Source organism: Miscanthus floridulus, chromosome 8 (assembly GCF_019320115.1).
Source record: "Miscanthus floridulus cultivar M001 chromosome 8, ASM1932011v1, whole genome shotgun sequence".
Classification (NCBI taxonomy): domain Eukaryota; kingdom Viridiplantae; phylum Streptophyta; class Magnoliopsida; order Poales; family Poaceae; genus Miscanthus; species Miscanthus floridulus.
In genome coordinates this window covers 180697693-180769244 of record NC_089587.1, presented here as the reverse complement: position 1 = coordinate 180769244, position 71552 = coordinate 180697693, and the positions used below count along the sequence as shown (strand labels likewise).

Genomic DNA, 71552 nt, shown 5'->3' with positions numbered 1-71552 from the left:
GATTTAACTGCACCAAAGTAGTACCAGGCAACAGCTTAAAATAATTGATACGTAAAAAAAAAGAGAAATAATTGATAATTGTCAGGTCAAGGTCTCTGCATCAAATATATAACTGTTTACAACTAAAGAAAGGGGTAAACGAGTGGCATTTCGAATGCCAAGTCATGCTATGCCATTCATACAACCCCACCCACCCACCCCTTCCCACTCTACGATTACTTCAAACTCTTTCATTTCGAATGCATCAGTGGTTGAGTTAATTTTTATTTTGAAAGGGGTGTGAAAAAATTACCTAGGTTCTAAAGGAAAGACATCTAAGAGAATCAAAAGAACTGGACTTCGATTTTCTAGGACCAGCTTATGTCTGCTCTTAAGTTCTTACTCCGTTATCCCATGCATCATGAATGTCAAGCCACAACTTAAAAGCAGTATCATGACATGTCTTTGGAAATTAGTATGGCCTATAATAAAAACATTTCTATGAACATGCTTGCCTACTTATCCATACATACAACAGTGCATTGCCAAAACAAGATTAGGGCGTACCCAGTGCAGAGAGCTCCCGCTCTATGCGGGGTCTGGGGAAGGGTGTTAGTGGCAAGCCTTACCCTCGCCTGTGCAATGCGATGAGACCGCAACTCAAACCTCAAGATTCTAGCACCAAAAAAAACCTTGTGGCACTGTGCAGAAACTACTGGCTACATGGAACCTTTGCTGGATACTATTTTGCCTAGCTCAGCAAGAAAATAGATAAGACAAGCTGTTTGGATCCTATGCTTTAACTGCCTCAATTTCCGCGCCAGCCAGATTTCCCTTGCTACCCTGAGAGAGCCAAATTGGCTCTCCTGGGCTGGCAAGCATCTCGGGGTCTGCGCCATCTGAGCTAGGCAAGGCGAGGGAATCTGGCCAAAGTTCCAAGCACACCTTACATCAATAAGAACAACAATTACTCTAAAAATTCTGATTTTGTTGTAAACAAATACAAAATACAAAATTATATATAATCTTTTAGAAAAAAAAAACACCAAAAACTACAAAATATATGATGCCAGATCAAACAAAAAGGAATGAATTGGCAACACAATGCAATGTCCACCACTTGTTTGAATAAAGTCTGCGTCTAGCTGGCTGCAATAGGCTCTTGAATATTGTTGAATCGAAAGACTGTCAACCCAATTTTTAGCATATATAACAGAAAAAGATATAGGTGTTCAGTATGCTGGTATACTTCTGAACACAAATAGAACAATTAAGACACGTCCTGAATGTGATTCACCCCCACAACAAACTGGAATCTATTCAAAGGCATGACGGAAGCAAGCAAGATCCACTAGGCGTCCACCTTCCCTAAATAGTCCCTAATTCCAATCAAGACCATAATTTCTAGAGCAAGGAACTTATCCCCACTACCCAAGATACCTCTAGCTAGACCCAAAATACGCAAAGCATCATCTAATCAGAACCACAAATTATTAAGATGTTATTAACATAAGGAAACATAAAGTGGCCCAAAATACGCAAGCATCATCTAATCAGGAAACATAACTATACTTGCTTTCCTTTTCCTTTTTACGAAAAGAAAGGTAAGTATGGTATCTTGTCTAAGCATCAACTGTGTATGTGTAATAACCAATGAAAAAAATATGTGGATCAAGCAAATAAACGTCATCAGGATACATGAAGACTTTTCGAAGGTATTTCGATCTCTCGAAGCACACATGGAATCTCGATCTGTCTATATGTGAAATCATGCGAGAGCTATACTACCTTACCACCAGAGTAATATCAAGCATAACTGGGAGACATTAGACATAACAGACCCAGGAACAGGAACTCCAAGAACTCAAGATGGCAGCAGTCAGTCAGTCACTGCTGCCTCATGCCCTTAATAACCGAAGTGAGAGCTGGATGCAGAGGTTTATCGACCGATTCCCGCGTTGTTTGCAAGCTGCTGCAACAATAAACGCTTGAACCACCACTACTCCCGGACCAGCACAAGGCAAGGAAGGGATCGATAAACCACTGCGCCCAGACACCTCCCGTAGATATAGAGATATATAGCCTGACAGAAATAACCTTGCATCAATGCAAAAAAAAAATAACAGGGACGACAACACAAGAAACACCTGCGAGAGATCACATGTATGTTACCCCATATGGCCGGCCATATGTGTAGATGCTGCTGGTCAGGCTGGGTGGCTGGCTTATACAAACAAGAGGGAAGTTGGAGGTGGGAGATCTGGATCTGGGATTTATATGCCACACTGGGTGGAGGATGTGACGGGAGAGGGGAGAAGAGAAAAGGGGGTGGTGGCGCCGCGCGGCCCCGGCCCAACAGTGGGCTCCGCGGCGGGTGGGGCACCGAAGTGGGGGAGGACGAGGAATCTTTCTGGTGCTGTGGCGGGTGCGGCAGCAGACGTAGGGAAGAACACAGGGGGTGGCACTTCGCTTCCTGGCTTCGTTGGTTTTCCATTGATTTTTTTTTCTTGAGATCGTGGGAGGAGTGGATGAAGAGAGAGGGAAGATCCGCTCCATTGGGTGCAGGGCCTGTAGCTGCAGGGGTCCGGTCCCTCCCTCCATTTTTTTTTTCGAAAACCTGTCCCTCCCTCCATTGCTTTGGGTCTTTGGCAATCGGCACTGGCGATGATTGTTGGTTTTGACGCGTTGCGGCAGGCGGAGGAGTGGGGGCAACCAAGCAATTGCAGAGCTGGTTCAGTGAGCGCAGCTGGATAAGGACAGGTGTTGCTGGTGGCGAACCCAGGATTTGGCCAATCTTAGCGGCCAATAACTCAAAGCTACAGCATAGTCTATAAGAATATATATATATATATATATATATATATATATATATATATATAATAGAAAATAATTATTCTTGAGCAAAGTTTGTAAGAAAAGTTCTTTAACTATACAATTAATAGCTAAGAAATATCATGGAATATTGAAAAATAAATATCTAGTGTCTAGTGATGCCCCTAATTTAGCGTCCACTTCCTTGTCCTCAATAACAACTCCTAATAAGAAAAGGAGCAACCAAAAAGGTTAATAAGAAAATAAGCAAGTAACGGTTAATAAGAAAAGGAGCAACTTATGTAACATACTAGGTAACTTCTTCTCCTCCTCCACAAAATCAATATTTTCATTTCTAGTTTGTTCTAACTAGTTGTAGTTGTTCTTACTTCCACAGGTTGGTTCTGTGCTTGTGCAGCACTAGCTCTATTCCTAATTGTCTCATGTTATGTGCCTTCAGATTGCGGTGGAGGAGCTTGAGATTGCGGTTGTTGTTCGGCACCCTGTTGCTCAGGAACTCGAGAGAAATATCAAACTAAAGTCTTGGTCCTCTTCTCTTGTATACTATAATGAGAAATTAGAATCAAATGGTTGAAATTGGGACCTTGGAAATTAGAAATTTGGAATTAAATCAGTTTCAGATCCAAACGACCAAACCTATTGCAACTTGCAAGGAAGGAGGGTAGCAGGCTCATCGGTCAGGATCAGTCGGTCAGCCGACAGCAGGCGGGCGCCCAGCACCCGGCTGACTGGCTGAGGAACAGAGGAAGGAGCCATCGGCCGCGCCTCCGCGGAGCGCACAGCGGAGGGGGCGAGGCTGCGCCGCCGGCCACCGTGGAGCACCGGAGCCAGAGCATGGAGGACGGAGGGTGGAGGAGGAGCGGAGGGCCGGTGGGCGTAGGCTGCCGGCTGGCCGGCTGGGCACAGGGCGCGCCGGTGCGGACTAGCAGAGCCGCCGGCCGTGGAGCGACTGTCGCGACTCCCCTGCGCCTACGCGACTCGCAAGGCCGAGCGGCTCTCTGTGACTGTCTCCGTTGCTCATCTGGGCTACCTATGTTGTTGGATTGCTTGATGGAATGATGGGCCAAAAAAACTGAAGACTTCCTCTCTTGTTACATGGGCCGTGACTAGGGCCATGGCCCGAGCTGCTCTAGTGCTGGGTCCGCCTCTGGGTGTTGCTACTGCCCACTCGCCACCTGGCTCTCTTCTTTGGCATGGTCCCTCAGTCCCAACAGACAATTAATTGAACATCTAAGCTAAGGCATGCGTCGATGTGTCCTACCTTGAACTGCTGCCAGGAAAAAGTTGCCCGAAGTCGCTTAGGCCCCTTTGGAACGTAGGAATTTTGTAGGTAAAACATGGGTTTTTTATTCCTATAGGAATTGGCACAGTAGTGCCCTTTGGTTGGCAGGATTGTGCTATAGGAATTTTGGAGGAAAAATTCTTTTGGAAGACATTTCACAAGTGAAACATGGGAAACAAAACATCCACTCTGATCTTATTTTTTCATCGCACCGCGCGTAGGATCTAGGTAGAGAGATGATTTGACTGAAGGAACACATTAACTGATACTGATTGGATACAATAGTGTAGTACTAGCGTCGGGTTCATAAACCCGGGGTCCCTCGGGGACCGGCTTCCGCGCCAAGGCTCGACCCAAGAGTCTAAATACAACAGGCCGACCTAAAGGTCTGGACCGAAAGGAGCAGCGCCCGCTCGTCGACCCCTTGGGCCCACCACTCCGATCGGAGCACTCGCTTCAGCCTCCAGCCGCCTCCGGACGCCCTCTCCGATCGGAAGGCCTGGCCCAAAGCGCTACTTTCGACTCCGACCCCGCGTCCCTCCGACCGGGGCTCGTAGGAACCTTGCTCACCGCTCTTCTCCGACCGGCGCACTCAGAGCCGACTGGAGCTGTCGGGTTCATAAACCCGAGGTCCCTCGAGGACCGGCTTCCGCGCCAAGGCTCGGCCAAGTCTAAATACAATAGGCTAGAAGGACGGCCCAGTCGCCAACCTAAAGGTCTGGACCGAAAGGAGCGGCGCCCGCTCGTCGACCCCTTGGGCCCACCACTCTGATCGGATCACTCACTTCAGCCTCCAGCCACCTCCGAATGCCCTCTCGGATCGAAAGGCCTGGCCCAAAGTGCTGCTTCCGACTCTGACCCTGCGTCCCTCCGACCGGGGCTCATAGGAACCTTGCTCATCGCTCTTCTCCGACTGGCACACTCAGAGCCGACTGGAGACATCCGACTGAGGATGCCCGTTCGGTAGGAACCAAAAGACGTGCGGAGAAAGGCAAGGCAAGGCTCACAAGTCAAAACCACTATACCAGGGACCATACCCTATACAGAACAGTACTCTGCAGCCATCCTGACACAAACAGTATTGTAGGCGTCGACATCTCCCTCTATAGTATTGTAGGGGCTGCTAAAACTCCCACGCGGTAAGGCCCCCCGCGTGTCTCTGGACATCGATAGCGGTATGGGCACCCAGATTTACCGTACCAGGTGAACATAGGAGACTCCTCACATGACTCTAGGCATCAAACAGTATTTGCAGGTACCGATGTTCGTCATCCCTGAAAAAGGCAGCACGACCTCCCGTGTGCATCTGACATTCTACAGTGACAGCAACAGTGTTATAGGCGCCTACCACTATCTTGTACCCACCGGTGTGGGCAACAAGGCTCAGTAGGCGTGTGCATCAAGGCTCAGTAGCATACGTATCCTCACCCTCTCACTTGTAAAGTTGTCTCCTTCATCTATAAAAGGGGGTGCGCTTCCTCCAACAAAGGGAGACCGATTACAATAGGCTAGAGTTCCTTAGATCGATAGCTCACAACCACAAAACCACCAGGTTCAGACCTCAAGCATCCGCTTGAACACTTAGCTCATAGCGAAGTTCCTGTCACTCTCGGCCCTTCTGACCGGAGCTGACCGGACCTCTTGTACACCCCATCTTTCTCCTTCTCGTTTATAACCCCACTGCAAACTTCGAGCACCTAGGCTCAGGAATAAAGTCACCGACCGACTCCGACTAGACGTAGGGCACGTTGCCCGAACCAGTATAAATCATGTGTCATTGAGTGCTAGGCCACATCCGATCATAACGTACAGCAAAACTATAAATATTCATTAGTTGGTCACTTTCTACACCGACAGTTGGCGCCGTCCGTGGGGAGGATGCTGTACGTTCAACACTTTTTTATCATCGGATGGCCCACTTTTCTGCCGCCTCGCCATGGTGGGCTCGGGCGATACGATTCGCTTCGGCTCGCTGGAGTTTCCCGCACTCTCACCTGCTGGGATGTGGGTTCCACCCGTCTTCGAGCCATCCTAGGCCTTCCTCTTCGGAAGCCTAAACTTCGTCACCGACCGGCTCGGCGTGCTACATCTCCGCGAGGAGGCTCACGTCCTGGCTCCCGTCAGAGGAGCGCCCTCCATCAACTCCGGGACGCGTGGCTTCGACAACGCGACATCTGCGCTTCTTTCCGATCAAACTCTCTGCTCAAACCCCACTGTGAGTAATATACACACTATTATTTACTTACTATTCTTTATCTTCCGCCGATTACCCGGCGGAACCCCGTTGTCCCCAACGCAACTGCCATATGACCGGTTCCCCTATGGCCTCGTGTCTTCCACGGACACATACGCCCAGGGGCTCCGAAGGATGCCTGTGTCGCCCCCTCTCGCATTCGAATTCGTGGGAATGGCGAGCTATGCTCCCACCTGTTTCCTCGACCTCATGGATGACGATGGCGAGAGTGACGGCTCTAGCATCGACAACATGGCACCTAGCCACCGTCCGTCCTAGGAGTGCACCATAGTGGATCCTCCAGGACACCCACCGGTGGAAATGGAGTCCTCACGGACTCACACCTCTCTGGACCCTCATGTAGAGACCCCCAAGCTCACACGTGAGCACGGGGAGGATCTACGATGATAGTGGCCGCATCAGCCACTGACTGCACCAGCGCGCTCGATGCACCACACTGTGCTCCGTGCACATAGACCGGCGAATGGTGCTCGGGGTCATGCCCGCCAGGTCTAGCGCAACACCTCAGTTAGGCGGACCGATCCCCTGCAGTTCGCTCAGGCCAGTCAGAACATTGTCACGGCGGCAATGCTTCTGCGCGGCCTGTCCGGGCCGAACGACCCTTGTGAACGGGCGATCCACCGGAACCTCTGAGCACTGCTGGAGACCGCCGCCGTTCAACAAGCGGAGTGCTCCATATCACGACACCGACTCATGACCTCGCTCCTCGTCCGGGGAACAGGGACGTAGCAGATGGGGCACTACACCCTATCATCGTAACAACCACAGAGTGCGGCACAGGAAGCCGCAATGGCACGTCACCTCGACTTGATGACTGCTCCGTGCCGACCGCCTGTCTATGCGTGGCTCGGGCCGAACTGAGACACGTGCAACGTCGACCGGAGTCCTAGCCCTAATAGCTTGGGACCATGAACCTTTGTCCAACACCTCCAGCAAGCGCCGTTCCCACCGTGCTTCAACGGAGGCCACGGCAAAGGTAAGGCTTAGCGCCAGAATCAAGACACAGGCCCCTCCATGCAGAGGGGAAAAAAGAACAGAAAGGATCGCCGTCGACTGGCCAACTCTGCGTTGGTCGCCGTGGCGGATCACGTGGGCACTCAACCCCAGCAAGACCCTTCGGACCACTTTCACATGCTCATGGAGAGCCCGTGCACCAACCACAACTATCACGTCAATCATCTCTACAAGGACTGCCAGCTCCTCAAGTGCCTGCTGAGGTAGACTGGCATGCCAAGGAAAGAAAAGGGCGAAGAGGCAGCAACCGAAGAAGGGGGCGCAGCGGGCAAGGATCCAGATGACTGAAGGATGAAGTGATCTGACTGGACACCTACCAACTGAAGGACAACAACGATGACGCTCTCTCTGAGCACCTTGGAACAGCTATGTTGTTTTTTTCTTTTCCTAAGTTTTAGTCTTACCTTTGTTTACTTAGCGAACGCTCCTATAAAAGCACCCCGACCCGAACACTTTTTAGCTCGGGGCGCTCGGGGGCTCCACTAGGGGGCTCTACTACCCCTCTGTTTTGTTTTTACTTTGAGTACTCTTTTACTTTCATATGGAGAAACTCCTCCATACCTGAACAAAAGGGCAGTTCGTTCCTTTGATTTACCTTACGTAGCTTTGCTTTAAAACATTCTGACTGATCGCACCCCGCCTTTTCCTATGGTTGTGAGCAGCTGAGCCTCACGGGCCATGCCCCGGGCTCACAAGGTTGCAGCCTACGAGACAAATGGGCAGGTACGAGAAAGAAAGAAATAAAAAACAAAATTATGCTAAGGGAAAACTAAGGAACGAAAGGGAACAAGCTCCCCCGAATGGAGCAACTCCATCACAAAAACAAAAACCGATTGCAGTCATTAAAACACACACAAACATTTTACACAGGGGCTCCCCCACAAACTTAAACTTTTTACGTTTACTAACTACTTATATTCTGCAAGCTATTAAACCAGCCCGGTGGCTTCTGCTGACGTCCTCACGGTGGACGACCTCCAGTCCGACATTACCGCGACGGCAGATGAAGAATAGGCAAAAGAACGGAACAAAAACCCTCTCCCTTCTCCTACTTAAGAAAAAGGGAACAGCGGTTAGGGAAGGACGCGCCGATCGGGGAAGCCGAAACGACAGAACGAGAACCTCTCTCTTTTCCATTTAATGCAGATAAGACGTGCTCTGACCGATGAGACGTGCTCTGATCGATGGAACAGCTCCTAATCAGAAGGGACTTGGCCTAGCCATGGCCCACCACTACCACATGACGGGCACAGGAACCGAAGTGCCACTGCACTCGGGTGGCTCCCCACTTCCCCAGGACAGACCTGGGGAGACCAAAAATGAAATCTCCATCGAGAAACCATCTGACCCCCTAAGTCGATCGAATCACTCAGGATAGACACCAAGAGACAGGCGAGGAAGCAGCGACCAAAGAAGGGGGCGCAGCGGACGAGGATCTAGACGACTGAAGGTTGAAGTGATCCGACCGGACGCCTACCGATCGAAGGACGACAACGATGCCCATCTCTCCGAACTACTGGAACAGCTATGTCGTTTTTCCTAAGCTTCAATCTTACCATTGTTTACTTAGTATATGCTCCTACAAAAGCGCCTCGACCCAAACACTTTTTTGTTCGGGGTGCTCGGGGGCTCCACTAGGGTACACTACTATCATTATGCTTAATGACTACCTCCCTATTTTGTTTACCTATGGTGGAATTCCTTCTTACCCAACCAACGGGATAGTTTGTTCCTTAGTTTTGCTTTACATAGCTTTGCTTTAAAAACATTCCAACTGATCGCACCCTGCCTTTCCCTATGGTTATGAGCAACCGAGCCTCGCGGGCCATGCCCTGGGCTCCCAAGGTCGTGGCCTACGGGACAAACGGGCAAGTACAAGAAAGAAAGAATAAAAAACAAAATTCTGCTAAGAGAAAACTAAGGAACGAAAGAGAACAGGCTCCCCCGAACGGAGCAATTCCATCACAGAAAACAAAACCGACGGTAGTCATTAAACACACAGTAATATTTACATGGGGCTCCCCCACAAACTTAACTTTTACATTTTCTACTCCTGCAAATACTACTACGACCGCAAGGGATCCGCTCGGTTCTGCTCCCTCAACTTCGTCAAGCGCAACGGGTAGGAAGCGAAGGGACGCCCCATGTAGGCCATGCCGACTCTATCACGAATGATGAGCGTGGGTCCCAATCAGACATTTCTGACTGAAGCTCTCCAAACCCTGTCACTCATGTCATCAAGGTCCCAGTCGAACATTTCCAACTAAAGCTCTCCGAACCCCATCACTCAGGTCATCAAGGTGAGCATGCGTACATTAATACAAAAACTGTTCACATAAGGGCTCACCCACGATTGACGAGCACAGGTCCCAGTCAGACATTTCCGACTGAAGCTCTCTGAACCCCATCACTTAAGCCATCAAAGTGAGCACTACCAACCCCCTCTATTTCCTTACGATCATTTCATGCATCCATAAGTGCATTCATTCCATAGCCCGCGCCTCCCGGATGATTCAGGCCCTGAACCACCTAGGGGCTCGGGAACTAAGCATCGCACGTGCAGCAAAATGCATTAGAACGCTCTGTGTTGCATCACGAAGCGGCAGTTACCTCATTCGACATGAGTAACCAACAGAGCTAGGGGAGAAAATCATAGATGAGCACCGTGCGGCCCTCGCCTAGTCCGGTAGACTAGGTCATCTCAACATTCTCGTTCGATCCTAAACCTCTCATCAGGCCCACGGAATCTCCATCGAGGGGAGGCCGTTAGGCCACCTGGGTCGGTCTCCGGAACGACCTAGGCATCTGCCGGGTTGTAGGTAAAGGAGTAGTGGAATGTCACAAGAGGGCTATGTCGACCCCATCATGAACAACAGACCCAAATTCTGCTCGATCACACCCGTTAGCAAACTCACTAAGCTAGTCTTCGAGCCCAAGCGATCGGGACAAGCGACGAAACTCAGCCCCTCCAGTTGTGAGGAACCGGATGGGGTAACGCACACAACTCACATCGACCCCCACGAAGGCTCGATAGGGCTCGGGGGCTCAAGACAAACGCCAAGGAAGCGACCTCGAACTCGCCAGATCCACAACTCTGACTCGCCCAGTCCCACAGTGCTCACCGACGCCAGGATCCACGAGCACCGCCTCGTCCGATCTTTAACTAACTAACTATGCTTCGTCTACGCTCCAAAAAACCCTAGGACCGTGATCCCGAACTCGCGTCGATAGGATCTATGACATCCGGCTACGCTTGGGACCGTGACTCTAAACTCGCATAACGGCTTCACTTTCGACTGTGCTCCAAAAAATCTAGGGACCACGACTCCGAACTCATGTAACGGCTTCACTTCCGACTGCACTCCAAAAATCCAGGGACCGCGACTTCGAACTCGCATGAAAACTAACTAAACTAACTACCTCGACCACCTAGGCTGTGCTGAGGCCGGGATCCATGACTCCGACCCGCTCGGCCCCACGGCGCGCACCGACGCCAGGACCCACGGTCTCGGTCTCGTCCGATCCCTAAACTAACTATTTAGAAACCACGACACTCACCGATGCCAGGGTTTGTCCAAACTAACTCCCTCACCCGATCCCACAGCGCGCATCGACGCCAGGACCAGTGAGCTCTGTCTCATTCAAAACTAACTGCCTCACCTGATCCCATGGTGCGCATCGATGTCAGGATTAGTGAGCTCTGTCTCGTCCGAAACTAACTACCTCACCCGATCCCACGGCGTGCATCAACGCCAGGACCAGTGAGCTCTGTCTCGTCCGAAACTAACTGCCTCACCCGATCCCATGGCGTGCATCGACGTCAGGATCAGTGAGCTCTGTCTCGTCCGAAACTAACTGCCTCACCCGATCCCACGGCGTGCATCGACGCCAGGACTAGTGAGCTCTATCTCGTCCGAAACTAACTGCCTCACCCGATCCCACGGCGCGCATCGATGCCAGGATCAGTGAGCTTTGTCTTGTCCAAAACCCTTGACTGACTCCCTCGCTCGATCCCACGGCACGCACCGACGCCGGGATCCACAAGCTCCCTCTCACCCAATCTCTCAAAACAAACTAAAAAACCACCTCGGCTGCACAACGATGCCTCGGGCGACAAAATTCTGTCTCAGACTAAAAACACGCACACACGCCCATCAGAACAACACCCCTAGATGGTTCTGCCCGAACCGCCCGGGGGCTCAGGGGCTACACCCGTAGGTGCGCTCGCGCGCACCCGTCGGCAGGACAAAAATCCCCCGAACGATTCGACCCGAATCGCCCGGGGGCTCGGGGGCTTCTGTCGGGTTCATAAACCCGGGGTCCCTCAGGGATCGACTTCCGCGCCAAGGTTCGGCCCAAGAGTCTAAATACAACAGGCCGGAAGGACGACCCAGTCGCTGACCTAAAGGTCTAGACCGAAAGGAGCGGCGCCCGCTCATCGACACCTTGGGCCCACCACTCTGATCAGAGCACTACCTTCGGCCTCCAGCCGCCTCAGGACGTCCTCTCCGATCGGAAGGCCTGGCCCAAAGCGCTACTTCCGACTCTGACCCCACGTCCCTCTGACTGGGGCTCGTAGGAACCCTGCTCACCACTCTTCTTCGATCGGCGCACTCAAAGCCGATTGGAGCTATCGGGTTCATAAACCCATGGTCCCTCGGGGACCGGCTTCCGCGCCAAGGCTTGGCCCAAGAGTCTAAATACAACAGGCTGGAAGGACAGCCCACTTGCCGACCTGAAGGTCTGGACCGAAAGGAGCGACGCCCGCTCGTCAATCCCTTGGGCCCACCACTTCGATCAGAGCACTCGCTTTGGCCTCTAGCCGCCTCCGGACGCCCTCTCCGATCGGAAAGCCTGGCCCAAAGCGCTACTTTCGACTCTGACCCCATGTCCCTCCGACCGAGGCTCGTAGAAACTCTGCTCATCGCTCTTCTCCGACCGGCACACTCAGAGCCGACTGGAGCCATCCGACCGAGGACGCCCATTCGGTAGGAACCAGAAGACGTGCGAAGAAAGACAAGGCAAGGCTCACAAGTCAAAACCACTGTACCAGGGACCATACCCTGCACGGAACAGTACTCTACAGCCACCCTGACACAAATAGTATTATAGGCGCCGACATCTCCCTCTACAGTATTGTAGGGGCCGCTAAAACTCCCATACGGTAAGGCCCCCCGCGTGTCTCTGGACATCGATAGCAGTATAGACACCCGGATTTACCGTACCGGGTGAACATAGCGAGACTCCTCACATGACTCTAGGCATCAAATAGTATTTGCAGGTACCGACGTTCGCCATCCCTGAAAAAGGCAGCACGACCTCCCGTGCGCATCTGACATTCTACAGTGACAGCAACAGTGTTGTAGACGCCTACCACCATCTTGTACCCGCCGGTGTGGGCAACAAGGCTCGGTAGGCGTGGGCAACATGGCTCGACAGCATACGTACCCTCACCCTCTCACTTGTAAAGCCGTCCCCTTCATCTATAAAAGGGGTTGCGCTTCCTCCAACAAAGGGAGACCGATTCCAGTAGGCCAGAGTTCCTTAGATCGATAGCTCACAACCACAGAACCACCAGATTCAGACCTCAAGCATTCGCTTGAACACTTAGCTCATAGCGAAGTTCCTGTCACTCTCGGCCCTTCCGACCGGAGCCGACCGGACCTCTTGTACACCCCATATTTCTCCTTCTCGTTTGTAACCCCACTGCAAACTTCGAGCACCTGGGCTCAGGAATAAAGTCATCGACCGACCCTGACTGGACGTAGGGCACGTTGCCCGAACCAGTATAAATCATGTGTCATTGAGTGCTAGGCCACCTCCGATCACAACATATAACAAAACTATAAATATTCACTAGTTGATCACTTTCTGCACCGATAACTAGCTCACATGTAATTACTTCGCTTACCTCAAGAAGACAGTACATGCATTGTTGTTTCCTGCATTTTTTCTACACTCATCCAAACACCTATTCCATTAAAATTCCACATTTTCCATTCCTCTGTTTTCCATATGCATTCCTATCCGGTTCCTATGTTTTTCCTATTCCTGTATTTTTCGATCCTACCTTCGAAAGGAGGCCTTAATTTTGGTGGGTGTGAATTTGATTTCTATAAAATTGTGTACAATAAGCTAGGAGTAGTTGAACGCGCGAGCCAAATGGAGTTTGGAGCCAGCCAAAGGACACGTATTTGCTACAATTTTTATTTTAACGAAAAATAATAAAATATTTTTTAAAATAAAAGAACGTCCCAAGGTCATCTTTTAGGCCTCTTTGGATGCATGAATTTTATAGGAATATCATAGGAATAAGTTTATCTTCATAGGAAAAACGCAGGAAACATAAAAAATTCCTCTAATCCAAAGGGGGCCTTAGAAACCGGCCCTTTGAATTGCACCCGAATTTTGGAGGTCTTTAAGTTCTTTGTTTTTCATCGATTAGAAAAAAATAGTTTAATTAAAAACTCAAATATAACATTTAGGGAAGAACTTCCAGTTTCAGAACTATAAAATCTATGACGCCAGACCAAACAATATAAATCATCCTACCTACATAAAAAACTACTCTTGTGCCTTTCTATGATAGGCGACGTGTCGTGAGACGACAAGTTGCCTTTAGTGATTTCATCAATCTCGAGATTTGTCGGCTCAGTCTAATTTTTTTTTAAGTTGTTCATAGAGATATGATGTGTGCAATTACATAGATGTGAGTGTATACATATGTTTGAAAAACGTGTCCATTTAGTCACGTAAATGGAGGCGCCGTGACCATAATAGCAAGTCTTTTTGACGCGACTCACAGAACTAGTTTCTAGAAATTTGTCGTTCAGGACAAGTTGTTATTAAAATGTTACTAGTTTTTATAGGTTTATTTTAATAGAAAGTTTAAATAGAAAGAATTCTAGTTGGCACTTGGCAGTGATTTTCATTAGGTGTGAATGTGTGATGTGTGCCCCAGGGTTGAATAAGCCTGCACTTTTGCAACTTGGTGAATGATGACAGGCACCTGAAATATCCCTAACAAAAAGAGACGTCAGAAGATTCGCTGGCTCTGATGTTCAACCAAAGAATCATGAGAAACAGAAATTTTGAAATTTCTCCTTGTCTTCAGCTGGCCAGCCAGCAACAAATCACTGTCAGGTTAGTAAAATGCGATGGGGACATGCCAAACCTGTAGTGCGTCATCACCGTGGATAAGGATAAGGACCGTCAAATCAAAGCCACCGTTTCTAAACGGTAATGGCCCGGCATGTCATGCCCAGGAAACTACAGTAACCGCTCTGTTCGCTTGGCTTATGAACCGTATTTTTTTTAGCTAATGAACACTATTTTTTTCTTACAACAAATCAGCCAACAATACTTTCAGTCATAACTTATCAGCCAAACGAACAGGACAAATAGGTTCTATGGCAGAAATGATTGCCACGGCTTATCATTATCCTAATCTGAACGAGACACAGGGAACACAGAAGTTCAAGTAAATCACAGGTTGGGCACTTTTCTAGTCATCAACGTCATCACATTTCCAATCATGTCACCATCTACAACGAAATTCAATTACCAAGGGCATCTTACCATATGAAGAACATTTCATCTGACAAAAAAATTGAATCAGATCGCACACGTTAGTCATCAGGTGAGCTATTAAGCTCCCTGTAAGGTTTTGTTTTATATATTTTCTCCACCGATTTCTTGCAACTTGCAAAATATTATGGCAAATTGCCTCCAGAATCCAGAATCAGAAATAAACCAGGTGCGATCATCTGGCCCCCGAGGCCCTGTTTCAACAGAGCATCCAGCAACTTCTGAAATCTGAAGCTCTAATTGTCTAAATATGAACAATAAACCGCCTGCTGGCAAAAAGGGAGTGAATATGCACAAGAGAGTTGAACGATCATTTCCACGCAAGGTGAAGGGTACAGGAGTCTTGTATTAGCATCGCAACAGCATGCTATTTTTCCCATGAAGAGTCGGAGTATCTTGGCAGTTGCAGAACTTTTCACGTACGCTTACGCCTCAACTGACCAAACAGCTGCACAGATCAGATTTCTAATGCATCAGTTATTATAATCTAGAATTCTAGAATGAGTACTGTAGAATTTGAGGCTTATATATATGCAGGGATCCTCTGTTTCCATTCAAAGGAAATTAAGGCTCATAGAAATTGATTGTTGAGGTATAAGCAACTCTATCAGAAAAAGCAGTTAAAACTTAAAAAATACTGCTAAAAACTTTCACTTTAAGAAGTTCCTCAGTGAAATATAAACTTACCTGGAATGGGTACTGCAGAATCCAACCAATGATTGGTATTTGATACAGGAAGGCCTGGATAGGAGGCCCATAACCACTATAAAAAAAAGGAATGGAAGAAAAAGTCAGTAACAATTAAACTAAGAAACCATTCTTCTAGCAAACTAGGTATGATCTGATAGACTGATAGAGAAGGACCTGAAGAGCACAAAAGATCCATATAGTTCCATGATCATACCAGCAACAGGCCAACGGACAAACAGAAGAAACAAACCAAAGAAGAAAGGTACTGATCCCTGTGGAACAAGAATAACATTATCTCTTTCAAATACGAGACAAATAAATGAGGTCAGCGTTCGAAGGAGAAGCTATATATTAGTTAAGATCAATCAAGAGACATTCTAATGCTAATGCACTTGGATTTGCTAGATGGAAATTGCTGCCACAGAGTATGCATTCTGCAATACTGTATCATGTATGTCCTTGTCTCCTGGACTTGTGCATGGCTCAACTTTAGCCACGTACAACAACAACAACAAAGCCGCCTAGTCCCAAGCAAGTTGGTGTAGGCTTAAGACCGACTTAACACACATGTCCACTAAAAAACATAACCACAAGCAACTTTGAATAACACAAGGCTACTAATTGCCATGGAGGGAACATAACCACATCTCAGCATTTTTTTTTGTCGTTAAATAAATACATCCTCATAAGGAATTATTTGTTTGCTTATAAAATTATGCTAAGAGAAGTTGTGGCATCAATACATATATTCAGAAGGCTAACTTAAAATGAAAAACTGACAAATCAAGAAGTTACTAATTTGGTGAAGGAATAAACAAAACTAATTATCACATAAAACCATATTTCATACAAATACAATTTTCCAAAGTGAAAGACAAAAGGCTAAGGAAGAACAAAACTATAATAATCCTATCAATTTCCTTTCAACTTATTTTTCTGCTTCCACATTTTTATGATATGGTGAAGCAGTCACTATCACAAAGCAGCCCGAACACTAGGAACTTTATCAGTTCAAGTATTATAGAACACAAGTTCATGTTTAGAACAGGAATAAAAAAATACGAGAAACGATAATGGAAAAGCAAACTGCAGAAAAGTGGATCCTGTATCTATGCAACTTTAGAATACCTTAAGGTTTGCCTTCTTTGTGAAAAGCTGCCACATAGATTGCCAGCCGAGTAACAGACCCACTCCAGTCAAAAAGAAAATCTAGTAGAATATAAAAACAGTGAGACCAGAAGGAGTCAGAGTATTCATTAGATATGTAGTAATACAAGACAAGGATTGAGAATTGTAGTATCATACATTACCCAGAGCCAACAAGCCCCTATCGAAGAAAAGGATAACGCCAAGGAATGAGAATAGGATGCCAAACCCCACGAGACCTATGCCAATCTCTTCACATTGAAACATGGGGAATAAAATAGAAACTATTAGTACTTCAACTTAAAGAGGCAAATAGATGAGATCAACAAATATGAACAAGTGACAACTTTCTGTAACTGGAATGCAAATGCCATGGCATGGCAAATATGATATACTGGGCTACTGGCTCTATTTTACAGAGCACGTACATGCTCAGAGTTTTCAACTTAGCAGGCCCTTCTTTCTGCTACCATGTTGTTTTGAATTAAATTCGGTTTAGTTTGTGATTTTCAACAAATTCAATGTGAACAAAGAATATGTGAACCAAAGGTTCTGACAGGAAAAAAACGACAGTATGCAATACAAACTATAAGATAGCAACAGTCTTTTCAGAAATCAATGTAGAATGAGAGTTCTGGTAATTTATTTTTAAATTGTAAACAGGTAAGGCTAATACCTGCATGTTTGAGAAATAAAGGAAAGGCTAATGAAACCACATCGATTACTTGTACTAAGTAACAATCTTAATTGAAAATAAAACATTACTTTTGATTTCACTAATCTCGTAGGCCATGGCCCCAGCAGTTGAAGATAGCAATACAGTTTCACTTCAATGGACCACTAACTGAACCTGCAAAAGATACCAAATATTAGTTTCTTAGAAAGCAACTTCAGTCAACAACTGAAGAAAGGAAAATCAAGCTCATAAGACTCCAATATTGAACAGAGTCAGGGACCTATTGAATGTCCTCTCTTAGTAAATAGCACTATACACCCCTGTTTTCTTACTTTGTTTCGTGCTCAGTGTTCCTAGACCCTAGTGATGTACTGTCATAGTCAGAGTCGAGATAATCACCACTGCAGGGTGTCCTGGGTGGAATCAGTTATTAAGGATGAGAAACTGGATCATCATGAAATAGAAGTACAGATGTAGATGAGAAATTAGATGGATTGATTCTTGCTTTGATCAAATGAGGAGACTGCCACAGCCCACAGCCTTATATAAGCCAATAAATCCAATACTGATGCTAAAAGCCTGGAGCTAACAACCTTATCTTGTATCTAGCTAACAATCCCATTTTTAATCTTATCTCTCTAACCAAACTAATCCAGTCTCCTTCTGTACATGAGGGGTGGTTCATGGACATGCTGGCTCATACCCCCCTTCATCCACACCCATGACATGTACCAAGGATTACAATCGGGGTATTGTTTAGTTGGCCAACAGTGCATCTGAATTACCAAGATACGCAACATAGCAGATGTTTAGCTAGAAAGAAATTGAGCACAGCCAGGACTGAAGCAAAATGACAGTTTCCTTTGGTGTTTTACAAACATAGAAAAATTGATGAGTGATTTGCTTAAGTGGTACTTCTGCAATGCTATGATGCTATTTTTCTCTGACACAAGCAATACAAAAATATGTTGCAAAGGTGACCACTGACCACCTAGCTCAACTAGGCACTAGACAACACCATCCTGCCTAGCCCCACCTTGGCTAGCGTAATCACCAATAGGTTCAAGGCAAAACTGTCACCGACCACCCCAAAGGAGAACACTGATATAAAAAGGCACCATCATTTACAACCTAGAAGGCTACAATTTATGATGGAGGTGACAGAAGATTCATTGAAGAAAGTGGAGCTATACAAACAATGACATCACCCTAGCAAAATGCATCACTAGCTGCACCCTTCATCTTCATATTTGCAGATATAAAGGAGAAGCATTTGCAAATTTGAAACTGAAATAGCTACAATTATCAGAGCTAACATGTACACTAAAATCTGGTATGTTCAAAAAGGAAAAATCTGCAAATAACAGTAAGCTTTATATCTTCCCACAGGATAAACATCATAAATGAATAGCTTGAGGATGGCGCAGTACTATATAGTGCATGATTTTTACTGCAAGATTCACATAATCGATCGTGACCAGATAAAACCGAAACAGTGATTTTGATGAAATATAATTGAGATAGAACTGTGCTTTAAAAAGAATACTCAAAAGGCAAATTTGTTGGCACATCATGCTTGACTGCTTGCTATCACTGCCATATGCTACATGAAATTTATAATAAGCTCCTGACATGATCTTCATTGAAAGCCCAGTCTGAGTGTTCTCTAAATGTGATGCTAGCTTTCTAGACTGTTCAGGGCAAAATTTCTCTAGAAAGCCAAAAGCTATCAGAAAATCAGGATACACCAAAGCACAAGTTGTTTTGGAATACCACATGAACAACATAATAACTCAGATAAATTGCAATAACAAATTCTAATCACCTCCCTCTTACAAATGAAAGATGCACTATATAATTTGAATATTGAAGAACATGTCAGGTGGCCAAGAGTACAAAATGTGAAGTAATCTCATGCTAGGTAGGAGTAAGTCCTAACTAAATGACCACAAAGGGAACAGAGGCATTGACCACTAACTACCATCAGGGGCGGTCGGGCGGACCCAATAAAGGACATGGGTGTATGCAAAAATAACGAAAAATAAGTTTGTAGGCATAATACATATATACTGCACTTGTAATTGGATCAGATCAGATCCGAATACAGATAGCTTGGGTTTGGGCGCTCCATTTCGCACAGCAGGAACGGAAAGGGGTGAGCGTACCTGGTGGGTGCTCGTCGCCGGAGAAGGTCCCCAAGATGGAGATCTAGGAACCTGGCGTAGGGCGGCGGCGGCTTCGTTCCAGTCGGCACCGCCAGAGACAACAGAGCGCACGCGAGACGGGAGACTGGGAGAGGCACCGGCGGCCCGGCGTGGATTCTCTAACGTGAGGAACAGAAGTCACGGGTGACTTTTTCCCTTCACGATGTCATCCATTTAGAATCCAACGGCTGGTGGCCCTTCTGCTTTCTCAGTGTCTTGTCTGTCCAGCCCAGACGTAAATGGCAGCCCAATTGGGCCCCGTTTAGTTGCCGCTCAATCGGCGCCGCCTGAAATTCACCGGTACTGTAGTTTTTCGTTTGTATTTGGTAATAATTGTCCAATCGTTAACTAATTAGGCTCAAAACGTTCGTCTCGCAAAGTATAACCAAACTGTGCAATTAGTTTTTGATTTCGTCAACATTTAGTACTCCATGCATGTACCACAAGTTTGATATGACGGGGAATCTTCTTTTTTATAGTGCCAAAGTTTGTATTTTGGGTTAACTAAACAAGGGCCTATTTTGAACCACATCAAGAACTACTAAATCAGATCCACCATTTGTTTATCTTGTCATATGTAAACTTTGTTTTATGTCGTCTCTATGAAAATTATTTAGTATGTTGATTTCTCTTACTTTAATTAATCCTATGGATGCTATAAATTGGTGGTGTAGCAAATTGTTAATAACATGGGCCCGTTCATCTTACACCATATTCGATTTGTTCGACTTGTTTTTTCAGTCAGAACAGTGTTTTTCTCTCACAACAATTCAGCTGGAACAGTGTTTTTCAGCTAGTTTCAGCCAAGATTCAGACCAGCGATGGAGTTATACATTATTGTGCTTGATCAACCGTCTAGTGGAAAAAAAGGATCTAATGAGTAGAGAAATGTCTCGTTGTGTCTAAGGAAATGAAAAGCGCCTCTATATCTAGATCTAAATTACTATATCTATATTCAACTTTTAGGTGTGTTGAACCGTGTCTATTATGTGCATAGAATTAGCATAGAGACTTGACCAACCGTGTCTAATATGATGTAAATTGTCTCAACATGACTAGAGACGGATAATTTCAAATTAAAGATGGGCATTCTTGTATCCACAAAATTCATTCAAAATTATTTGACTCCATATTGTAGCCAGCAAAATTAAAAATGCAGTGATAAAAGCCAAATTTTCACCAAATTTGCACTCTCATCATAAATACCTGCACCCACAAGTAAGCTAGTGCACCCTCCTCAGATTTGCTCTGTTCCTAGTTCTTGTGGTGACTAGTCACTAGTGAAATGTGAAAAAAAACAAAGCCTTTGTCATCCACAGTGTTTTCAGCAAAATTCTAGGCCAGCTATTCAATTAGCTCAGAGATGCTATCTCTATATATTGACTGTCCATGAGACGCAGGCACGCAGCTTCGTGTGGACGTCAAGGCATCTCAGGACCATTGTTCTTGTCCTTCTTGGCAGAGGTTCAATGTATTCCCTTCCCATTGTTCGCCAGCAACCCTTCTACCTAGACTAGAGACACTAAAGATAGATAAAGGCATGCATTTGATGACCGTAAGGCGACCAGAATTGCTGGGGTCCTTGTGTTAAATAATTAGGCATTTTCATGGTCAATTTAATCCAGAAATATAACATCAGCAGGTTCGTAACGGCATATATGTGCATGTGTATATCTCTAATGAACGCTACAGCATGCATACATGACATACAGATTGCTATAGTAAAAGCACAAAGTACAGTAATCATAGAGATTAGAGTGTACCTAGCGGAGGGTCCCATGCCGAGGGTATCGGAGGCTCCATTCGCACTAGTCGACATAGTGCGTTGCTCAAAGTCGTGGACCACAGTCGATGCAGGATGATGTTCGCAGTGCAGTCCCATGAACGGATCATCAGGAAGAAGACGGGTTCTGCGAGCGATCACCAGGAAGAAGACGGTTCCGCGAAGGAGAAGATGTTGAACGAGCAGTCGTGGAATCACTCCCTAAAAACCTAATCGCCGCACACCCCGTGCAAGGTTCGCAGGCGGACGAGGGTTCCGGAGGCACCTGCTCTCCCACTTCTCCGTGCGCACAGAGGTATGGGATGGGGAAGCTAGAGGGCTGCTGAGATGTGGTCTTTCTCAGAAGTGAAGCCAGAAATCTAGACTGACGGAGGACTATAGATATATGGCTACGACAGGAAGGGAGAAAGGCATCGAAGAATCCTAGGAGATGGAAAGTGGAAGGGACGATAGCTGGCACAATCAATTCTCCTCCACCATCAAGGAGAGAAACTCCCGTGATTATGTGGATTTAAGTAGCAAAACCTGGCCACGCCCGCCCGCTCGCCGCCCGCCTGCCACACCACGGCCCGCCCTGGCCAGCGGCGGCACGCGCGCGTATGGCACCCCTTTGTCCTTTTCTCAGGTTCTCAATTAAGATGGATAATTTTCAACCATATAAGCTGAGTAAACGTTCAGTCAAAATCCCATACGGTATTAAACCACACCGTCGGGTACCATAAAAAGGTGTCCCCTAAGCAAGAACCGACAAAATCGCTTAGACCTTGTAAATATCGAAGCCAAAAGACAACCACCGGTGAACCCCCACCTTATTCGAGGCCCAGCTGGACCACCCGGCCCACCTCGAACAATATCCGGGCTCACCCGAAGCGGGCTCGGCCCAAAATGAAACCACGAGGCCTCGGACGAGGTACCGATTCTCCACCTCGCCCGAGGCCCTGCACGCAAGGCCTCGAACGAGGTACCAATTCTCCGCCTCGCCCGAGGCCCCGCACGCAAGGCCTCGGACGAGGTACCGATTCTTCGCCTTGCCCGAGGCCCCGCACGCAAGGCCTCGGATGAGGTACCGATTCTCCGCCTCGCCCGAGGCCCCGCACCACAAGGCCTCGGACGAGGTACCGATTCTCCGACTCGCTCGAGGCCCCGCCCGTAAGGGCTCCAACGAGGTACCGATTCTTCGCCCCACGCCACGAGGCCTCGAATGAGGACATCACATCCAACCAATGCGTCCAACCACTCCCACGACATCAGCCGAACAATGGCTCGATACAGCGGAGTGGCCGACGAGATGGGAGTCACATCGACGCCATGCCGTCCGGGATAGGATGGGGCAGGGGTTACCGGGCGCTGTGCTCAGCACTATGCCCACGACTGACACCTGTACCGCACTATGCTGCCTAACCCCTGCTCTAAGGACAGCGTGGCGTGGAGAGTCATGTCCGGGTCCCTGTAGCCTCGAAATCGACGCACAAGACCAACTGCTCCCTCCGAGCCTCGGCTATCCGCTTCCGGACCCCTATAGCCTCGGGACTCGCGCCCGCCGAGCCCCCCCCCATAGTGGTTCAGCCTCTACATCGACTGGGCCTTGGCTCTCCATGTTGTCAACACTCTGGGACCGGCATGTTGTCCGCAGTACGCGCCATGCCCTACGTCAAGCCACAGGAGCTCCCACGACGCACAGGATCAGGCGTGACCGGCGCGTCGCTCTAGTGCACCGAGGACAAGGCCGCTCCACCGACCATGCCGCCACAGTGATGAGCTACAGGGCTCGGACATGCCACCTCTGCTCACAAAACGCCACGTAACGAATCCATATACCACCCATGTGCCTCCCTTCAACTATAAAAGGGAGTGACCAGGGCCGCTTCTAGGCAGGAGACTCACACAGGCAAGCAACGCACAATGCTCTATAACACACACGCTTCCTCACTGCAAGAGATCAACACCTCAAGCAACCCACGCCACTCTACGTAGAGACCTGGGACTAGCTCCCTCTCTCGCTCAGCTTGTAAGCCCCTACTACAAGCACCTCGATGCAAGGAATACAAGATCGCTCTCTCAGACTAGACATAAGGCACCTATTGCCTGAACCAGTATAAACCTTGTGTCTCTTTACATCACCATCCAGGATTAGGGGCACGCAGTACACTTTCACTAGTCGGTTGAGGGCCTGTCGGACCCAAAATACCGATAGTTGGCGTGCCAGGTAGGGGAACTACTATGTGTCAGCTTAGTCATCCCAACAAGTTCCGGATAGCAGACCCCGTGCGACCACTGTGTCTTGGCATAGTGATCTGGTTCGAGAGCCTAGAGTTCATGTCTCTAGGATATGAGTACGATGTGGTACTCCTCCCACCTAGAGCCCCATCGACCGACAACGACATCACGCACCAGCAGCCTAGGCACAGGCGGCGCCTAGGCCCCCGCTCTCGTCGTGCTCGCCAGGCACGGCGCAGGTGGGACCACCCCGACACCGTGAGCTCAGGGCGACGCACCGCGCTCTACCAATATCCCATACCCAGTTGTTGGTATAGAGTCCTTGGCTGGGGACCTATCTAGCTTAAGCCTAGGCAAGGGAAAGACGCCGGTGGCACGCAGCAACGCCCCGTCATCAAGCTCTGCCCCACCACCTCCTGAGGAGTCGACTCTAGCGGAGCGGAGCCCGGCGATGACATCATCCCCGTACCCCTTCGGGTTGGGCAATGCCGCCGCCTACCAATGTTTTGCCCTCGACCTCATCACCACAACCCCGACCCACACCCACGTTGACTCCTCGGAGGAGGACGAGGTGTGGGCCGAAGCAGACTTCTTTGGGCTTCGCGGCCCTAAAGCCCTGCGCCGCTTCATGGCCGCGAGCGACTACTGCTTCGACTACTCCGACTCCGATGATGAAGGCACTTACGATCCCACTCGTGAGTGCTTCAACATCGAGCTCGGGATGCCAAGCGCAAGTGATGAGGACGAAGGGGCAGGCAGTTGCTTCCCGCCCTATGAGGGGGTAGGCGACCCTACACCACCATGCGTCAAGCCTCCGATAGCGTGGAACGGGAACCTCGCCCCCGAGGAACTTTGACGTCTAGACCTGGAGCAGCTCTGTGAACTTCAGGCCAAGGTCGAACAAGATCGACTCCTTCTGCAGCAGCTCTGAGACACTCTCGAGCAAGAGCAGCGGGGTCACGGTGATGGCGGAGCAGCCTGATGGAGGGCTCGCGACGTCAACCACCGCATCAACAACGACGAAGGGGGCGAGCAACCCCCTATCTTCAATCACGTTAGCCAGAACGTCGTGGCAGCAGTGATGCTACTCCAGACAATGCTTGAGCCCTCTACCTTGGAGGGGCGACGGGTCCACGATGAGCTCCGAGACCTCCTCGAGACCGCCGCGGTACAACAGGCCGAAAGTTCTGCCTCTCGGCAGCGCGGGGGCACCTTGGAACTACCCATGGCACCGTCTCGGTAGGATAGAGAGGCCTCAGTTCATCCTGAGCCTGCTTAGGCACTAAAAGCCAATAAGGCCCCCTTAGTGCATGACCGCCTTAGCGACCGACGTGAAGCGCAAGGCGACCACGATGTGGTCTGTAGGCGACGGCGCCACGACAATGATAGGCCCACCCAAGGCTACCACCCACACCGAGGTGGTCGCTACGACAGTGGGGAGGACCGCAGTCCTTCTCCTGGGCCACCTGGCCCTCGAGTCTTCAGCAAGGCCATCTGCGGCGCCCACTTCCTGGCCCGGTTTCGGCAACCGGCCAACCTCTCAAAGTACAGCGGTGAGACCAACCCCGAGCTATGGCTAGTTGACTACCGCCTGGCTTGTTGGCTAGGCGGAGCAGACGATGACCTGCTCATCATCCGCAACCTCCCCTTGTTCCTATCAGACTCGGCACGAGCCTGGCTCGAACACCTCCCTCCCTTGCAGATCAACAACTAGCGCGACTTGGTAAAGGTCTTCGTTGGAAATTTCTAGGGCACATACGTGCACCTTAGGAACTCCTAGGACCTCAAGAGTTGTCGCCAGAGGCCGGACGAGTCTCTCCGAGACTTCATCCGATGCTTCTCCAAGCAATGCACCGAGTTGCCCAGCGTCGACGACTCAAAAATTGTCCAGGCATTCCTCTCCGACACCTCCTACCGAGACCTGCTCCGAGAATTAGGCCGGAACGTACCAACCATGGTGGCTGCACTCCTCGACATCGCCACCAACTTTGCCTCAGGCGAAGAGGCTGGCGGGGCCATCTTCCCCGACAACGACGCTTGGAACATAAAATAGCTACGTCGCTTCTATCCTTAAATTCCCAAGCATTGTATACATTGTTTCTCGAAATACAATAAAGAAGCGTTCTTTAGTTGTTCTATTTTTTTGAGAAACCCCCCTAAGCCCATCAATGGGGAATCGATGTTACGATAACGCTATAAGGGAGACTCGACTCTACCTCTGCACAGGTGCCCATTGTGGGGCTCGAACAAGACTCGGCTCTGCCTCTATAGAACCGAGCCTCCCTCGAGGGCTAGAAGGGGGACCCCCCTAAGTCCCAGTCACCATTTTTAGTCGCTTTTCGAAAAAAATTCTATGCCAAACTCTCTCGCATACTCTAACAAATCGATTGTAAAAAACCTAAGGACCGAAAGTCTGTCTCAGGGCCAAAAGGTCGGCCAAGCCACGAGACGGCCTACGCCTCTGGGCTACAGCAACTCCCCCACCACCTTTTGCCTGAAGGGCAGCTTAGGCTCTGAGGAAGTTTTTTGCAAGAGATATGTTCAAGGACGAGACAGAGGGTAGAGGCTCGGAAACACAATAAAAAACAATTAAAAAGCATATACACACAAGTACTTTAAAAAGGCCTCGACGACCACAAGTGTCATGGTACAATAATGTAAGTCCTAATCTATTTACATGCCCCCTTTGGCCTAGGTCAAAACTTAGGGTCGCCAACGTCGGCGGTTGGCGTAGGAGGAACCACCTCCTCTTCGAACAACCCGGCCAGTGCCGTGCTAGGGGCCTCAGCCGACGGGAAGGGAATATCCCCCATCCGATTCCTTTTAGACTAAGGAACTAGGCACCGAGCCCATTACGATCTAGGGGTTCTAAGGCTGGGCCCCCGAGGGTCTCGACAGCCGCCCCAGGACAAACAGAGTCAGGGATGACTACGAGCGAGCCCGTACATGGCCGTGGCCCAAGCAAGCAATTGCTTGGGATGCCCTAAGTCGTGTCTAAGATCGACAGGAAGGTCTCTGAATGGGATCCCACCGTAGGGAGGCACCGAGCCCCCAGGGCCAATCGAACGGCCCTAGGACCCACTAGAGAAGCCATTTGGTACTTTTGGAGTGCGTCTTTGGACCACTAGCTGACCCCTATCGAACGGGGCACGGGCCTCCACTCGGACTTACCCAATAATAGCTCACTAGAGGTGTCACTGCTCGCGCCCACCGAGGGTAGCCTGGCATACTCCACCCCTCCTTCTGAACGAAAAGGATGCGCGAGGGCCACACAAAAAAGATAGGGAAACTCCTGATCGCCCTCTTGCTCTGAGCAGAGGCTCGGGGGCTCTTCCTGCAACCGAGCCAAGACCCAGCGACCCAAACTCGCACTCGGGGGCTCGGTAAACGTGATAAACACCCTCCTTCTAAACAAAAAGGATATGTGAGGGCCGCACAAAAAAGACAAGGAAACTCCTTATCGCCATCTTGCTCCGAGCAGAGGCTCAGGGGCTCTTCCTGCAACCAAGCCAAGACCCAGCGACCCGAACTCGCACTCGGGGGCTCCGTAAATGCAATAAACACCCCTCCTTCTGAACGAAAAGGATACGCGAGGGCCACACAAAAAAGACAGGGAAACTCTTGATCGCCCTCTTGCTCCGAGTAGAGGCTCGAGGGCTCTTCCTGCAACTGAGCCGAGACCCAGTGACCCAAACTCGCACTCGGGGGCTCAGTAAACGCGATAAACACCCCTCCTTCCGAATGAAAAGGATGCGTGAGGGCCACACAAAAAAGATAGGGAAACTCCTGATCGCCCTCTTGCTCCGAGCAGAGGCTCGAAGGCTCTTCCTACAACCGAGTCGAGACCCAGCAACCCGAACTCGCACTCGGGGGCTCGGTAAACGTGATAAACACCCCTCCTTCTGAACAAAAAGGATGCGCGAGGGCCGCACAAAAAAGACAGGGAAACTCCTGATCGCTCTCTTGCTTCGAGCAAAGGCTCAGGGGCTCTTCCTGCAACCAAGCTGAGACCCAGTGACCCGAACTCGCACTTGGGGGCTCGGCGAACGCGATAAACACCCCTCCTTCTGAACAAAAAGGATGCACGAGGGCTGCACAAAAAAGACAGGGAAACTCCTGATCACCCTCTTGCTCCGAGCAGAGGCTCGGGGGCTCTTCCTGCAACCAAGCCAAGACCCAGCGACCCGAACTCACATTCGTGGGCTCGATAAACGCGATAAAACCCTCACTCAACATGAGAAAAGCCCCTGGAGGAATAAATCCACTCCTCTCGGGCCTCGGGGGCTACACCCGATGGGTGTGCTCGCGCGCACCCACCGAGGCCTCGAGTATGAAACACCACCCCGCCAGGAGCTGCCGTGAGCCAAGTCTCATCAAAACCTCAGGGAGAGCGCTCACACTCTCCCCAAGGCTCGGGGGCTAATGTCAGGTACCATAAAAAGGGGTCCTCTAAGCAAGAACCAAAAAATCGCTTAGACTTTGTAAATATCGCAGCCAAAAGACAACCACTGGCGAATCCCCACCTTATCCGAGGCCCGGCTGGACCACTCGGCCCACCTCGAATAATATCCGGGCTCACCCGAAGCGGGCTCGGCCCAAAATGAAACCACGAGGCCTCGGACGAGGTACCGATTCTCCGCCTCACCCAAGGCCCCACGCCACAAGGCCTCAGATGAGGTACCGATTCTTCGACTTGCCTAAGGCCTCACCCGTAAGGCCTCGAACGAGGTACCGATTCTCCGACTCGCCCGAGGCTCTGCCCGTAAGGCCTCAGACAAGGTACCGATTCTTCACCCCACGACACGAGGCCTCAGACAAGGACATCACATCCAACCAACGCGTCCAACCACTCCCACGACATCAACCGAACGATGGCTCGATACAACGGAGTGACTGACGAGATGGGAGTCACATCGATGCCATGCCGTCTGGGACAAGACGAGGCAGGGGTTACTGGGCGCTGTGCTCGGCACTATGCCCACGACTGACACCCGTACCGCATTATGCTGCCTAACCCCTGCTCCAAGGATAGCATGGCGTGGAGAGTCATGTTCGGGTCCTTGTAGCCTTGGAATCGACGTATAAGACCAACTGCTCCCTCCGAGCCTCGGCTATCCGCTTCCAGGCCCCTGTAGCCTTAGGACTTGTGCCCACCGAGCCCCCCACAGTGGTTCAGCCTCTGCACCGACTAGGCCTCGGCTCTCCATGTTGTTAGTACTCTGGGACCGGCACATCGTCCGTAGTACGCGCCATGCCCTGCGTCAAGCCGCAGGAGCTCCCACGACGCACAGGATCAGGCGTGACCGGCACGTCGCTCCAATGCACCGAGGACAAGGCCGCTCCACCAACCATGCCACCACAATGACGAGCTATAGGGCTTAGACATGCTGCCTCTGCTCACAAAATGCCACGTAATGAATCCATGTACCACCCCTGTGCCTCCCTTCAACTATAAAAGGGAGTGACTAGGGCTGCTTCTAGGCAGGAGACTCACACGGGCAAGCAACACGCAACGCTCTATAACACACACGCTTCCTCACTATAAGAGATCAACATCTCAAGCAACCCACGCCACTCTATGTAGAGACCTAGGACTAGCTCCCTCTCTCGCTCAGCTTGTAAGCCCCTACTACAAGCACCTCGGTGCAAGAAATACAAGATCGCTCTCTCAGACTAGACATAGGGCACCTATTGCCTGAACTAGTATAAACCTTATGTCTCTTTGCATCACCATCTGGGATTAGGGGCATGCAGTACACTTTCACTAGTTGGTTGAGGGCCCGCCAGACCCAAAACACCAACACATACAACGCTTAATGTTACGTATCATAGAGTTTTATTTGATTTATTAAATATTATACGGTCCAAGCCCATAATATATCCAAAAATCCTCACCAAACTCTAGGGTTTGTAACAAAGTAGTCTTAGAACCACATTTCTTTTATATACCAGTGTTTCGATGGAGACTGTTAAGTTGAACATCCATCTAGAGCAATAATTTCACTCAGTCACAACTGAACAATGGACTAAGCCTTGAATTGACAGTTTTATATGAGGTGAATGTCACTAAAGTCCTTAGCTGATACTTGGCTGCAAAAGGCATCTCCTCTATTTGAAGTATATAAGTCATACTCTAGTGCCTTTCATGAGTATTTAGAGATCACCCAAATCTCATAGATTGTGACCAGCAGTCTGACTCATATAGGTGTGCTCCTCAAAAGATGTTCTGTAGGACAACATCTTTGCTTTAGCATGCCACTTGGAACACATTAAGGTAAAAACCAACCTGCCTTACAGAAAGGAAAGATATGCATCAGAAATGAGTCTTACTAAGGATCTTTTCTCACAATTTACTACTAGCTTATTTCACCATCCTACTTCACGAGATCTCCGATCACATAGAACAAGTTACCACTATAGTAAATTTCAAGTGGGTCTCAAACCCATATCTCTCGATGCACTTTCTATCACATTGCGTGACAGACCCTTAGTGAACTAATCTGCTAGATTATTAGATATGTGAACATAGTCCAACACTATTACTCTAGAGTTTCTCAATTTTTTGATAGATTTTAGTCGTCTCTTAACATGCCTTGTGGACTTCATGTTGTTCTTAGAACAGTTAACCTTTGTAATCACAGTCTGGTTATCGCAGTTCATAGAAATAGCCGGTATGGGTTTTCAACAACTGGTAGATCCATAAGGAGATCACGAAGCCACTCAGCCACAGAGTCAGCGGTGTCTAATGCTGTGAGTTATGCTTCCATTGTAGACTTTGTTAAGCTAGTCTGCTTGCAAGACTTCTAGGAAACAGCGCCACCTCCAAGCGAAAACACATATCCACTTGTGGCATAAAGCTCATCAGCATCAGAGATCTAGTTGGCATCACAATAGCCTTCCAACACCTTTGGGTGTCCGGTATAACAAATACCATAGCTCATAGTGCCCTTTAGATAGCGCATCACTCTCTCAAGAGCACGCCAGTGATTATCTCCCGGGTTTGACACAAACCGGCTCAGTTTGCATATAGCAAATGAGATGTCAGGCCTTGTTGCACTAGCAAGATACATGAGCAAACCAATGATCTGGAAATATCTTAACTGATCTCTTGCTATTCTCTGATTTTTCCTCAATAGCACACTAGGGTCATAAGGTGTAGAAGCAGGTGCATAGTCACTAAACCCAAAGCGACTCAGCATATTTTCCATATAGTGAGATTGTAACAGAGTTACCCCACCATCACCTTATCTCAGAAGCTTGATATTAAGAATCACATCAGCCTCTCCCAAATCTTTCATTTCAAAATTATTAGTTAAAAATTCCTTCACCTCCTCAATCACTTTGAGGCTAGATCCAAAGATCAGTATGTCATCAACATATAAGCACAAAATAACTCCTTCACCCCCACCATACCGATAGTACACATATTTGTCAGCTTCATTCACAACAAAGCCAGAAGATGTTAAAGTTGTGTCAAACTTCTCATGCCACTGCTTAGGAGATTGTTTTAGGCCATATAATGACTTTTATAATTTACACACCTTGCCTTTCTTGACCATTTGCTACAAACCCATCTGGCTGATCCATATAGATCTCCTCCTCTAACTCTCCGTTTAGAAAAGCTGTCTTAACGTCCATTTGATGAACGATAAGACCATAAGAGGCTGCCAGGGAAAGCAAAACTCGAATTGTTGTCAATCGGGCAACCAGTGAATAAATATCAAAGAAATCCTCACCTTCCTTTTGAGTATAACCCTTGGCCACAAGCCTTGCCTTGTACCTCTCGATAGTATCATCAGGCCTAAGCTTTTTCTTGAACACCCATTTGCACCCTATAGGCTTGCACCCATAGGGACGATAAACTATTTCTCAGGTTCCATTAGACATAACAGAATCTATCTCACTCTATACTGCTTCCTTCCATAAGTCAGCATCAGAAGAGGAATATGCCTCTTCAATGGTTGTTGGTGTATCATCCACAAGGTACACAATATAGTCATCACCAAAAGACTTTATAGTCCTCTGTCTCTTACTCTTTCTTTGCATATAGGGTTCCTTAATTTGTTCTATCGGAGTAAAATTTTCATACTCATGGAGAATTATAAATTCATAGCCAGTCGTGCTAGGTGCATTTTTCATAAAAAAATCATTCTCAAAAAAATATAGCATCTCTAGATTCCATGATTGTATCAACAGCCATCTCAGGAACACTAGAATTTATAATTAAAAATCTATAACCCAAGCTGTGAATAGCATAACCAAGAAAAACACAATCAACAGTCTTTGGTCCAAGCTTTTGCTTTTTGTTTATTGGCACATTCACTTTTGCCAAACAACCCTAAGTTCGTGGGTAAGAGAAATTTAATCTCTTGTTCTTCCATTCCTCGAATGGTGTAATTTCTTTATTCTTTGTGGGCACTCTATTCAGGACATGACATGCTGTCAATATAGCCTCACCCCACCATTCCATAGATAGTCCCGTAGTCTCTAACATGGTATTAACCAAATCAGTTAGAGTATGGTTCTTTCTCTCTGCAATCCCATTGAACTATGGTGAGTATGGTGGCGTCCTCTCATAAATAATTCCATGCACCGTGCAAAGCTCAGAAAATTCATTTGAGAAATATTCTCCCCCGCGATCGAACCGCAAATGCTTGATTTTCTTCTCAAGTTGATTTTCTACCTCAGCTTTATAGACTTTAAAATAATGCAACGCTTCATCTTTAGTTTTTAATAAATACACGTAGCAAAATCTAGTACAATAATCTATAAATGTCATGAAGTATCGTCTACCGTCTTTAGTCAATTCACCATTCATTTCACATAAATTAGAATGAACGGGTTCTAATGGTGCCAAGTTCCTCGTCTCAGCAGCCTTGTGAGGCTTGCGCGGTTGCTTTAATTGCACACACACCTGACACTTAGAATCTTTGACTAAGTTAAATTTGAAGATTAAATTTAGATTTGCAAGCCGCATGAGACAACCAAAATAAATGTGACAAAGTCATGAATGCCATATATTCGACTCATCCAAAACATTAACATTGTTCACCACTTTATTACACACATCATCAAGCAAAGATAAGCGAAACAAGCCTCCGTAATCATAACCTTTTCCAACAAATGTTCCATGTCTCGACACAACACACTTATTGGACTCAAGCACAATTTTAAAGTCATCACGACACATTTGAGAACCGCTAACAAGATTCTTCTTGATGGAGGAGACATGCTGCATGTTCTTTAATAGCACTGTCTTTCCTGAAGTAAACTTCAGAACGACCATACCAGCATCAAGAACATGTGCATGCGAACCATTTCCTATCAGCAAGGCTCCAGTCCTACTGGCTTGATAGGAAGTAAACAAAGAAACATCAGCACACATATGAATATTAGCCCTGCTGTCCATCCACCACTCAGGTGAAAGACAAACTGAAAGAACAAAAGGTAAAGAATTACCATACCCAGATGTTCCTCCTCTAGTCTCGTTAATCACCACATTTGCTGATTTCTTTTCTTGCTTATATTTGTGGTCTGGGCACGCACTTGCCCAATGCTCATCACTCCCGCAAACAAAGCAACCTCCACCTTTCTTGTTATTTTTCTTTTTAAACTGAGCAATCTGCTTAGGCTTTGCATTGTTGTTCTCTTGCATGTTCTTCTTCTTTTTATTACGGGATGCAAATGAGTTTTTTTCTGCACCATATTGGCAGCGGAAGACTCAACTCCTTTTCCACGGTTGTCTTTTGCTCTCGCCCTCTCCTCAACATCAAGAGATCCAATAAGTTTAGCCATGCTAAACTCTTGTCTCTTGTGTTTTAGAGAAGTAGCAAAATCCCTCTAAGAAGGTGGTAGCTTAGCGATTATACCGCCGGCCACAAACTTATTGGGCAACAAACATGGGAAATGTTCTAGTTTCTTTGCTAGCGCCTGTATCTCATGAGCCTGTTCGACTACAGAACGGTTTTCAACCATTTTGTAGTCATATAGCTGCTCCATAAGGTACAGCTCACTATCAGCATCAGAAACTCTAAACTTTGCCTCAAGAGCATCCCATAACTCTTTGCTTGATGTGCAAGATATGTAGTTTTTCTCATACTTAGTATGAAGTGCACTAATCACTACGCCTCGAAACAGGTTATCGGTAGCCAAGAACTTTTGCTCCTTCTCAGGAGTAAACTGTTCAGGCTTCCCCTGCGCGGCGTGATAGCAGTTCATCGCAGTCAACCACAATACCATCTTAGCACGCCATATCATGAAATTCTTGCCATCAAAATTATTTGGCTTCAAAGCATCAGCAAAACCACTGACAAAAAATTGCCTAAGATTAGGTTTTTAGATTGTTAGATAATTAGGCATTTTTATGGTCAATTTAATCTAGAAATATAACATCAGTAGGTTCATGATGGCATATATGTGCATGTGTATATCTCTAATGAACGCTACAGCATGCATACATGACATACAGATGAATACAGCAAAAGCACAAAGTACAGTAATCACAGAGATTAGAGTGTACCCAACGGAGGGTCCCATGCCGAGGGCATCGGAGGCTCCATTCGCACTAGTCGACATAGTACGTTGCTTAAAGTCGTGGACCACAGTTGATGTAGGACGATGTTCGTAGTGTAGTCCCACGAACGGATCACCAGGAAGAAGACGGGTTCTACGAGCGATCACTAGGAAGAAGACGGGTTCCGCGAAGGAGAAGATGTCGAACGAGCAGTCATGGAATCGCTCCGCAAAAACCTAATCGCCGCACACCCCGTGCAAGGTTCACAGGCGGACGAGGGTTTCGGAGGCACCTGCTCTCCCACTTCTCTGTACGCGCAGAGATATGGGACGGGGAAGCCAGGGGGCTGCTGAGATATGGTCTTTCTCAGAAGTAAAGCTAGAAATCTAGACTGACGGAGGACTGTGGATATATGGTTGTGGCAGGGAGGGAGAAACGTAGCGGAGAATCCCAGGAGACGGAACGGGGAAGCCAGAGGGCTGCTGAGATGTGGTCTTTCTCGGAAGTGAAGCTAGAAATCTAGACTGACAGAGGACTGCGGATATATGGCTACGACGGAAGGGAGAAAGGCAACGGAGAATCCCAGGAGACAGAAAGCGGAAGGGACGGTAACTGGCGCAATCAATTTGCCTCCACCATCAAGGAGAGAAACTCCCATGATTATGTGGATTTAAGTGGCAAAACCTGGCCACGCCTGCTTGCTCGCTCAGCGGAGAATCCCAGGAGACAGAAAGCGGAAGGAACGGTAACTGGCACAATCAATACGTCTCCACCGTCAAGGAGAGAAACTCCCGTGATTATGTGGATTTAAGTGGCAAAATCTGGCCACGCCCCCCCCCTGCCTGCCTCACCTCGCCTCGCCACGCTAGGTTCCGCGAAGGAGAAGATGTTGAACGAGCAGTCGCGAAATCGCTCCCCAAAAAACTAATCGCCTCACACCCCGTGCAAGGTTCACAGGTGGACGAGGGTTTCAGAGGCACCTGCTCTCCCGCTTCTCCGTGCGCACAGAGATATAGGACGGGGAAGCCAGAGGGCTGCTGAGATATGGTCTTTCTCAAAAGTAAAGCTAGAAATCTAGACTGACGGAGGACCGTGGATATATGGCTGTGACAGGGAGGGAGAAACATAGCGGAGAATCCCAGGAGACGGAACGGGGAAGCCAGAGGGCTGCTGAAATGTGGTCTTTCTCGGAAGTGAAGCTAGAAATCTAGACTGACGGAGGACTGCGGATATATGGCTGCGACGGGAAGGGAGAAAGGCAGTGGAGAATCCCAGGAGACAGAAAGCGGAAGGAACGGTAACTGGCGCAATCAATTCGCCTCCACCATCAAGGAGAGAAACTCCCATGATTATGTGGATTTAAGTGGCAAAACCTGGCCACGCCCGCCCGCTCGCTCAGCGGAGAATCCCAGGAGACGAAAAGCGGAAGGGATGGTAACTGGCGCAATCAATTCGTCTCCACCATCAAGGTGAGAAACTCCCGTGATTATGTGGATTTAAGTGGCAAAATCTGGCCACACCCACCCGCCCGCCTGCCTCAACTCGCCTCGCCACGCTAGGTTCCACGAAGGAGAAGATGTCGAACGAGTAGTCGCGGAATCGCTCCCCAAAAACCTAATCGCCGCACACCCCGTGCAAGGTTCGCAAGCGGACGAGGATCTGGAGGCACCTACTCTCGCGCTTCTCCATGCGCGCAGAGGTACGGGACGGAAAAGCCAGAGATTTTTGGATTGTTAGATAATTAGGCATTTTCATGGTCAATTTAATCCAGAAATATAATATTAGCAGGTTCGTAACGGCATATATGTGCATGTGTATATCTCTAATGAACGCTACAACATGCATACATGACATACAGATGGATACAGTAAAAGCACAAAGAGGCGAATTGATTGCGCCAGTTACCGTTCCTTCCACTTTCCGTCTCCTGGGATTCTTCGCTGCCTTTCTCCCTTCCCGTCGCAGCCATATATCCGTAGTCCTCCGTCAGTCTAGATCTCTGGCTTCACTTCCGAGAGAAACCACATCTCAGCAGCCCTCTGGCTTCTCCGTCCCGTACCTCTGCGTGCACGGAGAAGCGAGAGAGTAGGGCCTCTAGAGGCCGAGGTTGTGGCCATGGCGTGGTGAGGCAGGCGGGCGGCGAGCAAGCAAGCGTGGCCATGTTTTGCCACTTAAATCCACATAATCATGGAAGTTTCTCTTCTTGATGGTGGACGGGGAAGCCAGAGGGCTGCTGAGATGCAGTCTCTCTCGCCTCGCCACGGCCCACGCCCATGGCCCGCCCGACGGCGGCGCGCGTGGTACCCCTTTGTTATTTTCTCAGCTTCTCAATTAAGATGGATAATTTCCAACTATATAAGCTGAGTAAACGTTCAGTTAAAATTTCATATGGTATTAAATCATACAACACTTAATGTTATATACCATAAAGTTTTATTTAATTTATTAAATATTATACGGACCAAACCCATAATATATATCCAACACCTTGTACCATCGAAGAGACAGGTTTGCTAATGCATCGGCTCCTGAACAAAGTCTACTAAGCCTGCCTGTCGTAAAACCGCTGCCACAAAAACCAGTTAGGGGCCGTTCGTTTCGCCGGGAATGACTGCATGGAAGGATTTCTGGCCAGAACTATTAGCTAATTTATATAAGCCTTAACTTCCTAGAAAGAATCCTAGCCTCATTTTGCTCTAACCAAACGAGGCCTTAGGCCCAGTTTAGATGCAATTTTTTTTGCAAAATGCAACTGTAGCGTTTTTTCGTTGTTATTTGATAATTAGTGTCCAATCATAGTCTAATTAGGCTTAAAAGATTCGTCTTGTGGATTTCGTCTAAACTGTGTAATTAGTTTTATTTTTTATTGATATTTAATGCTTCATGCATGCGTCCAAAGATTCGATGTGACGAAGAATCTTGAAAAATTTAGCAAAATGAAGTGGAACTAAACATGGCCTTAGTCGTCTCTGCAACGGAGACTGAAACTAAGACAACATAATACTACTACGTAGAGGGGATATCTATCTTTCATCCTCACCATATCAAAACCTAGATCTCTGCGAGCGTCTCTTGCCAACGTGAGCAGCAGATTCTTCCATCCATTTTTGTGAAATCGATCTGAATTATTGAGACCTCAACCTGGACTAGCTAGCTAGGTTGCACGCACATTTGGAGCAAGGAGCAAGTCATCGTTGATGGCAAGTTGCCGCCGGCGAGGATTAGTTTACTCCAACTTCACATGCATTCCTCTATCTTTCGGCCATCGTCGTCTAGCTTTGCACACATTCCCCGCCTTTTCAAGAGATGCACTTGCATTGGAAAGCTAAGCGTGATGCTCGCCTAACAATTCAGTTGAGGAGACTAATTTGTTAGTTTACTCTTCTTCACTGTGCTGGGGTGACGAGGATTGACGCCGGATTGCTATGCGATGCACGCGAGCATCGTATATGTACCATATCATTGTACAAATCTGATATGAAGAAACTAAAGAAGCATACATATCATATTGTTGCGCATCTACTGTCGATTTTATTAGTGCCATCGTGCTAAGCGGCTTTGAAATCGCAGCGCGCGGCGTATAACGCTAGCGTGCGCGGCTCATGCTAGTAGCTAGATTCTTTGGATTTCAACTGATCCGAGGATAGATCTAGAGGAACAATTTGATGGGCTTTTGGGCAAAAGGGACCGGTTTCATTCCAATGCAACTTTGCTGCTTTCAGTTTTCTGTGCTGCAACGTGGACACGGGCAATGGAGTGATGATTACACAGTAGCTAGCCGCAGTCCGCAGAGCATGTGGCTCGATCTTCAGTCTCATAGCAAGCAGTGGCACACCACCTTCTTGCCTTTTGACTGGAATCAAATCTCAACATCATGTCTGCAAAATCTAGCTGCCATTCATCCGCCAAAATGTGCTCGTGTTAGAATCATGGCTCATTTCCAAATAAGCATCGTATCGTATCGCCGCGCAACGACAGCAATGATTAGATCGGTGACGTCCGGTTGTTCGCTGGTTGGTTTCTGGCTGATAAGCTCGATTGCTGCTGATTTATTTGTTGTGGGAGAAAAACATTGTTGGCTGACTGATAAGTCCTGACTGAAATCAACAAGTGAACAGGCTGAATGACGAAGGTATACAACACGAGGCACTGAGGCAGTAGGCACTTCCCTCATTTTGAGCAAGAAGCTGGCTGAGACCAGGAACACTGAAACCGCGGCTGGGCTGGGCCGGCTGGGAGCAGTCGTTGTTTTCAGAGTTCGGCCACGATGCTCATGTTGTATTCGGATGCGCGCGATGGTTGTTGCGTACGTCACAAAAAGTGTTCTGAAACCTGAATGTGGACATGGCATCTCAAGCGAAACTAGCGGTTATATGCTGTAGCTTCATCTGCGTATCACTCGTACACGCATGCATATACGCAGGCAGGTACGTGCAGTGCAGGCCGCGCAACAGATCGTAGTGCCCGTCGTTCGACCTGTGTCACCATCTCTGGCTGCTCTGGAACTGGAAGCATGATGAACGACGGTTTGCCAACACTTGCTCGAGTGTTAAAGCGATCATTGGATGTGCATCAGGATACGTACACATCAGGAGAGAGAGAATAGGACTATTCGGTATAGCTTATAAGTTGCTTATGCCCAAAATAAGCTGAAATCAACAACCAAACGCTACGCTTTTCAGCAGCTTATTCTGACCACGCTTATTCCCACAGCTCCCATTTATACTAAAAAGCAGAAGCTGGATCAGACCAGCTTATTTTAAGCGCCGCTTTTACTCAATTTGTGCCTCCGTCTAGCTTAGCTTAGCTCTTGAGGTTGAGGAGTAGCCGTTGCATGCAGTCAGCAAGAGATCGACAGGAGAATAATGGAGCAGTAGATCAAATGCACGCACGCTAGCTGCTCGTCTTTTCCAGAAGGATTCTTGTTCTCCACCAGATTCCGATCGCGATCTTGATCGGTTCAGCAGTTGTTGCTCTGCACAGGCAATGACAAAACAAGCAGATGCTAGGCAGTAGCAAGTATATGGTAGGTAGAGAGGATAGTATATACCAGCAATACCTGAAAATGGCTATGTATGTATACGTTAGGCTGTTCTTGACATATACCAGAATTCGTGCTCCAGCGGTTGATTAAACAGCTTGCGATGTGCCGACGCCGCCCACAATCTTGAAATCTGCAATATACTAAGCAGTTAGATGCTACTAATTTTCTTCAGGAAATCTCCCAACTTTGCGAGGGCATAAAAGGAGGCATCACAATCCATTTTTTCCCCCCAACATCTGTCAACGATAGCACACGGCAATCTCTGGCAAATCTAGTTCTCACTTCTCAGTCAAATGTTGCTTGGTGGGAGACTTTATGTTTCCGGATATTGTTCAATAGTCTGTACTCAAGCCTGTATAATGAAATTCCGCGCTGAAGCCCTCTGTCCGTATGTCCATTTCGAAACTTTGACAGCCCATGTGAAGTACTCCTACATCCTTTCTCCAAGTTGCATTCACCCTTGGAGTGGCTGGACCAATGGGATATGCTCACGTGAAGAAAAGAACTGCTTTATTCGTCGGCCAAGGTCAAGAATGTGCAATGAACCAAGAGCTCCATACTTCCAGTCATTCCACTAACTTTGGCGTTCATATTCAATGCATCATGATGTTAAGTAAACCCTTTCAGTCCCGTGTTCGGAACTCACCAAAGTGGCATGAAAATCTTGTATTGAGGATCGGGAGATAACTTCCTAATTTATTAACAACACCTTTAAGGCAAAGCAGAGCTTCTCTGGTCGAATTTGAGTTTCTTGCCCCAGTGCAGGTAGTATAACCTTTCAGTTTTTTGGTGCAGAAACTGAAACTTGGATACCTGATTACCTGCAGAGTGCAAGTAAGCTGAGAATGTACTTGTAATATCAGAAGGATACAGTTCACACAAAACCTTGCGTGAAGTGCAAGAACAAAACAGGATTCGATGCGGTCCCTTACTAGTCGATATCATTGTAAACCTGATCTATCACAGCCTTACTGCCTCTTTTATCCTGAAAGGTTGAAACACAGCGTGATCTATGATAACATTATAATATTCAAACACAACAAAGGGCAGTAAAATTTTGAGGCAAAAGGAAATGGATCTATCAACTATCATCTATGGCTTTATACATTTACTGGCACATTTTTTATGAAATAAACAAATTTTGGAATAAATTATCTTTGACCATCACTCGTGTTGGCAAATCAGAATAGATCTTAAAAGCACCCATTACTATCATTATCATATTTACAGTATCCAACTGCTCTGAATAAAGAGGCATTCAGTCTATGTGCTTATTTAACACCATTAGGAAGAATAAAGCTTAAATCCTCCTGATTTACAAAGATAGAAAAATGAAGATGCTTCTCAAAGGAAAATTTGCATCACAATTCACAATTGATAAAATGAGTGTTGATGACCCACATCATCATCGTTAATTAAAGGAGGCTCCTGTCTAGTGTTTGCAGGATGAATTTTACATGATTCTGAATTCTAGATGACACCATGCAATGATATAGAGCATACATTCGTACAAAAAATAGCTCTTGAGTATATGATATTGTAATTATTATCTTAGGAGCAGACACTGAACAATTGATGCATTTGTGAAGAAAATCCCCTACCACCTTTAACTGTTACCGCATAGTATGCTCATCCCTGTTGAAGTACCATCAATACATCATCCTTTTTCAACTCGTTGCAATGCATAAACAAAGAAACATAGCAACCATCAAGGCTAAATGTCTAGGAGAAAACAAAGGAACATAAGGCGTCAGTCTAGGATATAGGTCAAAAGGCAATCTCCTTTTTTCGCTACGAACAACTATTTATTAGGCTCTGGATATATAGGGAATAAGTGAGTGTGATACATCAGATTATGTTCACCTGCGTGGAATTGCAGTGAGCACTCCTTCCATTGGTGTAGGCACAGAGGGTGGACAGCCCAAAATATTTCTGGTGATGGCAACCCATATCATTCTTTACAGTATAAAGCAAGATACCATGGCGTCTAGAGCTAATAGTGTCAGTCATCATGAATGATCCTCATTGGGGACTGGGAGTATATATAGAGTACCAGCCTGCACCCTTCACTTCACCCAAGTTCAGACTTCAAGCCAAATAAAGTGTGCCTTGAATTGCCAATCGTAGCTAACCATGTCAAGGGACCCACTTGTCGTAGGCAACGTAGTTGGAGATATCTTGGATCCATTTATCAAATCAGCAGCACTTAGAGTCCTATACAACAATAGGGAACTGACTAATGGATCTGAGCTCAAGCCATCGCAAGTAGCCAATGAACCAAGGATTGAGATTGTTGGACATGACATGAGGACCCTTTACACTTTGGTGAGTCCATAACCACATGTTACCTCATTGCAGCATGCTAATTTTAAATAAGAGTAAATTGGACTTTGCACCATGTAAACTGTATTTCCTTTGCACCTGGTTTAGCTCACATTTTATTTTACACCTATGGTAAATTATCACTTCACACTAGGGTACATCAAACATCATCAGGATACAGAAACTCATGAAGTTTCATAGAACCTAAATGAAACTTCAGGAAACATAGCCGAAATTCATAAAGTCTCTTGCGATTTTACGCATATTTCATGATATTTCACTCAAAGTTCACAGCATAACACAGTACAAAGTAAAACTTGTTTTGATTTACACTGTTGCAAAGTGAAACAAGGTGCTCTTGGTGCATGGTGCATGGTGCATGGTGCAAGTTATTCTTCAAGTTAAGGAACCAAATCGGATCACTGGCTTAGTGTCTTTTGTACAACGAAACATAATACACTTCTTAACAGGAATGTAACAAGTTCAGAGTACGTCCTTATGGACGTTGCTTTCAGTATTGTAGATCATTGAAAGTCATGAATTTGACCATACAGATTCGGATGTTGTTTGTATTGATTGGAAAAATAATTATAATCTATTGAGAAGTATGTCTTCTTTTTATCTAGTGTCAACAAATATACCAGCATGTTTGCAGGCTACTGAATGAAAATCAATATTATATATATGCATCCAACAACCTAGTATCTAGGAATCTAAAACCATGATGATTACCTCCAGCAACAAATGTGAATAATCTAAATATCTTACCTTAACAGAAGCCACTAACATTGGAATAGATAAAGTTCACCACACTTCAGTTTGTTTGAAAAAAATTGACAGCTCAGATGGCTCAGAATCCAATCATACACTAATATTAATCTAAAAGAACAACATAAATTGCCTTAGAAAACAGACAAATATAGTGTCATTTTAAGATAAACGTATATGGATCCACACCATTTACTGCTTGGTTTAGTAAAATCACATCTACATGAAGCATCATTTCTTATGTTTCTAAAGAAGATAACAAACTTACCACTAGGTGATGGTGGATCCCGACTCACCAAGTCCAAGCAATCCAACGAAAAGAGAGTACCTTCACTGGTAAGACCTGAAACATAAGTGATGAATGTGATTTTCCATCACTTGCATATTCTTCTTGCATAACAACAAAGCAAACAAATTGCTTACAGAGAAATTCATGCATGCAGGTTGGTGACAGATATTCCAGAATCAACAAACGTGAGCTATGGTGAGTTCCACCGTCCTCTTACATTTCGCATTCCCTACTTGAATATTTGTTTCAACCTAGAATGACAAAACAAAACATGCTGTGCCTTTTTTAGAACCCAAATAATGCAAGCTGTAACTGATGAAAAGGTTCATATATTAGTTACCAAAGACTAGGACAATATCACACTAAGCAGTTTATATTGACATATTTACAAATTTTGTTGAAGATAAATATTTGAATAACTGCCTTAGGCTTGTGCAACATGACTATCTATTTGCAAAGTCCAGATATGATACTTGCATGAATTTGCTCTGATAGGTTTATTCAAACTATATTTCAGGAAATGAGGTGGTAAGCTATGAAAGTCCAAAGCCAAGTGCTGGAATACACCGCTTCGTCTTTGTGCTATTCCGCCAATCTGTCCGGCAAACTATTTATGCGCCAGGATGGAGGCAAAATTTCAACACAAGAGACTTCATAGCAGCTCTATAATCTAGGACCACCTGTGGCCTCAGTGTTCTTCAACTGCCAAAGGGAGAATGGGTGTGGTGGCAGACGATATATTAGATGATATTAGAATAACCCTCCTCTACAGGAGGATTGACGGAATTCTGAATGAGGCCAAGCACACCGAATGGGTAGTAAGCGCTGGACCTTAATTTCTAGATTACTTTCCCACCTGTACAAGATTTGACTATGCTAGAAATGATTTCACTTACCATGTGAAATGTGATAAATATATGCCAACTATATGTTCCTGCCTCCTTGATAAGGAAAACTACTCAGCATTAATTTTTGTATGTTCCTGGTGCATAGCAATGCTACGACCTAGGAGGCAGTTTTTACCACCTGACATAAAATGATTACTAATTCAATCAAGACCGATGCTAGTGACCTCACCGAGCAACAGAATCCAGAGCGGCCTCTCGCAAACCACCAGTCATGCTTAACGATTCCAGTATTCCACCAACACCATAGGGCAAAGCAATTCCCAAAGCAATCTACTGAAATTGCGTCCAGGAGCGACACGATATCAAAGGAATAAACCATGAAATCCTAATCCAGCCCAACATACGAGTGCGGTACCAGTCAGGTAATGGCCCCCAACCGATTCCAAGAACAGAATCACCGCAACGTGGCGTCGTCAGGGTTTTCCCTCTTTGCGTGCCTCCAGATGGCGGCCTCTAGGAGCACAGGAAGGAGGGCCGGTGGACCGAGTGACGGCGGAGCGTATGCCCGCCGAACAGAAGAAATACCTGAAGCGCAAAAGCGCGTTGCCTTTGCCAGGATGTTGATGACTGATGAGCAGAAACGCAACCATGGGTCCTCGACTCCTATCACGAATCATCCATGAACGATCCACCCAGATGGATGGCTGATTGGCTTCTCTGCCCTTCCGTGGATGGACCGGCACGGCGCGCGGGACCGTGCGCATGTGCCGTCCTGCCCGGCGAACCACGGCGCACCCAGGCCAGGGCAGCTCCGAGACACCCGCGGCCGCCGCGGTGGAACAGCTAGCGAGGACCATTTCATCGAACAACCGGCCAAACGACGCCGTGGAGATGTAAGCACTGAGCACCCCCGCAGCGGCATTTCATCGAACACCTCTTTCGCGCCACGGGCCACGGGCCACGGCCCTGGCGGCGCTCACGCCCGTGCAGAAAGTGGGTTGTGCTGTGCGCGCTGGAGCTACGCCTACTCTACGCTACGAGCCTACGATAGACTCTTTTTGGCCTCGCTCACTCAGACCGTCTCCAACCACGAATCCACCCAAATCTAATAGAGAGAAGAGACTTAAAATTAGTCTTTGAGTATATATATGAGAGACATATTTTGAGTTATCTGATAGACATAACTTAAATATGGACATGCTCTTTTTTGAAAACCTATAGAAAAAAAAAATTTAAGTCTGATCGTTGGAGAAGATGTTGAATAGGTATTAAATCTTTCACCTATAATGCTACGGGAGTCGTGGATTTTGGATGCTGCCGTGAAGATAACCTCAGGGCGATGCTGCCGTGAAGATAACCTCAGGGCGTTTGGTTTACGGGTGGCGGAACCGTCCGATCCTAAGACTGAACCTACCTATCTTTGGTTTGCCGGATGAGTTCAACTGATCCGTCACGAGGACATTCCACGCAGTAGTTCCGCAAAGCCATATACTAGTACGACGGACGAGTCTATTCCACGGAAAAGACCGGTCGAGCTCAAGCCAGATCAACTCATGCCGGATCAGATCGCTCTGGGCGTAATAGGTTGTAGACCGCCATGAGTCAGAATTGGCTGTGCAGGACTAAAGAAGCTGAGTTGAGTTTTGTGCAAGTGGTCGTGTTTGGTTGTCTTTATTGTTGGTCTAGTACGAGACGACATTGTGTTTGGTTACATGCATGCATCAGTTTTTTATTTTGTCTGACGTATGAGTCCCTCCATCCTAGGTGAATCTAAGTCATCCTGTACCATGAGGGAAAGAGAAATATAGAAGACGGAGACGTGCGGGATGGAGGAGGGCAAACGAATGAAAAGATACAGGCAAAAGGTGCGAGCAGGGCAACCAAACACGACGTAAATGCACGGAGAGATGTAGGATGCCCCTTCAGATGTCCTGATTCGGGCAACCAATCACCCTCTCTATGAACCAAAACACGCTGAAATTTGTCACTTTCTAGCTGCTTTGGTCGACACTCTCAACAGCGACTTAGGAGTACATTTAAAAAACACGCTCTTTTAACATTTAAAAAAACAAATAAAGATTCTGCTGCTGTGGCCTGTGGCCAGGTAATGGAACATGAATACGCTCAAAAATCAAAATAATGTTGTGATCACAATCGTTTTGGTTTTTCAACTGAAATATGCAGGTTCTGATGAATAAACGCCGGACGATTGTGTATAAGGTTCAGCGCAAAGCGTGGAGAAAGTTCAAACAAGGAACTGTAGCCTCGTGCTCGCACAAACAAGCGGCAACCAAAATCCAATCGGAAAGAGAGGAACGGAAGAACTTACGGGCTACAGCCGCTCAGCGACACGGCTTTTTCATCATGGTTTATTTTTTTAAGGAAAACAACGGCAACCGTCATCAGCTGAGACGGCAATAGTTAGGTCAGTTTCAGTCAGTATTTTACGTCATTGTTGAAACAGTGTAGGTGTAGATCAGTTTCATCCTAATAAAACTCATTAATACTATGACACGTCAGCTTATTTAATGCTTATAAAATCTCATAAAACCTTATTGAGACAGACCTTAAGGCGAGCGGTCATTGTCAATGGAGTCATTTACATTTTCGAGGTGCAAAGTTTTCCCAGATGCCGGGTGCACAAGTATCATTATCAAAGGAATCTGTCTATGGAGTAACCACAGAAAAAAAACATTTAGAGGTGCCAAGTTTTTTACAGATGGTGGGTGCAGAAGCATTGTTCTCAAAGGAATCAAAGCACAGATTATAATAATGCTTCGTATTTGGGGGTTTTCCATTGCTTCTGAAAACTCTAATAGGTCAGGTGCATCAGACTGAGTGATTAACAGAGGAGAGCAGGGACTTTAGCAACAAAAGATTCGGTTTTAGGGTGACTAAAAAAAGGCGGGAAAGCTTCCATCATGGTGTGAGTGCCGCACCAAAGATCGGCCCAAAACGCCGTCATATTGCCATTACCAATGAAGACCTTAGTTTCAGATCGGCCCAAAACGCTGCCATCATGGATTCTTGCACCTGCCATTTCAAATGTGTTTATCAATGTCAAGGGGTTGAGACAAAAGATGCTCAAAACGTTAGTCAGGATTCCCTATCATCCTGAGCCTGTTTAGAAGAGGGGGAATTTTGGATGAGGAAGTTCACATCTCTACCAAAACCTAACAAAAACCCTATTTACACACAGGGCCATCAACGGCCTGCTGTAACAGTAACACCAGCCACTGTGTATTCATAGCTACATCGAGCTTTCGTGTTTGCTCATATTCTCAAGGTTGCTATCCTGCAAGCATCCAGTTAAACATGGAGTTCTGCTCTGAAAGCTTATGCAGCATTACAAAAAAAATCACTGGTACAAGAGTAACTTTCAGATAGAGATAATAAGAACCAAAGTAATTCTACGATGCAAGATACAGTGATAAACAAGTCCAAGGTCTCCCTTCCCTCTTTTCAGAAAGGATGCATTCAGTTAACAGTCTTACAGATGGCGTGTTTGCTCTGCAAACTAAACTATTTACAAAATTGCATTTCCCTAGTGACTAGATATCACAAATTTACAATCGCTTCTCCTGTGATAAGAATCACTGGATGCTAATTGAAAAATCATGAGATACACTGAAGCAAGGAACTGCAACCTTGGTTAGGTCCTGTTCGTTTCGCTGAAATTTGGCTTATGTTGCGAGAGGAAAATATTATTCTACTTCAGCAATACTTTTCAGCGAACGAACGGTGTTTTCCTCTCGCAACAGATCAGCATAAGCAGCAGCATAAGCAATATTTCAACTAAACGAACAGGACCTAACCTAGGCTGCAGTTCCTTGCTTCAGTAAGAAAGTACTAGCATCGAGTCCCTGCTTGATTCACTCAGTGTCATGTTCGATTCCAATCCTTGCCTACCAAAATGCCACGTTATTTTTACCTATCTTCCCAGGTAATGCTGGATCAAGCCTGGTCTAGCTGACCACTGACCAGTTCGGGATGCCAAAGTGGAAAGGCCCATGGAGGACAAACAGCTATCCTTCAGGGCTCCTGGTCCCTGAACCTGAAGAGATGATGGTGAATTCGTGGCCCAATTGTTGTAGGAACCATGGACGAAGCACCAGCTCTAGCAGTGTCACTCAATCCACCATGCCCCAATACACCTCCACCAGGAGGCGTGCTTGTCGTGCTCTGAACCGGCAAAGAGGGAACAGCAGTGGCCACAGGAGCCGCACCAAGAATACCAGCGCCACCTGACGCCGCGGCATTCCGACGAAAGGCAACAGTGGCTGAGGCTGTGGTTGAGCTACTCCCCTTCGTCGTCAGCCGAATCTGCGGGTTCGAGCAAAGAAGTGGCAGCTTGGGTGTCAATGCAGTGTCCTCGGACTGGAGCTGGACAGTTGGCAAGGTAGCAGCTGCTCCATTGCTCTGGTCACCATTGTCCGCGAGTGCGGCAGGGGCTTGCTTTCTCTTCCGCGCCCTGTGCGCGAGCCGGCAATGGAGCTCGCACCCGTCGAACACCTTGGTGGGCTCCTCGAGTGCCTTCCTGAGGCCCTCAGGCGTCTTGTAGACGAAGATGGCGTAGCCCCGAAACAGCCCAGTGGCGCGGTCAGAGCCCAGCGGTCAGGGGTCCCTCCTAAATCTCACCAACTTTGGAGAAAAACTCCCTCAGGTCGTCACGCCCAGCGCGCTCGGGCACGTTGTCCACGAACAGCTTGCGGTCGGAGAACGAGGAGGAAGGGGCAACGGGGCCGAGGGAGGCGAGTTGGCAGGCGACGGGCCGGCCGTCCACGCACTTGGAAGAATCGGCGAGCGCGCGGCGCGCGTCGGAGCGGCGGCGGAAGGTGACGAAGCCGTAGCCCCGGCAACGGCCGGTGGCGCGGTCGGCAACGGCGTGGCACTCCTCGAGGGCGCCGAAGGGGACGAATGCGGCAGCCAGCGCCGGGGCCGAGGCCGTGCACGAATAGGCGGCGATGCGCGGCGTCGCAGGCGGCAGAGGCGGCGACGCGAGCGAGGAGGGCAGGGTCACGGAGGCAGGCGTCGGTCAGGAGGTCCAGGAGCTCGTCCCTGGTGAATGGCTCCAATAGTCTACCGATATCCTCCTCGTCGGCCTCCGACACCTCCTCGCACTCGCCGGCCGCCGAAATCTCCGCCTTTGGTGGGCTCATCGTCGTGGAGTCGTCGTCGACTTCTCCGCCTTCCGGCTCTCGATCGACTCGCTCCGCCGGCGGCTGCACCTTGTGGGGCCGCTTCCGCCGACCCATGGGCGCTGGATTTGGGAGTGGGGCTCCGCGAGATTGCGCACTTGCCGGAGGTGCAGTTATTACATAGTACATCAAGAACTGCGCACACATGAGAGTATTTGCATTCATCACAGGCCAGTGCAGCAGCAATAGTTGACACTTATACCACCTACGCCAGGGGTGACTTTGCAACATCCTTCTGCATTCTCCATCTCCACCTGATAAGTAGGCAGCACGTAATAGAGCAACAGCAAATCGATTAATAATTGCACTTCGAATTTTGGTTAAAAAACTTCAAATATAAAAAAAAACAAAGACATGCAAAAAAGAAAGGAATATATGTTCAAGTTTGAACATAGAAATCAGTTCAAAACAAACATTTAGAAACGTGTCATAAAAAATTATACCTGGAAAGGTATTCCGGCTTGGTGCCTACCCCCTCTGTCCCTTTATTAGAGTCGTTTTAGCTTCTGACAAGGTCCGTCAGAGATTAAATGAATGTGGACAGAGGAATAGTCTAGGTACACGGTACAAGCTATGAACGTGGACAGAGGTACCGGCTGCCACAGCGACAGTCAATACGGGACAGAGGGAGTAGTTGCATATAGTGACTTACCAAGAAAATCGTAGCCGCAACAAGTACTGCTATGAACAAAACCATAGTAGTAGTATCCATCTTGACATGCCACACGATGACAGACAATAAAATATATACGGGAGTCGTCTTATATTAGGTATGATTTGTTGTGCCACCACTGCCTACTACTTAGGTCCTGTTTGGTTCAAAGCTCCTAAAATTTTTAGGAGAAGTTTTAGGAGCTTTTATGAGGCTGCCAAAACCTCCTAAAAAGTGTCTAATTTCATCTCCTAAAACTGACTAAAATCAATAAATACACTAGCAAATAGATCATGCAGCCCTCCTCTTTACCCCTGCTCCTTCTCTGCTCCCATCGTGGCCCTCGCTCTCCTCCTCCTCGCCGTCTCCGCGGAGGTGGCCATCTCGACGGACGGGAGCGTGAGCAGCTCCACCACGCGCCGCCGCCTCGTCTTGGTCGTGGCCTTCCCCCTGTCCGTCGGGGAGCACGGGCGGCGGAGCACAGGTGGCGGCGGGGGCGGGAGGAGGTAAGAGGGGCGGCACCGACTCGGGCCCCATGGCGACGGGGAAGACGGAGGGTACATGGAGGTGAGCAGCGCCGCCGCCATCTCCAGGTCCAGCGCGAAGGAGCGGCGGACCGGTTTGGGGCCGGCGGATCCAGCGAGGTGAGGCCGGAAGTGTGGGCGGGCGGGGCGCGGGAGACGGATTCGGTGGGCACCACGCGGGAGAGGAGATTCCGGCGGGTGGCGGCGGCGGGGATTCGTCGGTGGAGGGTAGGGGCCGCAAGAGGGAGGCGCGGGTGGGAGGGAGGGTGTGAGAGAGAGGGGGCAGGGCAAATAAAGGAGGGGTAGTGGGGTCAAGGATGGACGTCAGGAGCTTTTAGGAGGGGATGGAGCTCCTAAAGTTTTTGGTCGTTCCTAAAGTTTTTAGAAGCTTTTAGGAGGAGGTGTTTGGCCCTTTAGGTAAATTTTATTCAGATTTTAGCTCCTAAAACTTTTAGGAGGGGTAACCAAACAGGGCTTTAGTTACTTACTAGGTAGCGTGCCCGTGCATTGCTACGGGACAACTAAATCTTTTGTACTAAAAACACACGGATCGCACGATAAGATAACAATACTGTTAAATTAAATATCGACGTCAAAGTGATATTTAATTCAAAAAGCAAAGTTCGTGAAATTAACACAGTCACGGAGAGCGCGACGTCGTAGGCTCACAAACTCTACTGTATAGACTTTTCGTGATACGGCTAAGATAATATTTTATATCGGTACAAAGAATTCTACGATATCCATTTCTTTCATGCGCCAATAAATCTATGAATAAATTCCGCTGTATCTCCATATAATCATATACACACAGGTTTGAGTATATATGTAAATAGGTTCGTGCACATGCGTTGCTACGGGACAGCTAAACTTTTGTACTAAAAACACACGGATCGCACGATAACATAACAATATTGTAAAAGTATATGAACGACGTTAAAGTGACATTTAATCCAAAAATCTAAGTTACACAGTCACAGAGAGCGTGGCGTCGCGGCTCACAAACTCTACTGTGTAGATCTTTTTGTGATACGGCTAAGATCATTTTTATACCGGCAGGAAGAGATTTTTGATATCCATTTTTTCGTGCGCCAATAAATCCACGAATAAGTTCCACCACATCTCCATATCATTCTGTACACGTCGCTGGCAAGCGAATTAGCCACAACTTATGTAATTAGTTTTATAATTAGCTCATGTTTAGTCCTCCTAATTGATATCTAAAAATTCAATGTGGCATGGACTAAAGTTTAGTCCTAGGATCCAAACACCTCTGACTTTTGACTCATGCTGGCTGCTCACTTGTACCACCATGCCTATGTGTCTGCACATATATACTCTAATGCCAGAACGTCTAAGATGGTCTTTATTGTCTACCCTTTAAAAATATCATAACTTTAAGGTTGCCATTTGTGTATGATATAGGATTGGGATGCTTTGCACTGATCCATAAGGGTGTCCATAAGAGTCAAAAAAAATTTATGTCATTATGATGTCTAAGCTTACCAATCAGATAGAGACGAGCTTGGTTGTTAAAATATTTTCAACACTGCTTTCATATACTCCCTCTGTCCCAAAATAGAATTCATTCTTGCTTCCTGAGAAGTTAACTTTTTTTTAACTTCGACCAATTATATATAAAATAATATTAATATCTATAATACATAATTAGTATCATTACATAGAACATTGAATATGTTTTCATAATAAACTTATTTGAAGATATAAATATTGCACGTATTTTTTACAAACTTAGTCAAAGTTAAAAAAGTTTGACCTGCACGTATCCCATAACGACTTATATTTTTGGGTAGAGGAAGTATATGCTAATGGGAGTAGTCAACTGGAAGTGGTGATGAACACAATACTACTTTCATATTATATGCTAATGGGAGCACGAAGAAATGCAGGGGAATGGACCTGTATATTAATAGTGGGAATATTCATTTAGGAAATTGCAGAAGGTTCACCAGTCTTACCATGTATAACCTGCACATCTTTTATTTGGCATCACTGATGTTTCCTTTCATGCATGATTATTGTTTTCTTCCATGCATGATTATTGTTTCATGCATGATTATTGTTTCCTTCTATGCATGATTATTGTTTCCTTTCATGTATGATTATTGTTTTCTTCCATGCATGTGGCCTCAGGTGATCGATTTATTTTCTTCAAAGCATGTGGAGATCGTAGGGATGACAATTTCTTTTTCTATCACACCTTTCCTTTTCTCGCTCGCTCGTTGGACAACGTGGGAGGTGGGATCGATCGCATGGGGTGGCAGACGGACGAACCAAGGCAATTGTCGCACCAAAACGGTGTCCACACTCAGTCTACCCAAATTTTTGTCCCCAATGGAGATGACATTTCCTCCTGTCCACACAAGATTTTGCAAAAAAAAACACCATATGAAAACCAACGACCCAGGTCTATTCCCGAGAGGATTCACCTCGATCCGACAGGACACGGTCACTTTGATGCTTCAACGCACCCACCGGCGGCCTTTGGTGACGCACGGGATCCTCCACCTGCGGGTCGTAGCTTCGAGGATCCGGACCGGAGTCTTTTCCAAGAAAACTGTCTTCGAAGAGATATGGATCGATCCATATTCCTCCCACCTGCCTCTTCCATCTGCGACACTCGGCCACGGCCCTAGGCGGACCAAGCGGACGTGGCGAGCACCGCATGATGTCGCAGGGCACAGAGTCCTGGAGATGCTGCAGCCGAGGCACGCCGTCGCAGCACGCTCATGCCATGCGTGGGCGGGGCCACAGATGCGGCGCTCGCGCGGACAAGGGCAGCGGCGGCGGCTCAGCTCCCCGTCGTGGGGAAGGTAAAAGGAAATGAGTGGGGATTGGGGTGGGTGCCGGGTGAGGTGCCACGTGGCACCCGAGGTGCGAGCACGGTGGCCACGGTGCATGGGCGCGTCCGCAAACGCGCTCACGTTTGCGCGCACAAGGGCAGCGGCTCTGCTCCCTGTCGTGGGGAAGGAGAAAGGGAGTGGGTGGGGGCTGACGGGCGAGCCCCTGATGACAGTGAGAGAGGGAGGAGGGAGGGAGGAAAGGTCAGGTGGGCTCTTGGCCTTTCGGCCTAGGCGAAAGGAGGTATGGCGGGAGTGGCCTTGGGTCGGCGAGGAAGGGAGGAAGCTCTCTAATAAGAATAGATATACTCTCTAATAATATAATCTATGCATTTTCTGTTGGTCCGGATACGATGAAGGTTTAAGACTTGGCACATCCACACCAAATGTTGGTATAGGTGTTCATTCTTGCACCATGTGATTTTCTAACTTTGTCCCATACGTACTTTCTCCATGTATTACTATTTGCAAATATTTTTCTCTCACCTGGTGCTTAGCACACCTGTACTGTGCAGAGCTTTTCTTTAAATTTTCTTTTAGGTGCTTAATAAATTTTGCATCCTAGTTTGTTGGGAGAACTATCAAGTATCTGGCGGTAGCAAAACTTTTATAAGGCTGATAACATATTGCTTTGCCAGCAGCATCCGATGCATTTCTTCCAACATCTTTTTTTTATCCTTATTTACCTCATATGTATGGGTTATAATCCTTCTTTTCCTTTCTTTTAGAATAACTATTCTCTTCAAGCGATCCTCAAGGGAAGCTTATATATGTGTATAGTGTTGCTCCACCACGTTGAGTGCTAAAGGTTTCATCCTCTTAAACATGAAGGTTGATAACTTTGGTTTGTTTGCATGGTGGTACATGTTTCATTGTTTCATCTATCCAGTTCTAGGTGTGCTATGACTAATTTACTATGGTTAGCCCTTTTTCTTGAATTACTCTCACATTTGGTTTTGCAGTGACAGAAATCTACTAAAGCCTGGGTGTACTTTCCTCTCAACATAAACAATGGTGTTCCGAACCTTCAGCAGCAAAGGGTGTATTTGATATGTGGTCATTCATTTTTTTAAAGATTGTAAGACATAGTTGTGTAGCTTACTAAGGTGTACTATTTTGTGTGATTTGTATAGATGATTGTAATTACTAACAATCTTATTCTGATGCTCCTACCATGCAGAATCTGAGTTTAAATGAATGGTTGAACAAATAAAAACAATTTAAAGTCGATGTTATTTATAGATCAGGCAGGCCGTTCTTGCATCAAAAGCGTTTCAGTATTGTATCTGATGGGCCATATGCCCATCCCCCTAAACCTGAAACATGCATGGCACATATAAAAACAAAAACAAAACGGCCCGGCGTTAGCGCGCCTTATCTTCCTACTTATTACTCTACATAATACATCAAGAACTGCGCACACATGAGTACTTGCATTCATCACGGGCCAATGCAGCAGCAATAGTTGACACTTATACCACCTACGCCTGGGGCGACTTTGCAACTGGGTACGCTCCCTGCTTTGTCCTTCTGCATTCATCCTTGCACCAATGTATTCCATAAGCGCAAGTCAAAAAGGGAAAGCATGCTCCATCTCCACCTGATAAGTAGGCACCACGTAATAGAGCAACAGCAAATCGATTAATAATGCAAACATATATATGATATACGCACGTCGAACTTTGGTGTAAAAAACTTCAAATATAAAAAAACAAAGATATGCACAAAAAGAAAGGAATATATGTTCAAGTTTGAACATAGAAATCAGTTCAAAACAAACATTTAGAAACGTGTCATAAAAAATTATACGTAGGAACAAGTATTCAGGCATGGCGTCTAGTTGCATATAGCGACTTACCATCTGCACTGCATGTTTGAGAAAATCGTAGCCATTGCAACAACCAACAAGTACGGCTAAGAACAAAGCCATAGTATTATCCATCTTGACACGCGACATGATGACGACAATAAGATATATGGGGCGTCGTGTTATATTAGTTAAGCTATGACCAAGCTAGTATATGTACGATTTGTTGTGCCACCACTGCCTACTACTTAGTCACTTATTAGGTAGCGTGTCCGTACGTTGCTACGGGATAGCTAACATTTGGTACTTAAAACACACGGATCACATGATAAGATAACAATACTGAATCTAAACACACGGATCACTACTAACTTGCTTTTTAGGTGGCCCAAAAAAAATGTAACAGAGGATCCTGAATCTAAACATTGATGTATTAAGCACCTCATACCAGTAAAAAACCCATGTTTGGCTGCTTTCAATCAGTAGTACAAATATCATATTATTGGATTAGATTTTAAACAGACATCTTCCCCATGTAGTTGCGGGCTGCATGAAAAGTTAGATTTTTTTATAGAAAAAATATATGAACTGTTACTGCTTGTGCCACTGCATTAGTTAGGCATTACTCTTTCAACTTTAGAGTTTAGACCTACTGCTTTTCTAAACCAGAATAGTACTATTTTGAGTTTCTGATATATGCCAACTTCAGATATTTTTTCGCTAAAGATATTTTGAGAACAATCAGAATTTACTTGCAAATGGAGTGCCAATATTTGTAGAACTACAGCTAGCAACAAACGCCTTGATGGCATACGACAGCCTTGATGCTTATTAGAGGTGTATTAAACTGTGTAATGATGACAATGGCAATTCATATTAGGTAACTGGAGAGATGTGGAGCAACTGAAATAACTAATCCATGATGAACTACATGTGAGAGGTGTCAACTTGCTAACACAAATGGAAGATTTCAAAAAGCAGATAATTATGCAGTTCACTAATTCACATATTAATTGAATTGGCTAAACAACTCTCAGCTTATCTAAGGCATTATTTCTTATAGTCTGCGACTAATATACCAAATTTCTGAATGACAGGACCAATAATGGAAGATTTTGTTGCAATTATCTTAAAAAATATGCTCCTGGTCCACTTAAGCTTTTGTACATGTGGTGCCAATCTGTTTATTCAGTGCCACGGCTTAATGAATTGTCTTTAACCTGAGATGATGCCAGTTACTGCAAGCTAGGCCAAGGAAGCTAGGACTTGGTGAGTTTAGACACCTGACTTGAATTTTTTAGTGAAATTATTCTTCCCTGAAAATATCCAGGTACCGCATATTTACATGGATTAAAGCGTGCCTCAGGGGAATTTGTCATCATCATGGATGTGGACCTATCTCACCATGTATAAATCTTTCACCTTTTCTTCTTTAGGTTACTACTTGTCGGTGTTTTGTACAAGCACCGACAAGTAAATTTGTAGTAATGCGCGTTAGGCTCGGATAGTGCACTAAAGGACACAAGATTTATACTGGTTCGGGCTGAATATCCCTACGTCCAGTTCGTTGTTGCTCATGTTATTAGCACCGTGAATGGTTCGTAGTAGGGGATACAAACGATCGAGAGAGGGACAGGTCCCAAGTCTCTGATGGAAGGGTCGAAAGGAGGTCAAGAGCTTGGTAGCAACTTGACTGTGTGTGTGTGTCTTGTGTTGTTTTTCTCCCTCCTCTTTGGAGGAAGCCCATCCCCTTTTATAGATGAAGGGGCTGGCTTTACAAGGGTGAGGGCTTAGAATGCGTACTCTACCTAGTCTTGTGGCTCACGTCTACCCAGCCTGGTTTCTCATTCTGATGAGTGCGAAGGATGATAAGCGCCTACAATACTGTTGACGCCCCTGTAGAATGTCAGGATGTTTGTAGAATACTGCCCTGCGCAGGGTATGGGCTGTAGTGCAGTGGTTTTGACTTATGAGCCTTGCCCAGCCTTGCTTCGCACGCCTTCTGGCTCCTATGAGTCTCTGTCGGAGGGACACGGGGTCGGGGTCCGGAGTAGCGCTGTAGGCAAGGTCCTTTGATTTGGTGGACCCGAGGGGTCGGGAAGCGGGCGCCGCTCCCTTGGGTCCATAACGTGGCGACGGCATGTGCCGTCCTTTGTGGAGATCGCAAATCTTTTTCTGGAGTGTAGTGGCTGTCGTATATCTTCGTCGGGTTCCGTGTCCCAGAGCTGAAGGCGGCGCCTACAACTCTACAGGGCGAGGAGCACGCTCCTGCAATACCTTTTGGGCTCTGCGACGCCCGGAAGGGTCTAAAGCACCCGTCTAGTTGTTCCCTGGCAGTACCTTTTCTGTCGGGGCGCAGGGTATGGTCCTTGAAGCCATGGTTGACCCGAACGTCTTGTCTTACTCTGTGCCCATGATCATGAGGGAACGAAGGAGAAGTTATCAGATAAGTCAAAACCAGTCTTTGGACATCGAACGGGGCAAGGTTCGTCCTCGGTCGTCGGGCGAGACAGAGTCCAGTCCTTATCCCTTGGGCGTGACTGAGCCCACCCCCCGGGGGTCGGGCGAGGCAGAGTCTATCCCTCAACCCTCGGGCGAGGCGGAGCTGTCCCGAAGGCGTCGGGCGGATCGGAGGCCAGCCCTTAGCCCTCGGGCGAGGCGAGGCTAACCCAAAGGCGTCAGGCGAAGGCAGAGACTAGCCCTTAGCCCTCGGGCGGGGCGGGGCTAGCCTAAAGGCGTCGGGCGAGACAGAACCAAACTTCTGTCATTCGGGCAAGGAACGTAGCGGCGCCCTTGTCCGTCCTGAAGTTTTTAACGTTCGATGGTTATTGGTTCCACCTCCTGGGGTACCCCAGTATTAGGTCCCCGACATTACTTTTTTTATGTTTGCTATTTACAATATTTTTCTTCCTAGCCTGCTAACTATTTTTCCACTCTGAACGGCCAAAATACTTGCCAAGCTTTATTAGGTAAGAATCGTTGAAGATATAAGAGTTATTTGGTTTTTACTACATGTTAATTTACATATATTAGTCCACATCCTCGGATCTATTTTTTTAGTACATATAATTCTCAGTCTGATTGTTCTCAAAATATCTTTAGCGACAAAAGAATAATAAGTGTCACGGCCTGATCACTACTAAGAGTATGTGATGACTTAGGCACCTCTGAACTCTGAAGCTATGTGAAGCTATTGTCAGATTTCGTTGAGCCACCTATGTGATGACTTAGGCACCTCTAAAGAATTCATACTGAATTCAGTCTTCAGTTCAGAAAAGTTATGAAAATACATGCAGATTTAATAAGCACGTAATGACCTCTTCTTAAGATGATCTTGGTCATTTAATAAGCATATGTATGCAGTAATGACCTACAGATTTAAGTCACAACGGTAATAAGAAGTTTTGAATGTTTATTATCTCATTGTAACCATTTGTGCAGTAGGAGTGAAATCTCAAAATCCAAATTGTGAGAATTGATCCACGCAATAGAATGTATACTCTTATTAATTATTTGATCATTATTTTTTTGCCAAATACATCATTTAATAATCAGTACTTCACTATTCATATTCAGTGAGAACAATTTGAAAATTGGATTGCGTATACATACCATAAAGTTATCCGTCGATATGGAGAATAGTGATTTGTGCTTAATGGACCAATTGTGTCAATAGTTAAGGTTCAATTCTCATCGGTGAAGCTATCTGTTGTGGCTAGTTGTTTCTTTTTCCCCTTACCAAAAATCTTAGCAAATTTCCGCATAAAAAAAACAAAAGTTACTGAACTTCACTATGTGTATGATTAGTAATAGGCACACAATGTAAGGGAACTAAAGGAATCACAACTCTAAGCATCATATTATGAGTCTAACAGCATGTCAAGATATGACTAACAGGAAAGGCAAACAAGGAGGGTTCTAGCATGTCAATATCATACTCCTAAGCAATATTTTTGTCTACGCAGAGAACTAATCCAGATTGGCAAGAAAATTGTACTATAGAAAAAATAGAGATAGGAATAGCATCTATTTTCAATTTTGCTTGAGAACAAGTAGCATCTGCTTTCAGTTTTTGCAATTGTCGGACTGCTATAGTTTTACCATGCAAAGAAGTGCTGCATCCATATCCTTCACCTCTGGATTCCATCCTTTAACATTGCAATAGTTAATTGACGGACAACATGAAAGCCTAAAGGGTGGGCATACAACCAATCGAAAGCTTTAGATTTTTGGAAAAAAAATTCAGTGAGCTTCCCATGAGCACCACAGCCACAAACTAAACAGATCAAAATGATACTATGTAACACCTAACTCAACAACCTCAATCTGATGACAAAATGCCATGTGTGACCATATGAACTACTACGTTCATGCCTAGGCACTTATCTATTTCTGTCAGTTATCACAACATTAGCTCAATTTCAGTTCAAACTGTATGCTCCACGCGCAAGTATTTGTCAGGTTCACGAGGCAAAGAATGGTTCACAGAATTCCACGAACAGTAAGTGGGAGGAAAAAAACCTGGAAGAATGCATTGCTGCCGGTGACGTGCGTTGGGCGTCAGTGTGTGCGGCGGCCGCGGTGAGCCTACGCTGGGCGACGGCACGTGCGCGGCGGCGACGAGCCTACGTTGGGCGACGGCGTGCACGGCGGCCACGGCGAGCCTGCGTTGGTTTGGATCTCCAAACTCCTTCTGCCGCGGCGTCTTCTGAGTTCCGATCGACAGTGCGAGAAGACAAATGGGCATGCTGGCAACAAACAACGCCCTTATTGGTCCTGCATGCACGGATGTAATCTCCTTCCATCAACGTTGGTTATTTCCTTGTTGGTCATGCATGCAATCGCCACCCATCAACGTTGGTTATTTCCTTGTTGGTCATGCATGCAATCGCCACCCTCGTTCTCCTTCCATCTATTGCGCCGGGCGGACTTCGATCGGGGGCAGGACGTCGTTCTGCCAGGTGGACATTATGTTCCAAATGTTTTCCTTGTAGCTCTTTCCTTTTGAATATCGAAGGGACGCCAACGCGCCTCCGGGTTTGAGGCTAAATCACAGGAGCGGTTTCCTTTTAGCTCTTTCCTTTTGAATAGCGCAAGGTACGCCCACGCGCGTCGGAGCGAGGCTGCGGGAATGCAGCAGGAAGGACGATGGGCCCACAATAGAATGTCGCACCAAAACGGTGTTCACTCTTTAGTCTTTTTAGTTGTGGAGAGATATGTAGAAGTATGGCTAAGAACAAAGCCATAGTATTATCCATCTTGACACGCGACATGATGACGACAATAGGATATATGGGGAGTCGTCTTATATTAGTTAAGCTATGACTGAGCTAGTATAGGTACGATTTGTTGTGCCACCACTGCCTACTACTTAGTCACTTATATGTAGAAGTATAAATGGCAGTAGCCAAATAAAATCAGGTCTGGTTTTAGGCAGTCGCCAAATCAGATCTGGTTTTAGGCGGTCGCCAAATCATATCTTGTTTTATTTTGATCGATATCTCAAAACCATATATTTACATTGATTGTACTCCCTATTATATGATACTTTGGTTTTTTTAATACATTGTTTTAGTTATGTATTTGGACATAGTGTACGTCTAAATACGTAGCAAAACTATATATATGTATATATAGATAGATAGAAAAGTCAAAATATTTTATAATTTGGTAGCAATTCTTCTAGGTGATTACTGGCAGCAATTGTTTCGATTGATATCTCCAAACCATATCTCTGGTCGACATTTATTGGCTTCTGTTTTCGGGGAGAGATTCTTTGTGGGTATTCATGGAAGCATGGTAATAATAATTGGTATGGCATTAATCATGTCCCTGGCGCTTCTATTTCCGGAGAGAGATTATTTGTAGGTATTCATGGAAGCACGGCAATAATTAGTACGACATTAATCACGTCCCTGGCGCCGGTGCGCACCTTTATGGTGACCTCCTGGCAGCTGCTAAACTTTTTTTTTAACGTCCTGTATAAATGCCTGTGCGTTGCAACGAAAAAAAACATTCTCTTTTTTTGCTATCTCTGTGATCGACAATTCTTATTTTCTTTGGGCTTCAATTTGTTCTGTTCTATCCATAATCCTCTGTCAACAAGAGGTTGGATCACGAAGACCAAATTTCAGTACAAGAACGCTCGACTTGTCAAGAATTCTCTGTTGTGAAATAAGGCCAACAACGCTCCAATCTTAAGCTGCACAAAATCTCGCAAAATAAGCATTTTAACCCAAAGCTTAGAGTCCACATGTATTTATCCCATGCGAAGCCAACAAAGCTTCAGGGTCCATAGGTACTTTGTTGATCAGTTCACTACTATAGGTGTCAGAAGGCAGCAAGCAATACAAGGCTATCACAGTTTCAAGTCACATGCACTGCATGATAAAATAAGTTAACGAAAAAAACAGATGGTACAAGCATCCTCCCATTGCAGGCCTTATACTGGGACAACACAGGCTCCTATCTCATCTCATACAAATGCTTCACATGGAGTGATGGGAGTAGAGCTCACAAGGGAAAAGCTAGCAAGGGTGATATTGACAACTGTGCCCTTCACCACCTCTGCCACCCCTCCACAGTGGATGCAAAGGTGGCATTCCACCAGGTTGTTGCCTGTCAACAGCAAAACATGCTGTCACAAAGTGCAGATATGTGCTCAACATACATTGAGCTTCGATGATATTGTAGAGAATGTCTTATAGGGCATAGTCAAGGCGACCATCGTGAAGCACCATCGGCATCATCCTCATTCTTGCCGGTGCTGGTCGTCTGCCATATATCATTGGCTGCCAAAAAATATTATGCTAATAAAGAAAAATAATACATTGCAGTCACAAATATGTGATTTGTGATTGTCATAAAAGGTTAGGTTGGATCACCTGGTTGTAAGCAGGACTGCTGCCACCATATATAAGCACCATATGGATCTTCGTATCAGCTTGAAGCTATTTAAGTTGAAGGCAATCATCCCAGATACTCACGGTGCAAATTATCCCGAAATGACACAGACAAAAAATAAGTAACCATATCATTCATGCTGCATCAGGCTAAGTGCAGTAGTAACTACGCAACCAGCTGAAAGCATATGTCATGTGGTTAGATGAAAGTGCCAATTATATTTAAAATGCTTAGGTGCAAATTACTCTGTAAATTTGTATGGACTCCACAAAATTGCTGTTTTGCTAAGTATTAAGAACTCTGATTATTCCTCAAAAAAGGATTTGAAGAGGAGAAGCAAAAGAAAGCAAATAGTAGACCTGAAGGATGTGCTGATTGAGGCACTTAACGGCAAGGACGACGTCGCCATCGCTGTCATATGTGATAAATTCAGCTAGGCTCATAAGTTATCTTCATTTTATAACCCAATATCAGATTACACCTACAGTCTGCAAACACTCATGCTGTTGGTGACAAATGTACATGAACAGAAATTGATCAGGACTCAGGAGCTCCAAAATGTTCCAACAGTATTTTTCAAAAACAAAAAAAGTTACAATAGGGTAACAACTACTATATCTCCTTTTTTCAACATCACAAGCATCTTACAATGCCCGTCCATAATTGTCACATTGGTTTCTGCTATGCAGCGATACGCCTAATAACACAAACCCAAAGGCAGGCACAGACTGGGGCTTCATTTTCAGTCAAGGTAGGCACCACTGGATAAGACTTATGCTCTTATATATAATTTCTATTCTCCATGCAAACTTGTTTTCATAGCTTCATGGTACCCTTTTCCAATTACTACCTCATATAAAAAGTAATCAAGAGAGCTGCGAGCGAAGCGCTGGAGGACATCGTCGCGAGCGGGGCAAAGGGGAGCCGGATGGACGATATCGTTTGACTTTTTAGTACAACTTAGTGCAATCAAACTGCATCTGAATAGACCCCTTTTTTCATATCCGAAATCATTTTGTTAACTCACATAGGACAGAGAAACAATATGCAATGTTACTGCCCATGTCTGAAACTCTCAATACAGAATCCATCTCTATTGGCACTTCTGAGCTGCACAACTACCTCATATGAAGCTACAATGAACTCTTATTTTAATAATTTAACCCCCATAAAAAATTCCTTCTTTTCTTCAACAAGATAAGGACATTGCTAGGGACAAATGGCTAATTAAAACACAACATAAACATGCTCGAGCTACTTGAAATGAGATTGACTCTGACACTGACTATACAGGTCATCCAATCCCGGGAGCAAGTCTTTTCTATTTTCTTGTATACAAAGTACAGTAACTAACAAACCATAAGCCACCGGATAACTAAGGGGAAACGTATCCCTGAATAGATGAAGAGAGACCAATCGTTAAGTACTTAATGAAAAGGCAAAGCACTGTGCATTTGTGATTACCTATTTTACCAATTCAATAGACTACTGCAGTTTAGTAAAATGCAGGAATACCAGTTGGGGCTGCACAAATGAGATGCTGAAGTGAGGGATTCGATTTCAAGGGAAATCGAAGCGGGAGAGAGAAATCACTTGCCTGTGTGCACAGCTTCGCCAACAAATCACTACACAGCTTCACCAAGAAATCACTGCTGCAAAAAGAATCGAGTCAGAGAGGAGACGTTGGTGTTGCAGGGATTCGAGGAGCACCAGATCGGGGGAGAGGAGACGAAAATGTAGAGAAATCACCTGGCAGAGAAAATGAAAGAACAGCTGCTCATGGAAATGCCCAGCAGACGCGAATGGGGGCGATCTTGTGGGTTTCTCCTCCTGGGAAGAAGGCTCCGCGCAGCACCTAAAGCACGCGGCTCTATGCACCTCATGCCCATCGACGCCTACAGCAGCAGCATCGCACGCCAAGGCACCCCACTTGCGGGAGCCTAGCGGCGGCGCTTGCGGAGAACGCGAGGCGGGCGAGGCGGAGTGGAGACGGGTGCGCGTTCGGAGCCATCTAGGTGGCGGTCCGTCCGGCGCGCGTCCGACGGCGGCCCGTCGCCGGCGGCGTCAGCAGCGGCCCGTCTGGGTTGACGAGGCGGCAATGCGGCCGTGTTGGTTCGTCCTGGCGTCGGTGGCGGCGCGGCCGGGTTGCTTCGTCCTGGCGTCGGTGACGGCGCGGCCACCGGGTGTGCGGGCGAGAGGGAAGGAGGGAGAGATGGCGGCGGCGCAACCGGTGCGGTGGGTGTCGCGAGAGACAAGGGGAGGCGCGCGCGACCGGGGACGAGATCGCCCGATGAGCTGATTGCACGGGGCAGTTTCCTTTTTTTTCGGAAGGGGAGCCGTAGTGCGGGCGGAGTTGCCCCAGGCCGGGCGAAGCGAAGGCTCAGGGGATGGTTTCGCGTCGCCGGGTGGCACGGAATCTGTCCAAATCTTGGGTGGATGCAGGGAGCGAACCGATTTGGTGTCGCAACGGTGGACGAAATAGTTATGAATATTTTAGTCGGAGAGACAAGAAGAGAACTGGGAGCTACTAAACTTAGCACCATGTACGGGTAGTTGGAGTCGATGGTCAGTGAATCCTTCATTCCTCGGTTCCCCGTCCTCTTTAAAATAATGCTTGATTAAATATTTGTGCTTAACGATCTTGGTTCAGCTCGATCAGTGCTAAGATATTCAATTTGTAACCAATGCTAATGACAAATTTATAATGATCCTCAGGAATCCAAAGCTAAGCTTGGCGAGCCACTGTCAAATGAAAGAGGCTCTGCACATGACGTCCTGTTACTGCGATCATGGAACCTGCTGACCAGTTGCACCCACGCCACAACTTGCCACACAGCAACTCAATCGTTATGATTTGTGAATGTGGGTCCATGCCCGGCAACTCGGATTCATCTCTCAAAATCTTAACTCTTGTTTACTGGTTGTACGTGTTACTCCCCAGGAGAGCCGACGGCCTTGGGAGGCCCTTGCACCGGCCACGTTGACGGCTGTTGGCCGTCGGATCGTGCATCCGATGGCCGGTCTCGCCACCGTACACGCCACGGGCTGCTCCCTCCGTGACACCAGTGGCTGACCGGGCGGGGCTGGCTGCAGTGGGGTCCGGACGGGTGGGGTGGGTGGCGCCGCACGCCGGTCACCTAGGACCAGGGTGGCTATTTCGGCCTAAGTGGGAGCGCCCGCGCTCGGGCAAGCCACCGGCTGACGTGCGGGCCTGGCTGCCTTCTGGGCTTTTGGCCCCACATGGCGGCGAAGGGGGGGGGGGGGGTGCCCCGCTGCGGTGCCGCTGTGAACCGTGTCGGCTATCGGTATTAGGGATACCCGAAGAAGGGATCTGAGGACCGCGGATGACAACTCGCCTAGATAATCAAGGACGTATTTCAGTCTCGACCGACCCTGAGGGTACGGGAGTCATCTCGCCCGACCCTGAGGGCACGGGGCCCGTGTCGCACGACCCCTTGGGCATGGGCCCTGTCGACGAAATATGGTCGGCAGTCTACCTAGGGGTATGCCCAAGATAGTAGATTATCGGCAGACAGATGCGCAAGCCCCAAACAAGACGGTGACACAAGACAGACACGAGGTTTTATCCAGGTTCGGCCGCCAAGAAGGCGTAATACCTACGTCCTGCGTCTGATTTGTATTGCTGTATGTCAATGAGAGATTTTTTAGAGGGGTCCCCTGCCCGCCTTATATAGTCCGGGGGGCAGGGTTACAGATCTGGAAACTAATCCTAGTCAGTTACAATTGCCATATGTGGCCGGATAAGGATTCCTATTCTAACCGACCAGGATCCTGCTTGGTCACCAAATCCGTCTTGATTCCTTGTGCGGGACTCCGATCAGGTTAACTGGGCCGCACGTCGCCTTTCGGGTGGACTGAACCCATCGATCCGGGCCAACCCAAGCTTAGCCGTAAGGGTATAGGGGTTAATACCCCCACAGCTAGTCCCCGAGCATCATGTATTATGCTGCGACACGCCATTTTAACCTTCTCCGACAAACGAGGCTTGAATCCTTGACGCCTCCGACCACCATCATCACCGGAGAAGTAGGTTGTCCGAAGAATGTATGGTGCTCTTTAAGAAAAAAGAAAAAGATTTCTGTCATGAGAAGTGTGCCCACTTGTATTTCTGATAAGAAATGTAAGTGGTCTTGAAGCATAACGTCCTTGAACATCAGAAGCGTAGGGGTCGAAAAACAAACACATTCACCGCAAGGTGAAGTGTGCCCACTTAGTCCCCGAGCCTGGTAGTAGGTGACTTAGGCACGTGGTGCCAGGGTCTAAAAAGAATTCCCAGTTAAATTGAGAACCCAATCGTCGTACAGGCGATACGAGATGCACCGACAGGTGCATCGTACCGATGTAGTCCCCGAGCTTGCTGGAAGGCGAGGTATGAGCCTTGTAGCAAGGTCTAAAGAAATGTCTCTTAACTATATGTGAGTATAAATCACATGTAGCCAAGGAGAACCATTATTCAAGCAGTGGTCGGGGCAGTCCCCGAGCATATTAATAATCCTTATAATAATTCAGAGCACAGGGGTCGATTTAAACAAACACATTCACCGCAAGGTGAAGTGTGCCCACTTAGTCCCCGAGCTTGCTGGAAGGCGAAGTATGAGCCTTGTAGCAAGGTCTAAATAAATGTCTCTCAACTGTATGTGAGTACAAATCACATGTAGCTGAGGAGAGCAAAACTATAAGAAGTGGTCGGGAGAGTCCCCGAGCACGGCGGTGGTCATAGTAGTTCCCGGGCACGGCCGTGGTCGGAACAGTCCCCGAGCACAAAAGTGGTCTGGGAAGGATCCAAGCACAGTAGTGGTCTGGGCAAATCCACGATCACTTGCGCTGCTTGTACTATTATTTGGTGTACTTATTTCTCTATTCTTTGCCAAGTCCAGTCTGACACGTCTGGTCAAAAAAGTAAATAGGTATAGTACGTCATTCTGTCTTTTTTTTTGCAAACAGTCGGTTGACACCTGTATTGAGGTGTGTCAGTGTGGGCCCTCTTACACCATCAACGAAGAGGCGCGTACACTGTTAACGAAGGAGCGCGTTTATTGGCGCAGATTTCGAGGTTGTGTGAACAACCGTCTGCGGCACGTGCGCACGACTCTCAATATTCTCGAGCGAACGAAACGACGGTGCTCTTTGTTTTATATAATGTAGATCTGGTAAGTTACTCACACCGTTCCCCATTGCCATCCGCCGCCACAACCTTCTTCTTCCTCCTGTCGAAACCCTATTCCCCCAAAAATCATCGCCAATCCCCTCGGTCTCCCGCATCCACCCACCTAGTAAGGACGAACTAATGGCGAAGAGAGACGCCCAGAAGAAAGGCGGGGTCATGGCGAAGGAATGGTGGAAGTCGCGGAGCAACGAGCAGACCATCGAGGACCTCGTCGCCATGGGAGTGCTCTACAACAAGGCACTTACGGGATGGCGTGCGCCGGAAGGAGAAAGCTTCCCCGATCCACAACCAGGTGAGATTGTGGTCTTTGAAGACTTCTTCAAACGGGGTTTTGGGATTCCAGTGCACCCTTTCCTTCAGGGTCTCTGCTTGTACTATGAGATTGGGATTTGCAATCTGCATCCCAACTCGATTCTTCTTGTCTCTACCTTCATCCATCTCTGCGAGGCTTATGGTGGCTTCCAGCCCCATTTCGACCTCTTTCGCCACCTGTTCTGTCTTCGGAAGAAAGGAAGCGGTGGCTCGAAGATCGCCGGAGGCGTCTACCTGAACCTGCGTGATGGCATGAAGGCTCAATACCTGCACTGCCCCTGGAACACCTCATTAGACGAGTGGTACAAGAAGTGGTTCTACATCCGTGAAGAGCCGAACACCATCACTCTGTGCGATGTGGGGCTGATTCCAGAGAAGAAAAGTAGCTGGTCGGAGAAGCCCGAAAACTTGGAGCAGATCGCCGAACTGCTCGGGATGATCCCGTGGGGAAGGCTTGATGGCCCGAGCGTGGTTGGCAACTTCATCAGCCGAAGAATTCAACCCTGCCAGAAAAGGATTCATCCTGGCTTTGAGTACCAAGGAGGCGCTGATCCAACGAGGACCAGGAAGGAGCCGCTCGACAAGATGGAGATCAAGGCCAGGATTGGAGAGCTGTTCAACCTGGCCGATCCCAATTATGTTGCACTGAACGCCATCGAGCACGCCTTCAAGCTGGCTCGTCCTCCCCCAAAGGTAAATGATGCCTCCTTTTAACTGTAGAGTCATGTTGTATCAAGAAAATAACTGTCTTTTCCTTCATTTTGTGTCTCAGTGTAATGGCCGTGACCGAGCAGAAGTGTTCGTGTCACCTCCCCCCGGTGTAGAATCGCCGCAAGCTACCGGCCTAGCCGCCCAGACCAGCGCCAGGACCGACGACATTCACTGGGTGGTTCTCGAGACCGTAGAGGACGCCTCGACCAGAGCCGCTGGCAAGCGTCCGGCTGCCAGCAAACGACGTCAAGCCATCTTCCCCCTGTCGGATGATGAAGCAGAGGATGCGGACATCTTCCGGCTCATCCCCCGAAAGAGGAGAAGGCAGGTGGGACCGTCGGAGCAGGGTGGCTCCTCTAGCCAGCAGTGGTCACAGTACCGACCACTGCGACACAGAGGACATATGAAGGAAACATGCCACATCATACTCCGACGCCCATACCGGAGGTTGAACAAGTCCCGGTGGAAACTGCTGAGCAAGCGGAGCAGGGGCGGTCGAGGAGACGTTCCTTCGCCACATCCTTCCGCAAGTCGAAACTGTAAGTATCTATATTTTTTATGTAAGCTTTGCATTTTGCATTGGATGCTATTATCTTCTGAATTTGTCTCTGAATTCATCAGATCGGCTTCCACCGAAAGCCCCGACCAGCTAACTGGGTGTGGAACGTCCTCACCAACAACAGCGGGACAAACTGCTCAGCAACCAGCCATGGAGGAGCCCATGGTAGGGACTCCGCCTGAGCCTCAGCAGGCGGACGACCAGACGCCAGTCCCCGAGCAGGTGGTTGAGAAGACAACCGAGCAGAATACAAGTGCTCCAAGCACGAAACCTGCTGAGGCGGATACCACGGCGCCAAGGAAGCTGGATCTAGCCGAGGGGCAGTAGCCAGAAGTTGCCCAGAACATGGTTGCCGACGCGACGGCCCATGGGAAAGCCCTGGTGGTCGTGGAGTCTGAGAACTCTAGACCAGTGCCGCCTCCCGAACAGGAGGCTGAAGAGGAAGAAGTGGAAGAAGTCCTGGGCCGTCCCCAAGATAGGCGACAACATATATATGTGTCGCGCTATCGGAACGACGAATGGGTCATGCACGAGGAAATCCCAGAGGTCGAAGAGACCTTAAGAGTCGAATGGGCAGCCAAGCATCTGGTGACGGAAGTCCAGGTATATTTGGCTTGAGTCCTTTGACCCTGTTGTGTAGTCAAACTATCTGACGTAGCTTGTCTGAATGCAGGACTTGATGAAAACTGCCAGATACCGAAAAAGGTGCTTCGACCAGATAGAAGGAATCACGACGACCAATAAGGAGCTGACGGCTGAAGTGGAACGCCTACGGCACCAACTTGAAGCTGCCGACCAGGAGAGGATAGTCCGAGAAGCATAGAACCAAAACCTCCAGGGGGAGAACAGCCGTGCGCTTGCAGAATGTGGTCGCCTGAAGGAGGACAACGAGAAACTGGCACGCCGCCAGTCGGAACTCCAAGACCACACTAACAGAATGAAGGACGACCTGAAAAGTAAGCACTCCAGACCACCTTTCTCATTCAATTGCCCACATTGCCTTGTCGTGTCATCACGTTTGATGTCTTGTACTGTTTTCAGTTTTGAAAGTCAATGCCAAGAGGCACCTTGAGGCCGTGATCAAGGAGCATGACGACTGGAAAGCACAATGCCTTAAGGCCACCGAGGAGCGAGACACGTGGAGCAAGCGGTGCCAAGAAATGGCAACTAGCATTGTGCCCGTCCTCGACCTTATCGACCCGGCGCTCACAGAGGAAGAGCTAAGGACGCCTCAGCTCGGACTGGTCGAGAGATGTAAGCAAGCATGGGGATGGTTCCAAGACTTCGTGAAGGAGGCGGGTGAGTACACGGGTGCCCATGTGCTAAGCATGGTGCGTGCTCACTACCCCCTGATCGATCTCAAACGCTTGGAGGCTGGGTACCCGAAGGAGATAGACCCAGACAAGGCCGAAGAGCTTCGGACGGCCCAGCTGGACTTGTCGTCAAAGATAATTGGCGATATTAACCTGTGCGGAGGTGGGACAGCACCTGTGCAGGGTATGCCATCGACAAGCCAGCTGGAAATGCCACCAGCTGCAAGCCAACCAACGAAGCCTGCGGTCTCGACCAGCCAGGCACCGGCGGGGCCATCCCCTTCAGCTTGACTAGCTCTAGAGTCCCCGAGACTCGAGTAGGGTATCAGAGGCGGCGAGCAGTAAATGCCATGCGCCCCGACCAGCCAATGTAATAGGCTTAGAGCTGTAGAAGGAGGACATAGTTGTGTTATTGTAAACTTGAGCCTTTTCAGGCAAGCTTGTAATAACGTAACTGTATATCATTATAAGCTTGTTTGTTTTATACAAAACGCACTTTAAGCTTGAAATTTTTTGTTGGTGTAACTAAGTGGGAACGTGTTAACGTTCTGTTTAGTTGTACCGTTTTGCTCGACACGTCATCCTGAAAAGTTTGTGCGGCCCTAGTCTGGCATGTGGTCGGAGTATGAGGTACTATGACCTGTGCACACGTGGACGCAGACAAGTCAAACCAGGGGGGACCTGCCGATCACCCGCAATGTAGAGAGTGGATCCCGTGCACGTGTTGGGAGGAACCGGAGACAGGACCTGCTCTGAAAACCGTAGAGGGAGTGGTGGTCGACTTGTACTGGCTTAAGTTAGAATAACCATAAAATTCGGAGTGACACATTAGAGTGGTCGGAGAAATCATAGTTGCTTTAGTAAAGTAAATCAAAAATACAAGTAGAGTACATATCTCAGTAGTTAAGCATAGAAGCGTCTAAGCTTGTCGATGTGCCATGAGTTCGGTACGTCCGTGCCGTCTAGATGAGCTAACCTGTAAGACGTTGGATGTGTGACTTCCTTGATCATGAAGGGTCCCTCCCATGGGGTTGCGAGTTTGTGGACACCAGCCTGGTTCGTCTTCCACTTCAGGACTAAGTCCCTGACCACGAAGAAACGCTCTTTAACGTTCTTGTTGTAGTACCTGCGCAAAACAGCAAGGTATTTGGCCGTGCGTACGCAAGAATCAAGCCTTTTCTCTTCTGCGCTGTTAACTTCTAGCTCCCGTACTTCGTTGACCTTGCCTTCGTCGAAGTTCTCTACCTGTGCTGATCTGAAAGCTATATCTGGTGGGAGGACTGCCTCAGCGCCGTAAACCATAAAGTATGGTGAGACGCCGGTGTTACGACTGGGCTGAGTTCGGAGGCCCCAGACAACGGCTGGTAACTCCTTGAGCCATCTTCCAGGAGCTTTATCGTTTTCTCTGTACATCCTCTTCTTCAATGCGTCCAAGATCATGCCATTTGCTCGCTCGACTTGTCCGTTAGCTCTAGGATGTGCCACCGAGACGTATTTTACAACTATGCTCCTTTCATCGCAGAAGTCCCAAAAAGCGTTCCCGGTGAACTGAGTTCCTAGATCAGTAATGATGCTGTTGGGCACGCCGAAACGGTGGATGACCTAGTCGAGGAATGTGATAGCTTTCTCTGAAGATGCCTGTACCAGAGGCATGTATTCTATCCACTTAGAAAACTTATCAATTAACACGAAGACGCATGTAAATTTCCCAGGAGCTGGTTTGAAAGGCCCGATCATGTCCAGTCCCCAGCATGCGAAGGGCCAAGAGGCTGGAATCGTCTAGATCTCATGTGCTGGTACATGGATTCTCTTGGAGAAGAACTGACAACCCTCACAGCGGCGGACTAGCTTCTCTACGTCGGCCACTGCTGACGGCCAATAGAAACCTGCTCGGAAAGCCTTACCGACCAGTGTTCTTGAGGCCGCGTGGTTGCCGCAGGAGCCAGAGTGGATTTGGTCTAGGAGATGCTCGCCCTCCTCCTGGGTTATACACTTCATCAAGATTTCCTCCTTAGCGTTTTTGCGCCATAACTTGCCATCGACGAGCAGATACTGCTTACTACGACGCATCAGGCG

The 71552-nt window shown here is 47.3% G+C and overlaps 2 protein-coding genes, 2 long non-coding RNA genes and 1 pseudogene across 13 annotated transcripts; 1 reads left to right on the top strand and 4 right to left on the bottom strand.

Annotated features, from left to right (window-relative positions):
• Positions 1-14989: 14989 nt before the first annotated feature.
• On the bottom strand, positions 14990-19789 carry LOC136474178 (vesicle transport protein GOT1-like). Of its 3 annotated transcripts, none has more exons than XM_066471774.1 (8): positions 19626-19789; positions 17793-17873; positions 17550-17634; positions 16944-17035; positions 16767-16847; positions 15813-15910; positions 15636-15711; positions 14990-15396 (listed from the first exon to the last, which is right to left on the bottom strand). In XM_066471774.1, the coding sequence occupies exons 3-8, from the start codon at positions 17575-17577 to the stop codon at positions 15364-15366; spliced, it is 408 nt and encodes a 135-aa protein (XP_066327871.1). In that variant the 5' UTR covers positions 17578-17634; positions 17793-17873; positions 19626-19789; the 3' UTR covers positions 14990-15363. The 3 variants fall into 3 exon arrangements, with proteins under 3 accessions (XP_066327871.1, XP_066327872.1, XP_066327870.1); XM_066471775.1 differs by having other exon boundaries at positions 17793-17861; XM_066471773.1 differs by lacking the exon at positions 17793-17873.
• Positions 19790-38834: 19045 nt separating this feature from the next.
• LOC136477647 (uncharacterized) lies at positions 38835-44452 on the bottom strand. 4 transcript variants are annotated; one of them, XR_010764076.1, is made up of 6 exons: positions 43678-44452; positions 42735-42851; positions 42580-42654; positions 40154-41435; positions 39237-40042; positions 38835-39152 (listed from the first exon to the last, which is right to left on the bottom strand). It is a non-coding gene; the product is annotated as an uncharacterized lncRNA (long non-coding RNA). The 4 variants fall into 4 exon arrangements; XR_010764075.1 differs by having other exon boundaries at positions 38835-40042; positions 43678-43781; positions 43864-44452; XR_010764073.1 differs by having other exon boundaries at positions 38835-40042.
• LOC136477646 (protein VERNALIZATION 3-like) lies at positions 41342-43539 on the top strand. The gene is made up of 4 exons (XM_066475879.1): positions 41342-41546; positions 42586-42647; positions 42755-42795; positions 43118-43539. Exons 1-4 carry the CDS (start codon positions 41355-41357, stop codon positions 43267-43269), a joined length of 447 nt encoding a protein of 148 aa, XP_066331976.1. The 5' UTR covers positions 41342-41354; the 3' UTR covers positions 43270-43539.
• A 3028-nt stretch (positions 44453-47480) lies between the features above and the next one.
• On the bottom strand, positions 47481-49885 carry LOC136470259 (uncharacterized; annotated as a pseudogene).
• Positions 49886-60791: 10906 nt separating this feature from the next.
• LOC136474177 (uncharacterized) lies at positions 60792-63770 on the bottom strand. 5 transcript variants are annotated; one of them, XR_010762863.1, is made up of 4 exons: positions 63143-63770; positions 62991-63042; positions 61375-61881; positions 60792-61281 (listed from the first exon to the last, which is right to left on the bottom strand). It is a non-coding gene; the product is annotated as an uncharacterized lncRNA (long non-coding RNA). The 5 variants fall into 5 exon arrangements; XR_010762865.1 differs by having other exon boundaries at positions 61375-61804; XR_010762864.1 differs by having other exon boundaries at positions 61375-63045.
• Between the last annotated feature and the right edge of the window lie 7782 nt (positions 63771-71552).

Bases quoted from the DNA above. Each gene is read 5' to 3' on its own strand.
- LOC136474178 (XM_066471774.1), bottom strand. From the start codon at position 17,577: ATGGCCTACGAGATTAGTGAAATCAAAA. The intron at 17,036-17,549 runs GTAATGTTTTAT...TTCAATGTGAAG, and splicing joins CGAGATTAGTGAAATCAAAA to AGATTGGCATAGGTCTCGTG. The intron at 15,712-15,812 runs GTCCTTCTCTAT...TTTTTTTTATAG, and splicing joins GGATCTTTTGTGCTCTTCAG to TGGTTATGGGCCTCCTATCC.
- LOC136477646 (XM_066475879.1), top strand. From the start codon at position 41,355: ATGTCAAGGGACCCACTTGTCGTAGGCAACGTAGTTGGAGATATCTTG. The intron at 41,547-42,585 runs GTGAGTCCATAA...ACTTACCACTAG, and splicing joins TGAGGACCCTTTACACTTTG to GTGATGGTGGATCCCGACTC. The intron at 42,648-42,754 runs GTAAGACCTGAA...TCATGCATGCAG, and splicing joins AAAAGAGAGTACCTTCACTG to GTTGGTGACAGATATTCCAG.